The 55,844-nt window shown below is 40.2% G+C and overlaps 1 protein-coding gene across 2 annotated transcripts; it reads right to left on the bottom strand.

The window, feature by feature from the left end:
* Window positions 1-20,637: 20,637 nt before the first annotated feature.
* nr2f5 (nuclear receptor subfamily 2, group F, member 5) lies at window positions 20,638-43,530 on the bottom strand. 2 transcript variants are annotated; one of them, XM_053326682.1, is made up of 5 exons: window positions 42,321-43,530; window positions 36,746-36,805; window positions 30,831-31,111; window positions 28,685-28,931; window positions 20,638-22,944 (listed from the first exon to the last, which is right to left on the bottom strand). In XM_053326682.1, the coding sequence occupies exons 1-5, from the start codon at window positions 42,685-42,687 to the stop codon at window positions 22,625-22,627; spliced, it is 1,275 nt and encodes a 424-aa protein (XP_053182657.1). In that variant the 5' UTR covers window positions 42,688-43,530; the 3' UTR covers window positions 20,638-22,624. The 2 variants fall into 2 exon arrangements, with proteins under 2 accessions (XP_053182657.1, XP_053182658.1); XM_053326683.1 differs by lacking the exon at window positions 36,746-36,805.
* Between the last annotated feature and the right edge of the window lie 12,314 nt (window positions 43,531-55,844).

Raw genomic sequence — 55,844 nt, 5'->3', positions numbered from 1 at the left:
TTTAATATTTTACTGTTTGTTTACCTATTTGTGAGCCACATCGAAGACAAATCTCTATCAGCTCCCGATGGATGATAATGGGGTTTTTTCTGATTCGTCTGAGCTATGATAATAATATGAATGTTAAAGGAATAGCGGAGCAAAAAAGAATACAGTGATTTATTATATAGACTCCACCTGATTGCCTCATAACATGGGTCAAACAGAAGGCAAAAGATCAGCTGAGTGAAAGAGAGAGGGGAAGAGTTTTTAGAGAGCTGTATGTAAAGAAATGGAGAGTGTCTGTGTGTGTGTGTGTGTGTGTGTGTGTGTGTGTGTGTGTGTGTGTGTGTGTGTGTGTGTGTGTGTGTGTGGAGGAGGGGGTTGGTATTAGAGAGACAGAGAGAGAGAATGAGGTTGCTCTTACAGTGGCCCGCTGACCGGCCGTTAACCTCTCTCTGAACTGAAGATGAACCCTAAACTTGAGGATCTTCGGTCACGGATCTCCCTGGGAGCTATGAGCCGCGGCAGCAAGCCCACAGAATGATGCTCTCTCACACACTCACACACACACACACACACACACACACACACACACACACACACACACATAATACAAACTCACAACCTGCTCTCACACCCTGCCATATGTTACACGCAATTCCATCACCATCATCACGTTAGTGTACACAAATCCACTCAAAACAGTTCCTCTGTTGTGAAATTGGCACACACACAAAAGCACAAACACACACACACACATACACGCACATGCACGCATATTGATCCTCTGAGCATACTTGTTAACCTCGCCCTTCACCCCACATGCCTTTTTTAGCTGGTGCATGCTAATCCACAGGGCTTTGCAATCATGTAAAAAAGTAACACACAGAACGTAAAGGTGTGCCGTGAACACACAAAGACACGGACGCATACACGCAAAAAAACCCCCCCAAAAAAACCACACACTTCTGAATATAACGCTAGCAGACATGTCAGAAGTTATGCTAGCTCTTTAACCACCCCCACTGTGGTGCTCTCAGGAGGGCACAGCAGAATGCACTTTGAGGTCATGGACAGGTCACCATAACACATAATGATCCCGCTTCTGTGTTGTGCTCAGCTGACAGACGGAGAGGAGAAAAGACAGGGGTGATGATGGTTGAGGTTAGAGCAAAAATAAAAACCATGAAGCACATTGGTAGCATTTGTTTCGCTCTTATTCTTTTTAAGGCTGTGAGAGAAGATATCCTCAAGGTGTAAAGTAAGAAGAGTAAAGAATTATTTGGGAGAAGCTGTACCCTGCACTCTTTCATAGGCCACGCCTGTATTGTCAAATCTGGTTTATTACTGACTCAAGATGTCAACATGCCACGGCAAAGGGGTTACATTTACCTCATCCTCACTGCCCTTACAATCCCCCACTTAGATTTCTATTTTTCCACCTCATTTGTCTTTAGAATTACGGTGAGCTTTCATCCTAAATCTCACTGGATACTGCTGAACTGATACTCTGAAAAGAGATGAAGAATGGAGTAGTTTATAATCAGATTAAAACTGGTGATGCAGGTAAACACCAACACTGAGTATTGCTAGAAAAAAATGATATTTCATGGGTCTGTAGTAGTAGTATCCCAATTTCCATAATTCATAATTCATTTTCATAATATTAAAAGGAAAAGTCTATATTTGCACCTTAATTTTGTACAGTACTGCTGCCGTATTTACACTACAGTGGAAATGCATTAGAGATCTCTAAAATTGAAACGTTAATATTTTATAATTTAAAAATCCCCTTAAATGTATGAAAATTGTATTCTTCTAAGTGACAAAGTGGTGTGTGTGCTCTCCTCCCTTTTGTTTGACAGACTTTGCACACATAGCAACAGAAACACATTAAACAGTTCCTCTTATGGGACGAAACCACCAACTCACCTTCCTCTTTGAGATGAATAAGATGAAGAGTAACCTGAGTTTCACATTCAGCTGGTTGGCGAAATAAAGACTTTCCTCTAATGACTTATTCATATCCCACAGGTAAAAATGCAAAGAGGAAAAGTGCTAGGAATGGAAGTCCATATTTCTACAAATGGACCCTAAAAGGAAATGTTAAGTCAGTTGTCAGTGTTAAAGTATTTTTTTAACCTTTATCCATAGAGCAGCTTTCCAGGCACGCATGCTCATTTCCAGCAGCGCTATACCTCACAGTTGTACATTTACACACATTCACTCCAGGGAGCTGCTCAGTACAACCAGAGGCAGCGGCTGTGGGCTGCTGAGCGACCACAGCCAAGCAGCTGGGGGTCAAGGGCATCTTGACGGTAATTGTCGAGGGGCAGATTGGCATCTTGGTTATACAAACATTTCTCAGAGGCAGAGCTGCTCTGGGAGCAGAAATAACGTCCTTGGTTGAGTTAAAGGACTGCAGTTTATTGGAAGAAATGTAAATTAGAAACTCTCTCTCACAGTGACACAGACACAATGGCAGGTCCCAGAATGATTTCATTGAGGCATTAAAGAGCAACTTTAAGGTAGGATTTCTTATGAAATGTATCATTTGCATTTTGCGGCAATGATTATTTTAAATAATTAATGTATGATTTGACTCATCTATATTGGTTTTACTCTTAAAGCTGACTCAAACTATTTTTTTCCAGGTGGCTTAAAACTGATAGGAGAACCAGTTTCTATATTATAATCAGCATCATTATTATTAATTAGAGGAAATAATACAGGGAGTACACATTAAACATAACTATTGATGAGTGTTGTGCTGACAGCGATGTAGAAATGCTGTGTGACAATATCGCTTTTTCCAAAGCTACAAACTGCTAGTGTGCTAAGCTACTTATGTCTCGCTAAATCCATATATATTGATTTATTTTGCTACTTGAGGCTCAACACTGATTGAGATATACTAAGAATAATCCTGATGATGCTCTGATACTAGAATACCATACCAGAATCTTGAACTTCATCTATTTTGATCAAATATTTATGAATTATTGAGCAATGCTTTGTGAAGTACTGAAGAAGCAATGTGTGAATTCAGTATTAGATTCTTTGAAGGTGCAGATATTTGGACAAAAGTAATCTCCTCTCAAACACAATGACCCATTAAGACATTGACATACATTTTAAAAAGTGCATTCATTTCTGTTAACATTTAATACTGATATACCTAGTTGCACCAATCTCTCATTTATTAGTTTTGACTGTTGATGACTAAAAAAGGCAGATTTATTTGTATAGCATTAAACACATAAGCAATTCAGATTTATTTACACATAACAAAATCATGAAACTGATAGTAAAATAAAATAGAATAGAAAGTAGAATAAAAATATTAACATATATATGTATATATATATTTAAAAACTTATTTAAAAAATATGTTAAACATAGGAGAAATGCTGTTAGGGCAGGAATAATTTGCCCCAAGTTCAACAAAGAGGAAAACAGTACATGAGGGCAATTAATTAATCAAAAGCCTAAAATTTGAAAAAGGAAAGACAGAGACAAAAATACATCAGTACATCCATCCAAATAATTACTGTAACACCTCCTGAAAAACATTATAAAAATTAAACGTACAGACACAAATTGGATTATTGTGGCGATGTCCTTCCACATAATTGAAGGAAATGTTCTAAGTTGATTACAGAGGAGCGTGAGAGTTGAAAGTCTACATTGTCTAGTTCTGTTTTATCCACTCTGATGATACTATTATTCATCGAGAGTCTGATGGTATTTAATCTATTATTCAAAATGATAAACATAAGGATATTTAAATTTCAGACACATGCTGTGAGCTGTGTGAGATACGAAAAAAAAGATTTCTCATTGATCCTTTGTTGTTTCATAACTTTGCATTAGTACTGCTCTCCTCTTAGGTCACAGGGTGTATCAGCCAGAGATCACAGGGACATTGTTTCTGTGTGTGTGTGTGTGTGTGTGTGTGTGTGTGTGTGTGTGTGTGTCGGTCTGTCTGTGTGTGTGTGTGTGTGTCTGTGTGTGTGTGTGTGTGTGTGTGTGTGTGTGTGTGTGTGTGTGTGTGTGTGTGTGTGTGTGTCTGTGTCACACATGGACCACATGCTGGTGTCCAGCCTAGAGGGCATCGCAGAGTTCTGCCAGAACAAGTTGTGTTACTTCTGCTACCACACACATTGTAAGTGAAAAGGTCACAGAGCTGTCCCTGGAGGAATGGCCAGGAGACCCTGTGTTGTTCATAGACTGACAGTGTGTCCCAGATCTATACGATACACTAACACCATACACTATATCTGGTTTTGACATTTGTCTTATCACCACGTTAGTGTGTCTGTAAACATCTGAAAAATGATTTTATTACCGTTGAACTACTGTCCACCATTTCTTTTCAGTTTTTCCCATGTGATGATGCCTGAGGAAGAGCACTATGATTGGCACACACTGTAGTTCAGACTAACTCTTGATCCAAGTCTTTCCTTCATGCCATTTACTGCCTGTACTCATGCACATATTGAGTGTATTAAATTATATCACGTTTTTTTTTATGTGATGGCTCCCTTCCTTTTTCCTGAGTATTTTCACTTCTGCCTAGTCATGAGGAACACCCACTATGTTTTGTATTATGTCCATAAACACGATACTGATCTACATCACTGGTTTCCAACCTTTTTGGGATGTGACCTCTGAAAACAAAACATCTACTTGTGACTCATCTTGACTGGTTTTATCCATCTGCATTTGCAACTGTTTCAAAGAGTGATTTCTTTCTTTTTTAGAGACCTAGAGACAAGAAAATTAATGTTTTAAAAATTATTTTGCAGTTCCTGAGATTTATGTTTACCCCATGTTGGGGCTCTGATAACAAAGGCTGGAAATCACTTTACATTACCACATTTCAACTTTATGTAGCTACTATGGGTCTAATGTACATTTAGGCATTTTTAAGTATATTTAATTTTCATTTTTTATCATTAATCTTTCCACCGTACTCATTCAGATTCAGAAACTTTATTGTCTGTCATGACAAGGCTCATTATTCAAAACTCAGACATACAGTACATCCTAAAAATATAAATTAAACAAAAAGACATTTAGGAAGAGAGAAAACAAGACTAGCTCTAAACCTATATGGCTAGAGCATGTATGGAAAATGTGCAAAATTGTGGCCAATTTGTTGCAGGGATAGTAAGTAGTAGTGCCTATAATTTGAATTCCTGGATGTAAAATGTTCTGTTGTTAAAGTGTACTGAAGTAGCATTTCCATTGACAGCGTTAAGCAAAGAAAAAAGGGTATAAATGCAAGAACCATACATTCCACTCATATCGTGGGATGTTTGTTTTGAGAGAAAACGTATTTAAATTTTAATGATAACTATTCTAATTATCTGTTAATTAATTGTTCTTTCATATGTTTCACTATGCAGATGTCATATGCAACATATGGTCTCATCCAGATGTTTACATAGGATTAGCATGCTAGGCTAACAGCATGCTAAACTGTGGCAACAGTCTATGGACTACACTTAGCACGGCACAGCTATGTTAACACTTGCCACAAGATCAGTCAATGTTTGTTTTATATATATAATAGAACATATTTCGGCTCTGCGCTGAGAGTGAGCTACCCCCGAGGACATAACTGAAACTGTTTAAACCAATTGATTCTGAAAGAGCCACGGCCAATGGGCAAACTCCAATACCAGGGTAACGTCATCACTCAGTGAGTCAGATAGTCAGTGACGGATGGACACACATTCGGGGTTAAAGGGCTGCTTCTTAAGAGATATATGTTATTCTTGCTGAGTCTTTTATTTAATCAAGGTAAATGCAGCATCCCTCAACCTGTTAAAAAAAAGCACATCAGAACACCCAGTTTGTCTGTCGATGGCAATGACCGGTATCTGAACTTTGCTGACGGCTCTGAGTAAATTGTCCCAGACGTGGGTCAAAACCTTGTCAATAACCCCCGTTAAACCCAGCTCCAGTAATGTAAAGAGGATTAGTCTACGTCTGGGAAATCGTGCCTCTGTCCACCAATAAGGGATTTTGGACAGATCATGCTGAACCATTAGAGTGTGTGAGCAAAACATTATTGGATCATTACTAGTTAATTTCTTCATAAGCGCTTCACTCCTAGATTACACGTAACTATTCCATTCAAAAGGAAAAACCTGGGATTGATTTTTAAAAAGTTACAGTCAGCGTTCCCTGAGGTCATGACAGGTGGTGGCCATGTCTTGGGGCCTACGTGGTGGAAACAACTGCTGTGGAGACCAGTCAGTGGTCTCCTAGATTTGGCGTAGACTGACAGGTGGTCAGTTGGGGGGGGGGGCTGTTGTCAGTGCCACCACCTATCATGACCTGGGATGATGTTTCACCTCTAGGGTCAAATGTGGGTCACTGTTTCCAGATCTAAGAATAAACTACATTTTTCTCTTTACCACTTTTCTGGTTTTCATTACATGTTGGTATCATTTTTAGACTTGATTTTAACCAAATGGATGAATTAGTGTCCTGATTTTTCTCACTTTTATAATCACTTTTCTTGTTTTTGATGCAGTTATATAGATGAATATTAACTGATCTGAGTTTCATTTGTGATCATCTATAATCTTCAGCACTGAAAAAACTAAATTAAATGGTTTCCAGTTTATTTTGTTGATGGATGTGAACTTTGGTCTGGTCCTTCTCCTCATCAGAGGGGAAAAATCAGTCATATATTACCACAGATATTACCATAATGACTATAATACTTGTGCCAAAGAGTTAGCATTCCTTACTGTGTTACACTTATCAAATTTCAAGCCCCACCGAGGTGAGGACATGTAGTTAAATAGGTACTTTGTGTGTTTGACCACTAGTGGCACTAGTGGATCCTTGTTTTCCTTTTCTTGTTCCAGTGATGGACAGTTGATGGTGTAATTTACCAAAAAAGGTGGCGAATGAGAAGACTACAAACAAACATGGATGAACTGTAAATAGTACACAATCAAAAATATTTAATTTTTGCAAATGTTAGATTTGAAGCCTCGTTTCGATAAAACAACAATGAATGTAAGTATGCTTTTGTTAACTGTAAGCATAACTCCACAGGGTACATTTAATTGAATCTCTGGATTTATCACAAGTGAAAAGCTTAATGTCATTCTCTACACCCCCTGCTGTTCATTTTGACTCTCTTCAGGTTTCTGTTTAAATTATAAGAGCCACAATAAACCACCCAAACCAGTTCTGACTTATCAAACTCCACAACCCCTAAATGGAAGCACACCTGTCAGACAGTGGAAGAAAGAAGAGGTTAAAACTGCAGCAACATGTAGTGTAGGGAACAACTTGATTGTGTTTCGGCTTGTGTCCTTTATCATTTTCAGCATACAACACATTACAAAAACATTTAAATAACATGAATGTGAAGCTTTTTTTTTTTTTTTTAGAAAAGAACAAAGTCATAAGTGCTACTTTGACTGTCACTTTAATTTTTCTTACACAGACTTTTAATGTAAGCTATAGAATAAATGGAGCAAAGTTAAAATTTATTCAGGTCCGATGTTGTGCCCATTGATGACTGGTTCAACAACTGACCAATTAGAGCTTAGTGGGTGGGAATAGAAACACATTATATGCCTATTTACAGAAATAAAATAAAAAAAACCTTAAATCTGCATTTTTTTATTTTTTATTATTGTGAGAAGCAGGTTAACTCCCCCGAGCAACCATTATAGCAGCTTATTTTTCATTGGAAAGATATTTTACTTGATATTAATCAGTTAAAGCAAAACAAAACAACAGCAACTCAATCTGCTTATCAGATTATCGTATATGCATGCAACAAAACCTCCAACAATAACAAAAAACAAGCCAATGAGAACACACCACCTGCTTTTTGACAATTATTTTGGGCTATTACACATTTCCAGGGAGGCAACGCATAAAAAATGAATGAGCAAGGCATATATCAGTATCGGATGTGACATCTTGTTTTTCCTGTTTATGGTGAAGAGTTGTGAGTGCATCCCACAGTTTACCTGTTTATTTATACCCTTAACCTTAATCTGGAGTGGCCTTCACTGCTGCGAGTGTGACTTCATGCAGGGTGACACTGTGCAGGTGGAGAAGAAGCAGCCAAGCTGAATGCTTGAACTTTCCCTCACCTGGAAGGATTATTTCTCATAGTCTGAAAACTTCTTTTTTTGAAGAAATAAAGACATAAAGCCATGATTGTGTGGTATTTAATGTGGTACCTTTTTGTTAGTGCAGCAAATTAATTTCATTGTTGACTGTTTCCTCTTTTAAAATCTCATATGTGCAACAAAGGGGCTCATTTTGTCAAGCTCCTGCCTTTGTAGCTCAGGGACAGAAGAGGCAACTCTGGGACAGACTTTCACTGGCAAACACTGAAAACTGTTCATCTGAAACAAATAATCACTTCGCATAAAATAGCATGAGTACACACATCGCTAACGCTGTTCATACACAATCTGTGAAATGCAGAACAATGGTACACATATTTTTACTGTACACACACACACACACACACACACACACACGTATACACAGCACCAATTACCACAGCTGTGACCTCACACGTTCGGGTCAGTGATTCCCACAAAATGGACAAAAAGAAACTTGTCCTGGAATCTCGGCTCCCAATTACTCTGCACTGAGCTCCCCAGGCGGACAATGCTGTAGGTGAGAAGTTGGACAGAACTCTGTCACAGCTTGGCAGACGCACAATGGAGCCCTGTGGCATCGCCTGGAACGGCTGCAAGTCTGTTAACAGATGAAATGCTTGGATAGAAGCAGTTTAGAAATGGGACTTTCAAGATGAAGTGTCTTTATTTTCCGTGGACTTACAGTGTGTGGCTCTTTTTATTTCATTATCCAATTGTCCTCGTTGTGCTTTATTTGTTATACAGCTCTGCCTAATGTGTCTTAGGGATGTGTGTATGTGTGTGTATGTGTGTGTGTGTGGGTGTGATAACGTGTGATTGCTATATGTTATAATATGTGATGGGTATCTGCACTTTTTGAACAGGACCCCAAGAGAGAAACGCTGTCTCACTCTGTTCACACTACTGCTGTAATGTGCAACTCAGTGACAATAAAGTTTGATTTGATTTGATTAAAAGTATTTTAATGTGGTTGTTATTATTTTTTATTTAAATTGTGGTTACATATTTTTTTGGATTGCAGAATTTTGTTGTTTAGTTTTATGTTAAATGTCTTGTTTGTCGTTTAATATCTTGGGACCATGTTGGATGGTTGTGTGTTTAGATTTTGTGTTGTGTGTCTGTAAATAAATAATCTTTTCATATCATATTAGTGATGGGACAGATAGCTGAGATGGCTCCACTTTACATTTTTAAGCATTGAAACTTCACTTCACAGTCTTCACAAGACTGAAAGTCAAGAAAGTCACGGCGACAGAGTGAAGACATCTCATTTTACCCAGTTTTAGGACTTGCGAAGATTATGAATGAAAAAACAAGTACTTAGTAATTCATTTGTATGATTATTAACATGAGTTATTTATCTGCCGTTCAAGTTTGCCCCCAAAAGCAATTTTCACTTATTTTTTCCACATCAGCTGTTCTTTTATAACCTTGGCTCAGTTCAAGAGGATCACCATTTGATAGGCTGATCCATTTACAAAAAAACCAACAAGTTCAACAAAATGTCGAAGCTGGATATTTAACAGCACATTCCAAAACTCATGTGACAGGTCAGTACATGACTCATATGAGCACTTTTTGATTTGCCGCATTTATGGTTAAGGACTGCTTAAGGTGAGGCAACTAAAACTAATTAGTCAAGGTGACAGAAATATCTCCTTCACGATTCAAAGAAATGAACACTGGCACAATATTCAATCTGTAGTGTTTGTAATGAAATTCTTACATATTTGTGTAGTTAAAACACGAGATTAAGGACATCCATTGTTCATAAGACTTCAAGAGATCATTTGTCAGAAAGTTAAACATAGTCGGTGGTTGTAAGACCTTGAATAAACAACCAGTGTTGAAATTTATCTGACGAAGATAATCTGTCAAAAACAGCAAAGCTTTTGATAAAAACTGAGCAAAATAAATTAACAAAAATCTGAAATATTTTCAGCAACCTAGCAACCGCAAACACTAAACCTGGAATATTGTTACACAATGCAATAAATATTTACAGATAAAGAATAGATACTGCAGCAAAACTATGTGCTGCAGAGTTCCTTAGCTTCATTTGCTTCAGAGAGCTTAAAGTGTCCAGATCATCAAAGCAACTACAACAAGCTGAAGAAAATCAGGGAGAGGTTAAATGAGATGAGGGAGAGAGAAGAGTGCAGCAAAGCAGGGGATGAGCAGCGATACTGTCGGAGTGCTGTCTTTAGGAAACAGAACAGCGGTATGTTTTTCAGAGAACAGCTAAGGTCAACAACAGAGCCCTGCATTGATTCCACATATGTGGTGAGATCAAAAACTATCATGGGACCTTTGCCCTGGGCAGTTCCCAATCATTCTGCTTCTCATAATCTGTGGAAAACTTGTCTGCTTTTTACAGTTCAATAACCACTCATCGCAATTAAAATGCCATCTTTACGCCCTGATAGTTTAATGCCATGTACAAGTGATCTAATGTGGTTTAGCCCCCCCACTCCTGCTTTATGCACACTGTATGTTCTAAACTGAGGTGGAGGGCGATCATATTTCCTATTCCATAAGATTAATCAGACGGATACAACCTAGATAAAAGTCATAAGATAAAATTTGTAATCAATATACATTTAATACACATTTATTAGCCCCTTAAGTTTTAAGAGTTTGTAACCAAAAGCAGTTACAATTGAGCCATTTGAAAACTATCATGTGGTGAACCACAACTGAAATACTGCCATTATCATCTGAGGATAAAATATTTTCACTGTCAGAACAACAAACACAGGACCTGTATACTGATGGAAGTGTTAAGAGTCATTGGTAACCAATTAAAATGTTCCCTTCTGCACACACCACTCAATTGATAAACCCCGGGGGCCATGTGAAGATGACTTAGTGGGTCAAATGCAGCCTGCAGATATCACAGATAGTAAGAGAGATGCACTAATGTGTGCGTGCGTGCGTATGCGCAAACACATACATACACACACATACACATACACACACACACACACACACACACACACATAGACATACACACAAATGTGCAGAGAATACACAAAGTGGAAACAGACGGCGCTAAAAATAAACCATCTGAAATATTTAACTTACTGACCCAGAAAAAAACCTCAGTGTAATCACGTGTTTGCAGAAGCGGAGCACCACAACGATGGAGCCATGATATCATTATGGCTGATGGTTTAACTGTTCATAAAATGCGAGCTACATGCTGTACTCTGCACCTTAGGTCAATGCATCAAAGTCACATGCAAATGAGGCATGTGTGTCCTACTTATCTGAACAGTGTAAGGGTGATAAAATTACGCAATGAGGATTAAATTAAGTCACATGGAATCTTATGTTCTTGACTTTTTAAGACCCAATGACATATAGTGATCTTATATTGTAACCTTTATGGAAAATGTATATAGCATATATTGTGGCATTTTTATAAGCAGCAAATAATCCCTTTGTTAATAGGAATCAGGGTTCATTCATCTGGGTGCTCTGCCTTTAAAAACAATAGGGTTTCAGCCTAAAGCCTTCCTCGGAGATGTGCTCTGAGAAAAAGCTTTGTGCCTAAATGAATCAGCTGATTTGTCAGCATATTGATTGTGAATAAATTCCTCTAAAAGACCAATACATGATGTGGTGTTTTTTAATTTTTTTAAACAATGTAGTACCAGCTTTTTATCTGACTTTGTTCTGGAGAATATAGACTGAAAAAAAATAACTAACCACAAAAGTTGAATGTCATCCACGTTCAAAGAAGAAAAAAGAAAGAAAAGAAATATTGCAACAGGTTAAAACCCAATAAATGATTTTAAAATGATTCTTGTGATCCCTCATGAAAAGCATCTTTAATCTCACTGGGCCTATCCTAGCAAACGTTCATCAGAAGAATAAAATCATATGAAGTGAGAGTCAAAATTCCTCCCAGTGACCCCAGACATGCCCTCCTAAGGTTGGTCAGGTTGAGGACGATGATTGGCATGGCCCCCTGTCCTGCTTGCAGCTAAACAGCCATGTCCATATTCAGCAATGATATTGGCCTCTAACCCCCAGACCAGATGCCATTACCATTTTAGAGTCACACCAAGCATCCGGGCTGGTGCACAACACTATCAATATTAATGTTCTGTGACTGAGGCGGCTTTGGAAGAACTTTCTCCCACATCAATATTGATGGTGTTGCCATACATTGGAGTCGGGCCCCTCTTTAAGGATTTATAAGAGGAACGCTGGTGGGGGTGGTGTCTGTATGCGAAAGGGGCCAGTGCCATTTTTGGACAGCGCCTCAATGATGTACATTTTCCTGCCGTTCAGAGCAATTTCTGTGGGAGAGGGGTGACTCCAACCCACACTTGATGAGATCTGAGCGGAGAGGGGCTGTGCAGAGACAGATCCAATTCCCTCGCAATGCTTTGCCGGAGATGATAGTTATGGAAAAATGAACGTTTCATTTCAGGGGATCTGGGAATGCTAAATGGGGGTCTGTTGATTCTGGAAACGGGGGTATTGCTTTTGGGACATCTTCACAAACAGTCCACTGTTGGGCCACACACGTAGACACAGATCCAATTCATTATAATATTAGCTTTGGAGATGCATTCCTCCATATATCAAGTGTTGAGAGGGCGTGCTTCCTTAAGAGTTTCAGGCCGGGCTCTTTTATCATGCATTCAGACATAAATCATAGAGAGGAAAAACAACAAGGGGAAATCAATGAAACTCAAAATGAACTTTGGCTTTGTCTTGTTCTACAACACTTAAAATGTTATGGATTATAAAAGCAAATGAGGCTAAAGAAGGATTCTGTGTGTTATGTAATGCAATGACACAGCAGCAAATAAGCTGAAAATTGATCTCTCAATTGGAGCCATTTAATATCTTAATATCACTCAGGCCAATAAAACACATTTGCACACTGCAGATTTCAGGCATTCTGCTTGTAGAAATTATTCTCATTACTAGTTAAAGTAATATAGCAAGACAAGATGTAAATACTGACATATTACAAAGTTGAAAAGTTGATGTGGTGAACATGTAAGTATTTACACGTCCGGCAGACAAGGAGTAACATTAGCCTTCATTTTGAGATGAGTTTTGGCCACTTAATGAATGTAAATCCAATATTCACTCTCCTTTTAGCTTTGTTTTGGTCACCAACTCCTCCTTAGGTTCCACTATATTCACCGGCTGGCTGCAAACTGCTTCCAGCTGATGTTTGCTGCCGACGATGCAGTGAACATTCAGAGCTTTTAAACAGCTGCCTGCTGCTGCTGAACATTGTGAGCTGAAAAATCTAAACAATGAGCTGATGGATGCTGAAGCTCAGTTGAACTGATGGGAACTGAAGAGTTTTCTGTCTCTGTTTGTCACCATGAGCAACTTCACAATAAACTTATTAATTTCTTCCATTGCTAGTATCAAAATATAATAGTATCATTGTTATTGTATAATAATTATTATTTTTTTTTTATTATTTAAAAATAACACAATTTCACAAGTGGTCATTGTCCAAAGGGTTTTCATTAAATGTCTTGTTTAGTCTGATCAATATTCAATATACAGACGAAAATTAGACATTTTAAACATTTTTAATGCTTGTTATTTTTAGACCTGCTAAAAGTCAGCAGCGTGGCTTTAGGGATAAAAAATTCAGGCTGTTGATAATTTTGGTTCAGACTGAAATATTTCAGCAGCTGTTGGATGGATTGCCATGAAATTTAGTACATTGATCGTCCCCAGATAGTAAAGCCTACTCACTTTGATGATTTCCAGACCTTTCCTTTAGCGCCACCAGGATGTCAAATTTTTTCGCTTATGGAGTGAAGTATTAAATGACATATTAGATAACATATTGATCTTTCTGCTTTAACCATCCTCACACAAATCAACCACTTTATTCTGCCACACACGTCTTAACACGTCTAAACACTATTACTCTGACAGCATCGTTACCGTCAGTTATTACATCACATTAATGTTTACAGCAAAAGATCAAAAACACATTTTGGAACACATTGTCACTCTTGTGACTTGATCAATTATTAAAATAATTATCAGAATCGGAATTAATGCCGTTTCTGTCTGACAAATGACTGATTAATCAATGATCCTTTCAGCATCACACTGCATTGAATCCCCCTGCCGATATATTCACTAACACATATGTGCATATTTTTTCAGCTGAGCAGAAAGACTCCACAGTCAGTCTGTTTAACATTTAGATAGAATTGAGCAACAACAGTCTCATCACATCTCATCAGGTTATTGATCCCTCAAACAACAGAGTCTGTCAGTGTCAAGAGTACGCTGTTCGTTCTCAGAACAACTGAGAGTGAACATGTTGCAGAGCAGAAAGCCACACTGCTTTTGACAAGACAAGGATCAGCGATACAACTGTCCAGCCTCCTCCCCCCTCCACATCCTTGTTTTCACTTAATATCTCACTACATTTTGATGGTGAGCCAGTAAGTGGGACCTCTTCAGGGAGACAAAGAGTGACCTCAATTCAATCTGACATCCCACCTATCGATCTAGGCTGCCGTATCCCCCAGAGATGGACGTCTAGCTCGCCCTTGTTCTCCTAACATTCACATTTAGCAACAGGACAAAACATGCCTTTTTATTAAACAAAATCCATCCACGTGTCTCGCCTCCTTTATCCAAGTCTAAATTACACCCACAGCGACCTGCGTTCACAAGCCTTCCTCCCACGTAGGGCACTGTTCATCTTCGCTGGGGCCCTTTTGCTAAATTGAAAGTGTGTCATAACAAATACAGGAGGTGTCTGGTATAAATGCATGTGACTGGCGCCGATGTCATCTCTGTCAAAGGAGCATCCCTTGTATTTTTAACAGGGGGACTGCGACATGGACCCAGGACAATTACTGTCAGAGCACACGGGTGATGAATCTGCTGCCTTATTGTGTTTGTCATCTCGACCTCTGGCTGGGACCTGATTGGTATGGCCGCCTACCTACAGATGGATCAGATGGATGCATTGTTTCTGTCCTGCGTGTGTGAATGTTTGCATCACACTTCAACTTAATTTACTTGGGTTAGTGAAGAACTCTCGTGTCATTGGGGTGAAATATTGTACGGACTTCCACATATGTCATATATGTTGTATTTGGTTGGCTTTGTAGATATGTAATATTGCAGTTTTATTTTAAATTTCATAGCATGAAATCATCAACTTTGACAATAATCTCAAAAGCTAATAAAAAGCTTGAAGGTTGAATCTGCTTTTTCAATCAGATTTTCCTCTGTTGCCATGCACTTTGCCATGTTGCTATGATAACAGCTCAAAATATCTTTCCAGTAATATAAAGTGTGTGTGTGGGAAAAATTAAGAGAAACCAACAGGTTCCAACCAATAAAACAGATATCACGGAAAAGGTATGATAGAAGGATGACAGAAAGTGTGTTTTTAAGAAGAGATTTAAAATGAAGAGGTCAACTTTGCCCCCTTAATCTCCTGTGGAAATTTGCTCTAAAGTCTGAGGACAAACACATTTAGGAACCAGGAGAGAAGCATTTGAGGACCTTAGGGCTTGTGATGGCACATGGGGAGTTAAAGGGTCAGAAATAGAGCATGGGGCCAAATTGCTGTAAACATTAAAAGTGATAGGTAAAATTATAAAAACCAACTCTATAACTAACAGCTTGTCATAGTCCCAAAAAGCACAAAATGACCCAATAACATGACCCAGGACAGAGAAATAAAGTTTGACAGTCTTTTCTTTCAAAAAAGGCACGAGGTTATAAAAATCCAGGTAGGCACACTAGTTCAAACACGGCTAGAATAAGTCAAAATACAAATAGTACAGGCTGGATAAAACCACAAGATCAGAACTAAACTTAAAGGCAAACAATAAGCTGCAAAGCTACAGCACATGGCACTAAAACAATCTGGCAGAGACTAAGTGGAATTAGACCAGTATATATATATAGACTAGGGGACTAATGAGGCAATGGGGAGCAGGTGAGTGGAGGTAGAGTATACCCAATGGGAAACGCTGGCAGCAGAGTTAGATCATGGATAAAGAAACAATCAACCAAAATGAATGAATGGTCTAAGATGCAAAACTGTAACATAGTTGGCCAGTGCAAAGATGAAAAGATAGGTGCAATGTGCTCACATTTTCATATTTTCACATTTCCTGGTGGCTGTATTTTTTTTAGATTAACTGTAGAGAAGGGGGAGACTAGCTGTCGAGGGAGAAAAGGTTGTTACAATATTCAAGCCAAAATGAAATAAAAGCATAACCGTCTGTTTTGAGGTTTTTCGTAGACAGACATGGTTTAATTTTAGAGATTTTCCAAAGCTGAAAAAAGCATGACTGTATGATGGATTTGACGAGGGTGCTCAAAGCGCGGTTGCTTTTATACAGTGTGGAGTGATAGGATGAGAGCATGAATCTATTTTGCTTGTAATTTGAGTGTTGGAGGAGTCCGTGAGCACATTCAAGTTGAGATGAAGGAAATTTTTAGCCATCCATTTATGAATGTCCTCAGGAATGAGTGAAAACAAATTCACTTGAGTTATTGGGGTCACAGCTGAAGTAAGCCAGGGTATTGTCTTCATAAAAATGGAAAGTGATATTCTGTGATTTTATAAGATGTCCCAAAGGCAGCATGTAAATGATGAACAGAATCGGACCAAGGACTGAACCCTGAGGAATCCCACAATGCAGCTGAGAGGTGGAAGAAAGTCCTGTTAGTAAGGTATGAATTTAACTCATGCCCACATATTGTTCTCAACAGGACGAGAGGGTGGTGTGATATAACTGTGTCAAACACTGCACTGGGATATAGATATACTAAAATGGAACGTCAAGCATCATCAGCTAAAAGCAAGTCATGCATTACCTTAAGAAGGACAGATAGGTATAAAATTGAGTCTGAGTTTCTTTAGAGGGGAGATACAGGCGAGGGACTACTCTGACATAAGAGGTAGATCTTTTGAGTAAAAACTCATCACATGTTTCAGGAGTAGTGTCAACAGTGGGAGCATCAGTGGCACAGTTTACAATGTTTAAAAAAAGCATCTTGGGATTAGAAAAATTAGGCTAAATAAATTAAGTAGGCAGTTTTTAACCTCAGCATTAAAAGAGCTTCATCACAGCCTTCAGGTCCTCATACACACCAGGGAGCTTTGACTTATAACACCCAAAAGTTTTCAGTTATCCATGGCTGGGACATGTGTTTAGTTTTCCTGGTTCCAAAGGTGCAGTTTCATCAAGGATTGAATTTCAGATGATATTGAAATTAGTTAGATGCTCATCCACTGATAATAAGGGCTGTATCTCACAAGGGATAGTGTTAAAAGCTTTACTAAAATATTGGCAGAAGTAGGATTAAAAACTCTAGACCGTAACTGTGTACGTGAGCGGTTAAAACAAGGAGGTAAAACCAGATTAAAACCTACACATTAGTGATCAGAAATACAAGGATCAAAACATGACAAGTCTGATATGTACTGTAAGAGGATAAGATAAAACAAGATCACTATGGTCCTGACAATGTGTGGGCCCAGTGAGCTCAGTGAGAGAGAGATACATTAAAAGAATCAATCAGGGATAAGAAAAATAATCAGTACTTTTAGAGGTTGAAGCAGACATGAATATTAAAATCACCTAGATTTAAAACCCTGTTATATCTGGATAGGATTATTGATAATTGGTCTGAGAATGTGTTTATAAAGCCAAAAGAAGATCTTGGGGGGGGGGGGGGGTCTGTAAACTAGAAGGCACAGACACTGGGTATCCTCTTTAAATACAAATGGAAGTGGCTTGAAAGAGTTAATACAAGAAAGATTTAAATGAATTCTGAAAAAAACAACCCCCCCCCCCCCCCCCCAACCCCTTCACCCCCCTTTCCTAAACGTAAAGGTTGTTGAAAAAAGTAGCCAAGAGCAGAGGCTTCAATTATAGAGTCAAATTCTCAGGTTGCACACACTATTCTGTTATCATAAAAACGTCCAGATTCTGTGATAAAAATGATTAATTTACAGAGTCACACTAGTTGCATTACAAATGATACTTTAAAACCCACCTGCATCTGTTTTCTTAAAATTGAAAATAAACAGAAGCTGTTCAAACATAGCACTAAATCTGCAGTAAATGCTCTAAATTTTCACATATTAACCTACAATGTAGGGGACTGCAATAACCACATGTTTGTATTATGCTAATTTATCTGCAAAGAAATAACCTGTAATTGCTGCACCTGGTTATGTAGGCTCGGTTCTCATATTTACTAGCTCTGATTTGTATCTTGAAGCAACATATTTTGCTTTTATGGTTTATGCTGAGTCCAGTGTTTGCCATAAATGGCAGGTGTGCAAAATTGAAGTGCAAAAGTAATTCAGCTGCTGCCATTCAAAGGAGCTATGTCAGTTTGATTTACCTGTACACATAAACATGCACACACACACACCTTTGGGCCACATGTGTTTTTTATATTCATATGGTGAAGGAAAGAAAAAAAGAAAAAAAAAGCACGCCTCCAAAATGGAGGTTGAGGGGTCATGGTGTTTGGCCAGGAGTGACAGCTCTGAAATGAAGGCATAAGTCAATCGGCTACTCTTCATACACACACACACACGCACACACACATATGAGTTTGGATGAGAGGTGGGATGGCGGTGGGCGGTAAAGATAGAAGGTGGGGACTGAGGGATTGGGGGAAGGGAGGTTGGGTGTAAAGGGCACAAGGTTACCATGTGGGGGGAGTGTGTGTGTGTGTGTGTGTTTATGTGTCAGTGAGGGTGAGAGGGAGGGACTGAGGTTAAAAAGAACTAGACATGATATTTGAGAGACCAAAGGCATGAACCTGTACTTGTCTATTTTCCTCTTTGTTCTGCCGTCTTTCTCCTTTGGTCTCTGTCCGACTGCTACTACTGAGAGCTACCAGAAGCTATATTTACCCAAACTTGAACACACACATACACACACACCTAGTAACACACCTTGAACCCTAAGGTCAAAGACCATGTGTGTCCTTGTTCTCTTTCTCTGACTTCCACACACACACACACACACACACACACACACACACACACACACTGGGTGAGGGTGTTTGTTTACTTTCTGTCATGCACCAAGCAGGCCTGTATTAACATTTGAGCTGTGCCCCAGCATGAGCAAGGGGAAACCCCACTCGGTTGAAATCACTGATTGATCAACAGTATTGATTGGAACATTTGCCTCTTTCCCCCATTGAATCAAAGTGCTCTTTGGAAAAAGAAATATCTGTGAATGTGCAGCAGAGCTATTTATCTCCAACGGTCTGAGATGAAAGTATTGGGTTTTTTTTTTGGTATCAGTAGTTGAAATTTGACACTCTATCAGTACTGTATGGGTATATGGGCAGATATAATGTAAAGATTGCATCACAGTTCAGTCAGAATCAACAGAATAACATTTCCTACATTGTGCATTCAATGAGAAAAATATTTGTTTGCACTATAACACATTTCTTGAATATGTGGCAAAAACGTATTTACTTTTTAATGTTAAAAATAACAATAATGGCGGTAAATTGTAGTTATGCAAACTGCCACACAGTGAAGTCAATAACCTCACTAAAAAACACTTTCTCCTAGAAATGTGATGAGTATGTGATGTGTATGTTTATGTTCAAGATCTTAACCTTTTAAATTTTTTTCCCTCTTTCAAATCAAAGGTCTAAGGATAGAGGGAGCTACATACAGGTTGTAAACCCTCCCTGAGGCAAATTTATGATAAAGGGATTTGTGATGTAGGGATAAATTAGACTTGACTTGACCTGAACTTTAACCCTGCATTGCCAGTGCCTAAACACAACCATATAAAAATGAAATGATGCTGTAGTTACAACCAGCACATTTTTTTTACCATAAGAGTGAATATTTTGTTGGAAGAAAAAAAATACTATTCCCCATTCAGTATCAACATTTTTGCAATTTGCCATTGTGATGTTAATTAACTAAATGTTTGGGCGGCATTACATTTCTTTCAAAATGTACTTCCTGTTCAAATTTAGCAGTATATAAACATAATAAACATAATAGAAGACATAGTTGCACAACAGTACTAATTTTGAGCATTTTAACAATTTCAATGTTGTATAAATTAACTGATTGGTCAAACTAGAAGAGGTTGAGATAGTCACTAGTATAGGTTAAACCCCAACGACATTGGTTCCTACATTTCCCAAAATGCAACTCAATGGCATTTTTCATTAGATCTTCCAATGGCAACTTTTTTCAATCTCCACATGTCACAGTTTATAACACAGGCTTACTGTTCAAACTTAAAGCCTCAAATCAGAGCTACAATAACCTAGTTGATGTCATCAAGGGGTAACTTGGTTTGGGCTCAGTGACATCATGAGGGTTACTTACATTTTGGACAGCTCCTCCAGAGCCACAGGCCACATTATGAGACTCTTTCATAGAGTTGTGATGAGGTAATTGAACTTTGTGTGTAAAACTCTGATAAGTTCTAATTATATGACAGTAAAAGGCAAAGCAAGGCAAGGCAGCTTTATTTATATAGCACATATCATAGCCCGGGGAAACTCAGTGTGCTTAAAGACAACAGAAAACTCACTGTGAACAATCTCACTGTGAACAACAGAATTTTATTTCAATTAAGTCCATATTTCCAAACAAAAGTAGAGGGGATAAAAACAAACTCATTCAAACTTTCTGTGAATTCATTTATCAACAGACAGCTCTCTACGGTCCCAGATGGCTTTTCCAATACCAATACTTGATTTTGATGCCACAGTGCCATGTTGGAAATGTGAGACATGTTGTCAAATCAAACTTGCTTCCACCAAGGGGAAGAAAAATAACGAAACAACTTAAAACAGTCCTAAGCTAAGTCACAGTCATAAGTCCAACTGGGATAATATTGTAACATAGACTGAGGTTTTCAGAGGTTAGTGATACATTTCTCTACGGTATCGGTACGATAAGCTCAAATGACATGAGTCGAGGGGGTTTTCCCTACATGACAATATCATCAGGAAGTGGAAAAGAACTCGCGCGAGGTCCAAAAAATGAAAGTGCTGATGTTTTTCTTGACATTGTCTATTGATGCGTTAAAAATCTCCATATTTTGCATCACATTTCTAGGACTTTGTGTGTGCGCATCAATCATTTTTACATTGTGTGAGTTCATTTCCTCTCCTGACAGGACATAATACCTGTTATAACAGGTAACAAGAGATTATGGCACAGTCATAAGATAAATGCTCAGTGACAAAATCTTTGTTCTAAGGCAAGTACAGCTAGTTTTGTAAAATGCTCCCCTCCCCCCCGCCCCCAAAAGTCCAAAAGGTCCATTCTTGACAATAACAATTGAAAAACAATGACAAGGATGCAATGTGTCACCTCCTGTGATAACATTATGTAAAGAGTTGTGATGGGCCCTTTTGAATAAGTAAAAAGGTCGATCGATTGAATGGCGTAAGGACAGCAAGAATCAACCAGTGCTGTGATTGTAAGGAGTGAATAAGTGTCGTTTCTGACTACTTTACGATGCAAGTGCCTAAGCTTTTATCTGTCATTTTTTTATTCCTTCTCTTCCCCTGAGACCTAAAACAAGTATATAGTCAAATTATAGACAAACCAAACTTCTTTTTTTTTTATCACCAACACTATCACAAAAATATTCCAAACAATATGCTTTTTTTCCGCTTTGGCACAATCTGCTATTAAGTGTGATTATAACTAGGTTTGTCTTTTTGTTCTTGTATTGATATTGGCATGTCTGTCCGTCTGTCTACCCACCCTTTGAACCTGAGCTTTTCCCATTCAACCCTAATATGCTATAGATGCCTATGAATCAATGATATGCTGTACATATGGACACAATCATGAGTTTTTTCTCCATATAAACAGTGCTAATACAAACACACACAATAAAACATGTCCTCTGCAAAAGTCCAAGACATTTTGGCATTTGTCTTCTTTTTTAATGGCTTCTGGTTTTCTTTTCAAAAATTGGTAAATATACAATGGGCCCTGTGCTCTTGGTTGTAGAGTCTTGTTGGCAAAGCCCTTGCTCTGTATTCACCATACTGGGATGCTTGTACGCAGCCTCTGCACCAACAGTAGATGAATGAGTGTTTTGTCTTTAGCTGCCCCTATACGGGGTTTGAGACTGACATCTGAAGTGAGTCCAACAGACCTGCTGGTGAACTGCGCAATAACCCGTTCTACCAACCTGTCCATCTCGTGCCACATCTCAAATGTAGACTGCAACAGGCCACCAAGTCTCTGCATCGGCCACGGTGAATGTTTGGCTGGCTTGTGTAACCGGGACGATGACGTATAACATCATCAGACTGGGTTTTTGAGCGGAATGGTGCGGGGAAATGCTTCCTCTGGGAAAGTCGAGAAGTTGAATGCAGAGAGTGAAGGGAAGGATGGATGAATGGATGAGTAGTCAGATGGATGTTCGGCCTGAATTGCTCCCGCAGCTTCTCCTTCGTCTTGTCTGTCCACCTCAGGGCCCGTTCTCGTTGTAGTGGAGGGAGATGGGCCGGTCACGCTGCACGGTGGGCATGTAAGGCCAATTGTAGCTGGAGCCCGAGAGCAGCATGTCACGAAGCAGTGTCTCGATGGGTGTCTTGCCTACCAGGCGCACGAAAAACAGCTGCTCGATGACCGGAGAGGAGACGATGCGCAGAGAGGGCAGGCGGAGGAGGAGGCGTCCGAAACGGTTTGGCTGGCTGGGGTACTGGTTCCTTACGTACTCCTCCAGAGCGCACTGGGACTTCTCCTGGATGCTCTCCACGTGGGCAACGTCTGACAATCCCATCGCATCTAGAGAGAAGGAAGAGAATGTAAAGATTTATAGTTGATCAATGGATCAAATAAACTATTTATTATGGTGTCTAAAAGGATGTTGTGAGGAGATGCAGATGATGAGGGGGAGACAGGTTAATGCCGGAATCAGACAACACAACATTTAACTATTTTGAGTCTGGTTGGATGAGCATGGTGCCTTCATTTCCTGATTTGACAAAGTGAAATGTATAGATTTTAAACATTAACCAAGGTGGATCTGTAGGAAGGGGGCCAGAGACAGACTTCTGGGATCAGGAACATCAATAATCAATGAGTACACAACAGACAGTCAAACTTTGTGACAGGGCAACAAAATGATGGTGTCTTAATATTTCTGTTGAGACGTTGTGAAGCAGAGTGTGTTATCTTCTTGTATGACATTTTACATCGCACAAATAACAAATTGCACACACTGTTTTGGCAAAAGACAAAAGTTAAAATACCTTAATTATAGTGGCTACAATATGCCTTGATTTGGGGGGGAAACTGTTTATCTATGTATCAATAGCACCTGTTTTGGGTCATACCATTGTTAGATCTGAGAAGTGCTTCTCCATTTGTTGTTTAACAACACTGTCAAGCCTGACTCCCATGTTTCCTTGTTGTACAGGGGTATTATCAGATTAATATCGTGTAGTCTGATTTGCATGAAGAACAATTTTTAATCATTTAGATACTGAGGCTTAGAATTTGCATGAACTCAAACTCTAAATTTAAATATAGTATGTTTTGAGTCCTGACCTGACACTGTACATTACATTTAATTTAGTTGACTTAAAGAAATGAGGAACATGACAAACATGACACAGAGGGGTAATAAAATGTAATAAAGAGCTGACAGTTATTATTTTTTCTCTCAAATTCCTAAAGTCAGAGACATTTTACTCAAACTAAAGGCAATTGAGGTTGTCACTGCAGAGATACATATCTACTACACCCCTGTGGTCTGTGTTCACAGCACAGTACAGTGTTCCCTTTCCCCTCAGCTGGAAGTCATGTTCTGTCTTCCACCTCCTCACACCTCCCCTCCTACCGGCCCCTGCCTTGGCAAGAGTCTCGCACAACCGCGAGAGTGTGTAACATTGTGTGCGATACTTTTCGCACCCTCTATGTGCAGGGGAGAACACGGGGGATTTAGTGAAGGAGGTCATAGATGTGTGAACTCAAAACAAAGACACATTCTACTGTACTCTGCCACATACTGTACGTTCAGTGGGAGTGCTCTTTGACTCTGCCCCCTGAATGAACCCTCATTTGGGTGGACAGGGTTTCGATGAGGGCAATTTCTTCTCAAGCGCATTCTTTTAGTCTAAAAGCACTGGCCCGTAGGTTTTAACCTGTCACCTTGCATCGTAGGTTCCCTTTGTCATCTCACACTTTGATCTGTCCCCTGAGTAAACCCTGCCCTGCTGGGCCTCAGTTCCGCACAACAAAAAAATTTAATTTACCTCATATTTTAATCGAGCGTGTCAAACCCACTCCCCACCCCCAGCGGCCACTATTCTCATCATTCTGGGTGAATAATTGCTCCCACTTCGGCTGTATTTCCCTCCACTCAGGGGGTAGCTGGACAGCATTTCTTTCTTTCTTTCTTTTTTTTTTTTTGTTGGGCCGCCATTTTGGGTTCTGCGTGACAAAGCAGTCACTGCCTGGTTTGGATGTGAGCAACTGAAACCACTTCGCGTGCCGAAGCGACAGCTCTGTAGGCGCCCTTCCACGCCAACCGCCCTGTTCTTTTGTCTGATCCTTGGGCACACACCAGGTCAGTGGGGGTGAGGGATCAGGGTGGCAGGACTGAGATGCCCGTTCTCTGATGTGGCTTGATGGGACTGGGCTTCACAGGGGGAGAGGAGGGAGGGGACTCAGAGGGAGGTGAGAGACGATTGGTGTTTGTCTGAGCTTGTTAGCTCATCCTACCGGGTCTGCAGGAGTCAGGTTTATTAACGGGTCAGTCCAGTGTGTGCGTGTGTGCATGTCCCTCTCCATTACATTCAAATTTCTATGTTAATATCTGCACGTTTGACTAAATGTATTGTCTTCGGGAGTCTTTTGGCAAGACATGCAGTTTTTTTGTGACATGTGTACAAGTGGGTACATCTGGCCACATACAGGGAAGTCACATGGGATGCTCAGGGCTAAAGGGGTTATGTAGGTCATGGCCGAGGCTGTGGCGAATCCTCTGTCTCACTGAAACCCACTATACATAATTCAACTCCCGCGGTGGGGGCAGGGGTCCCGGGGCCTGGGCTGGGCTCGAGGTTGGGTTTTGGGAGCGTACAGGGAGGAGGGGTGGATGACTGGTTTCAATAATAGATGGGATCATGAAGGAGAGTTGGCTGATGAAAGCAAGGAAGAGAAGGCAGAGGTGGATTCACAGCCACCCACATAGTACATGGAGGAAAGATGCCACAGTAGGTACACGCAGAGTGAATCTGACAAGCCGTGCAAGGCAGAAAAGAAGGAATGCAATTTAAAAAAAAAAAAGAACAAGGACAAGAGACATCTCAGTGTTAGCTTCTTCACCATCCGTTTCCCCTTGGGTCACAAGGCATGATCTCTCAGTGAAGTGTCCCAGATGTGACAGTATTTTTGCTGGCACTGGAGCCCAGCGACTGTCGAGATAAATCTCAACAGGATTTGTGTATAAGCAATATCAAAACTATCACATGAGTTTCCTTTGAAATGTAAAACTGTTACATTTTGATTCAGACCTGTCTTTAAAGGGAAGGGAGGAGAAGCATAATGCAATAGCCTGAGTGTAAGGCTCAAGTCCCCTGGTTGTCTACAAAGTTTCAAATACAAACAGCTGTCAAAGACAAATCTATGAAAGCATAAAAGCCTATTTGTTGTAATTTACTGAGCCAGTGATTAAAAGAGTGGTATAATACAGAGAAGAAATTACCATAATCAAAAGAAAAAATGCAAACCATTTTTGTCACAAGCAGCTAATTTTAGCAGATCATAGCTGCTTGGCTTCTTTTTTTGTAAGGAGCAGCATACATGTCTTTGTTAGAGTTGCAACTAATGACTGCTTTCATTATCAATAACTTTTTGTCTATAAAATGCCTATTCTAACTTCTTAGATACCATGTGGACATCTTCAAATATCTTTGTTTTTATCTACAGTCAAAAAATGTAATATATACTGTTCACAACAACACAGGAAAGCATCAAATCTGCACATTTCAGAAGCTGTAACTAGCACATTTTTTGACATTTTTACTTGTAAAACTAAAATTAGTTGTTTATCAAAATAGTTGCCAATACATTTACTACAGTATCTATCAACTAATCAATTAATCTGGCGAATCTTGTTTACTGCAGCTTAAATTTAAATGAAGAAATCATTGACTTGTTTATCAGTTTCTCACAAAACATTGTGAACAAAGAACTAGATGAGTATCAGACTCAGTCATCAATATCCAGTGCAATCAGTTTCACAAAGAAGCACCTAAAGATAAAGACAAAAGCTTTCAGGTAAAAGCTCATTGTCAACTCCAGCAAAAAAAAAAAAAAAAGAAGGAGAAAAAAGTGATTTAAGTGAGATACGAGCAGCTACTCACAGGGTCAATAGCAGCCAATTATGAGAGGGCGATCAAATTACAGTGAAATTCATGGAGGGCAGAGACCATGACTGACTCGAGGGAGGACCAAAGACTGTAGCAGCGGCATTTACATGTGGAGCCAATGAGACAATATCTGCTGCAGAATTAGAGGTCACATCTCGGTCAGGCTCAGTGGAGGTGAAAAGGTTGTAGGTTAAGTACAGTTGATGTCAGCTTCATGTATCCGTAAGCTGGATTTCAACACAAAAGAAGGAAGGAATGTTTCTTGGAGCTAAAACCGTCTGAGTCTTAATTTGAAGGATTAATGATCGAAGAACAATTAAAATGTACAGTCATGGGCAGGGATTTGGTTCTCTGTTGGTCTGTGTGTTTTACAGTTGCTGGCCTCTGCTTGCAGCTTCTTATTTAGTAAAACAATAATGCTGCTTACAAGCTAAAGCCCTTTTCAGGCAGGGAATGCCAATATTACTGGCTTAATCTATTTAAATGTTAAAATACATTATTTTTTTCTCACAAACTTAATCTCTGATGGATTTATAAACTTTTTTTCTCCATTGAAACCTTAATTCATGACCATCCTGAGTCTGTGGGATGCTCACCTTACCTCACCTCACATTACATTATTCCTATTTGCTCACACGCTATACATAAAGCATTTTCTGGATGTTTAGTATTTAACCTACATAGTTGGTATGAATGACAACTTATATATAGAGATAAAGATTGATAGTTCAATTATTAGTGTGGTTGTTTTACTTTAAGGGGGAAAAACTGTTTTAAACACTGATGTGGCATATAAAGAACCACCTTAACTTAAAATTGATTAATTTATTGTGTTGGCTGGTTTATTAGCTGGAGTATTTTCTTATTCATAGGAGATAATTATTGAGTAATACTTTTTTTCTCTTAATAATGTGATAGAAGATGTGTATTTGATTTCTCCCTTGTTAAGCTGCATCTTTTATGTCTATCTAACATTAACTTCTGAAAGTGTTATGGAAAAGTTCCAACTGTGGGTCCAATTGATCAAATAATACTGCTGTCAAGTAATAATGAAGCGATGTCTGAGGGGGAATTTTTTTAATCAATTTGCTTTGAAAGTAACTTATTATTCTTATATAATGAAGATAATGATAATTGATAACAATAAAGTAGTTGGATAACATTCATTTATATTTATTATTAATTGTTATTGTGTTCAATGACTGTATCTCTGATCAATAAGGAATGTATGTATCTGTAGGAGTTCTGCCTCTTTTTGGCCACTTCTCTAATTTAATCTAAATTAAGCTGTTTCCATTTGCTTTGATATGCTGCCATTAAGTGTCTCTGTTGACATGAATAAACCAATTAACAGAATGATCCTGCGCCAATAGAAGCCAGCTCACCCAGCTGTGACTGTAATGCTTCCCTTTCTGCATGAGCAAAAGTTACTCATAGGAGAAAGGTCATGTGATTCCAAGTTTGTGTAGCGGAAAGAAGAAAAAAAAACAAGTGAAAGGAAAGGATTTTTTTTTAAACTTTAAACCTAAAATTGGACTTGGAGTAATAGTATTTTGTTTTTTTTACTAGGAACTATTACAGCTTTCTGTTTATATGTTTTGAAACTTCCATTCCCCCCTGGAGCATCATATTTGCACACTTAGCAATCTGGCAGAAGTTGTTTTTTGAACTTCCTCTCCCTCAGTTTCTCCTCCAATATACAGGTCTTTTCCTGGTTTCATGAACTGTTGTGATATCAGTCATATTCAAATAAGCTTGACTCATCTAACCCCCAATCTGTAAATGTGCCAATCCATGGGACATTTTTGAGTAAACCTAAAAATGTGACCAGTCTCTCCAGACACAGAATATTTTTACACAGTGTGGATCAGTTTGTTTTGGCTTAATGTCATACAGATCAGGTATGAGCAGATTTTGCATTTTTAGTTGATGACTTTCTAGCAGCTCGAGATAATGTGCAAATAACTTTTAAACTTTCGATAACCCTCTGTGGGGCCACCACCCTCCAGTTATATCCTGCTCCAACATCCTGTTTCAACTTTACTTCATGGAAACAAGGCACCATTAAAATCTCATGCAGGTTCCCCTGTGAGTTAAATAAACTTCTCTCTTCTCCTTCTGTACACACAGGCTTCATTCAAACTTACCAGATGTGAAGAGCACAATGGACTTGAGGCAGGAATATTCAGCCGTGTCGACCTGCAGGGCCTTCAGCTTCTCCACCTGCTCCTGGAAGACGCGGATGTGGTCCATGAAAGCCACCACGCGCTCGGCTGACATGGGCGAGGCGTGCAGGCCGGCCGCTGCCAGCAGAGGGGCCACATGAAGAGGCATGGAGCACTGGGCAGCGTTGAGGACGAAGAGCTCGCTCCATGACATGCGCAACAGCGCCACCTAGGATGTAGAAAGAATGGAGTGAATATTACAGAAAGGAATTTATTTTCACTCAATATGACAGCAGGATACCTCTAAAATATTAAATCAGATTTCCATGACACTTACATGCAGACAGGCCGTTGCAGATATGGAATTTTTACTATTTCACAATTATTTTTGAATCCTAATGAAGAAAAATAATCTGTTTATTGGTTGTTTTGAGGGTGAAATCTATTTCAATCTGAAAGAAATCGTGTTTTTTAAATGTGTTAAGTAAGTAATAAAAACATGGAGTTGGAGAACATTTGCAGAGGCTTGCACTCTTTAGATGCCTTCTACAAAAAGGCCTCAGACTCCATCTATGCCTGGCATTAACCTGAGCTGAGTCAACCTATGATCTGATAGTAATGCTTACTTCTGTGTCTACAAAGACCAGATATGCATTGCCAATAAACAAACCCACATTTGGAGATAATTATCATTAGGATCCATCATCAAAGAGATTACAGTAAATGCAAACAGGACAGCAGCTTCCTTAAATGCACAAATTCATTCCACCAGTAATATATTAACTCATCACAGGAAGGAGGAGGCATACATAATCCAGACACACAGCAGAAAGTTCACAGAGACCGCATATAGTAACTGTCATAAATTGATCGTAAGGGTTAGCCAAAGTGTTGATGTGTTTATTGTCAGGTTGTTTAAAGGTCATAAAGATTACAAGATGATGTGCCAATCTGTGTTATGTCAGTAGGAGGATAAATATGTTTTAATATGTTTACTGGAAGCGCAGTGATCTGAATACATGTGTCGACAAAGTAATACAAACATGGAGACGGAGTTGAAGCCCAATGTCGCAGCATATTGCAAAGCTAAACAGGGTCATGAGTTCAATGCCAGTTAGCATTATCTATCCACTATGAGATAAATTAGAGAAATCAACACTGCAATTGAAAAAGGTCCAAATGATCTGTTAAAATTAGACATCATAATATAATTAAACTGCAAAATGGTGTAAACTGCTGAAGGAGAAATAGCCTAAAGAATTGTCAAGTTATATATGAGGAACAGCAGTCACGAGTTGAAACTATTGAGTATGTGCTGTTGGTATGTAACCTAACATGACCCACACAAGAGTGGGTTTATACACAGCAGAGGACCAATGATACATATATACACAGCCTACAACTGATTTCTTTTCACATGACAGCAAAGATTAATGAGAGGGGAAAAGTCACACACCAAAAATGTGAGTGTGTTTTCCATCATTTGAAGATCTTTAATGCAAAGGGTGTAAGCAAGTCTTGTAAGCAGAGGCTGAAATATTGTGAAATCTATTAAAAAAATATATTAATCACAGCTGACAAAACAGCATTTCTTTTCATTGGTTTTCATTTCGGTGGCACAATTCAATAGAAACAATTGTTTTCTTTTTTTATTCTTTGGGTGGTAATGTCGCTCTGTCAGTCCACCATTTTCAAACTGAAATATCTTTTAAAATATCGGTTGGTTTGCCATAATCATCAGGTCTAAACTGAACTAAGATGGTGAAAATAGTAAATTTCACCATATGAACATCAGCACGTCAGTATTGCCACTGTGACTGAGCATATTAGCATTTAGCTCAAAGCACTACTGTGTCACTGAGCTGCTGGTGTGACTGAAGACTTGTTTCTTTGTGTCCTCATGTAGAAATGAGGCTGACCAGTGTGATAATAGATTTACATGTTGATGTGCAGCTTATATTAGAATTTAAAAAGGCACAGAGTATTGTTTGCTGTATATTTTGTTTTAGTTTCTAACACTATGTTGCCAAGTTTCTATGTGTTTTCTCTTTCTATTATTAAAGAGTTGCTGTCTGGGTATTTTCTGTGGAAAGTGAATTCTAGTTAGAGATCAAATTGGCCAACTCACCTGATCCATGAGCTGCAGATCAGGGAAGAAAGGGATGTTCTTTGCCCACTCAACAGCGCTAAACAGAAGCCTGGCAGCCAGTTCGCAGATGTTCTCGATGCCCATCAGGTTGTTTCCCTGCATGCACTGGGCCCCGTAGCGAGACGTGGGGTAAGGCTCTGCACGCAGCAGCAGAGAGATGAAGCCAGATAGGTAGGGCTGGCCGTTGTACGGGTCGGTGCCATTGGTCAGGTACTGTCCGGGGCTGGTCTGGGAGTTTGATGTACGTCCTCTTTGTACAGCTGATTGAAAAACAAGAGAAGGTGAGGGTCAGAATTCAGCTGTATAAATCAGAGCTTTTAATTCATGAATTTGTGACATTCCCCAGTACTTCTGTCTTTTCTTTCTTTGCGTATATGTCTTTATCTCAGTCCAGCTGATAACTTTTAACAGACACCACATTTCTGTCATTAGGTGGCTGTTACACTTATGATTTATGAGGCATGCTGTAACATTATGCAATACACCTAAACCTGGTCCACATCCAAAACGGCCTCTGCACGGCATGCATGAAAAGCAAAAGCCTGCAGGAGAAACGGAAAGGAAGAGGAGACGAAGACAGAAAAGAAAGAAGCAAATTGGGCATGTCAAATGTGTCGGGTGGGTGGGCTGCAGAATGGGGTCGAAGGGTTGAGAAGTGTAGAGACGAGAACATTTCTGTGACTCTTAAATATGTCAGCGTTTGTCTCCTCAGTGGAGCAGTGGAAAGTGGCCAGGCCAAGGCCATTCTCCGCTGCTGTTGTGCATCAATGAGTAATGACAAGCAGCAGCTGGTAAAGATATAACACTTCTTCACACCTACATATGTTATGCACCCGCATATGCATACACACATACGCATACCACATATGAATACATACGGTAACATCTCCCCTCCTCCCTCAGCTGGCAAATGGCTCAGCCTGAGGCGAAAAGGGCACACAGAGGCCATGCTCATGTACACACACACACACACACACACACACACACACACACACACACACACACACGCCCCCGTGCCGAGCGATGATGATGCGGCGAGTGCTCAAAGGCCCATTTGGAAAACACCTGTTCAGTCATCCCCACTGTCTGACTAATAACTCCATCTACTGTTTCACACAGAGAGAGAGAGAGGGAGAGGGAGAGGGAGAGAGAGAGAGAGAGAGAGAGAGAGAGAGAGAGAGGGAGAGAGAGAGAGAGAGAGAGAGAGAGAGAGAGAGAGAGAGAGAGAGAGAGAGAGAGAGAGAGAGAGAGAGAGAGAGAGAGAGAGAGAGAGAGAGAGAGAAAACGAGAGAGGGGCAGAGAGAGAGAGAAAAAGGGGCACAGGGGAGAGAGAAAGAGAAGAAAGAAATGAATGCAATGAAAATGCAAAGGGGGGAAAATTAGGTAAAAGGGTGAAATAGTGAGATAAGGTGGAGAAGGAAAGAGTGAGAGGTGATAAGCTGAGAAAAGGTAGATTGAGGGCAGAGAGAGAGGAGAGAGAAAAAGAAAAAAGGTGCATAGTTCAATATGTTTGAATATAACCTGAGATGAGGCTTCAGATAGAAAGTGGTGGTTTACATAAAGAGACAGGTGGAGGTAAGAGGTGGAGAGAGAGGGGTGAAAGAAAAGGGAGAAGGAGGGGTTTGAAAAATGCTTTTCAACTCTGCATCACCTGTCACCTCAGACACAGCAGCTGTGTCAATTGAACGCACCATGGTGCGTTTAAGAAACGAAAAGGTCAAATCACTCAAGAGTGTTATAAAAATGCCTTTAATTCTAGCCTGTCCTCTGTGCAGAAGAAAAACACTTCTGCACAAAAGGTGTTGACCTCAAAATACTAGTTTTCCTTGTGAACTTGTGTCAACCCGTGTTCCCGGAAAAGAATGTAGTCTCCTTTGGCAAACAGCACAGTCTCACTGAGCTAAGAGGTGTTGCCTGTCACAAAGACAACGTTGCACAATGGGACATTCCTTGTCCTTCTCCAGCAGCTCTTGTCTTGTTTAGCAGAGAACGACTGTCAGATTAGCCACACGTGTCTGTGTCTGCAGGATTTTCACAAACGAAGGGAAATAAATTACCGCATGTAGAAGCAGGTGTTGTCATTTCCACAAAAATTACCTGGTCATATATGTTTTCAGTTACACTCTGAGGTTTGCTTTAAGTGTGAAGTGAAAAAGTCACAGTGCTCTTGCTGTCAGTCAGTAATGTTATTGTAATGCAGGCTTGCGAAAGAGTCTTCCCTGACTGTCCAAATCTAAGTCAGAGCACTACCATGACCTAAAAATGTCATTCTGTCCAGGCTTGTTAATGTGTTTTATCTCACAAAAAATCTATTTTTGGGTTTCTCGGTAATGCATTGAGCAAGTTGTAAAACACATTAACCCTGACTTCAATGTGGAATTAATCAAATTCATCAAGATTCAATGACATTGCACAAATTCCACGACCTGTTGGGACCCCACTGCTTGTCATGTCTCCGATTTTGTGAATTCTCAGCTATTAATCTGCTCTCATATTGATTAGTGGTTAATCCTGCAGATGGTGGCAAATCTACTTGATCCACTTGACTCTTCAAAAGCCTCATTGTCGAGGTCACTCGTGGCTGAGAGGCAGAGCACTTGAGTATGTCTGACTGAGACACATCGCTCTCTGTTTTTGCTCGCCTACAGCTGGCTGACGAGACTGACGTACAGAGACAGAGAAGGAGAGACAGAAAAGAAGGGAGGAGTGATTATGGAGCAGTCCCAAGGAATAGAGAGAAAGAGAGACAAGTGTAGAGACAGAGAGACGCAGTATCTTGACATAAAGGAGGGCAGCAAGAGACGGAGAGAGTGAGAGAGACAGAAATGAGATTAGATAGATAGAGAGACTGAGAGAGAGAGACAAAACAGATGCCTGAGGATACGAGAAAAAAAAGGAAACCAGGGTCAGAGACAGAGATGGAGAATAAAAGGGGGATGAGAGCATAAAGTCAGATTTGAGTGTCTGCCATAATCTGCTCCCTGCTTTTTAATTGGTGCACTGTGCCTTAGCTTAATGTAATTGACTAAGCGCATCATCTGACAAAAAGGCACAAAAAAAAGCTAGAAAACTTAAATTTTCTGCAGATGTACAAATAAATATTCTCACATACATTCCGAAACCAAACCGAGGGAATAAAAAGCACACGCACATGAACGAAACAACATCTCATGTAGCTGGGATTTAAAATGAGGGCACGAGAAAGTGGTAGAGGAGGAAAGTGCATGCAGACAGAGGTACCATGGGACATTTCAGCTGCGACTTTTAAAATGCCACTTCAGCAAATGGCAGCTGGCAGAGTGCATGGTTCGCTGCCTGGCTGCCCTGGATTAGCCTCTGGGTCAGACTGTTAGTGGAATTACAGCAGCTAAATACAATTAAGGCCTATCAACATTTGGACTAAAAGGTCACGGTGCCGGGGCAACACAGACGCATTATAGATTTGGCTCAGTCTAATAGTTGCGTTTAATAAGTAGCTTTTCCATTTCTAAAGCTTCCACTGGCGAATGAAAAAATAAACACGTTACCTCACATGAACCTGCGGCTGATGTGTGGCCATGTCACTTAGTGCCACGGCTCAACTGAGTGTTTGTGTGTGTGTGTGTGTGTGTGTGTGTGTCTGAGGGACATTTACAAGATTAGAAAAATCTGCAGCCAACACACTGTCAACCAAAAAAACTAAAAGTCTCATCTGCTAAAAAGACATCTGGGAGAGTTAAAGGAAAGATATTATGTCATGTCATTGTGTGTGTGTGTGTGTGTGTGTGTGTGTGTGTGTGTGTGTGTGTGTGTGTGTGTGTGTGTGTGTGTGTGTGTGTGTGTGTGTGTGTGTCAGTGCATATATTGTAGATGTACGCATAGTTGTGATCTAACTCAGAGGGCAGTGTGTGTGATGTGACACCAAGGTAATATCCTGCAGCTCAGTTTTACTTTGGCCCTGAACTTTAACCTGCAGGTCACTGCTCTGCAGCGGGGCAAAGCTCCAAAGAGAGCCTGATAGGAGCAGAGAGGAGCTAATGTGTAAACCAGGAGAGAGTTAGAGATAAAGAGACTGACAAACAGAGCTGACAACGTGATAGTACTGAATGGAAAAAAGGTTATTTACTTCTGTCAAATAACAAAGATGTCAGAACACTTTAAATTCTTCCAATTTTTATTATATTAAAAGCTTCTATTATTTAGCTCAAAGTTTTGTACTTTTTTATATATATGAAATGGATATAACATTTACAGACACTCTGGACTGTGAGTCCATGGTCCACAGTATTTGTCTCACTGTGTGCTGTTGTGCAAGAACAGCCTCTGGTTATTTTGCTACTTATTCTACAGAAACATTCTCACAGTACATCTATGCACTGTTGTAAAGTGAGTTAATAATACTGCAGCATGTATTTGGGACAGTCAGGGGCAGCGGAAAGAAACTGTAAATACACTTTCCTATTTACACATCCAGCAGACACAGGGCAACATTAGCATTTATTTGTGTTCACCTGATGAATGTTAGTCTGATATTCTCTACTTTTAGGTCTGATTTTCATCTACACTAAATTATAATCTTGCTCTTTGGCTGTTATATGCATGACTAAAATCAGCACATAGTTGCTACTTTCATCCTTCTGAGGTTAGGTGCTGGGCAGGTAGCATATTGTCTATTTTAGGTTCCTCCTGCAGCCAAAAATGATGCTATGGGACCAACATCAGTGAGCCAACCTTTAAGTGAGACCTTTAAGTGCATAATAAAGCTTCATAGAGTTGAGGGGACCTACAACCTACAGTTAGCTAATAATTATCTGGAGGTTTATCACTACGAGTGACACCTTTCAGATTTCTTGTAATTATGTGATCCATTGTTCTTATAATAATATTGATTATAGCAGCTTTAATGGTACACTTAAAACACTTAAAATGTAATGGCTGCTTAAATTGATTGTGCTACACTGAGAGAAACTGCAAGCCCTCCTAAACTTGGAATTAATATTTTGTGTATAAATCAGTCAGAGAGACCAGTCAGAGCGTGTCAAAATGGATATTTGTTCATATAGTGTTGCACGTGACAAACTCACAACACTCATTCTTCTCATCTACTGAGAGATTATGGAGAACGAACCACGTGCACACTGAGAGAGGACTGACTCCATCCCCAGTTGTGTGTCGAACATGAAAGAGTGGAGGTATGCGGCAAACGTGAAAGACACAACAGAACAAGAGCGTAGAAAACCGGAGGCAGTGCAAGAGCGGGAGGGAAAACTGTGACACAGACAGAGACAGACAGAGACATGGAGGGCAGAGGAGGAGGAGGAAGAGGAGGAGGAGGAAGCATCTTTGTGTGAGGAAGTTTGATAGCTTTTGCTGTCTGGATGCTGTTGCCTCAGTCTTTCTCTCAGACTTTGATGAGGCAGTTCCTGAATTAATTAGTAAACCAAATTCACCCTTTCGCTGAGTGACTCTGATTCACGCTATCCTTATTTATTTATCCTCATTTACACTTACAGCCCCCCCACCCCCCCACCCCCACCACTCAGGGAGTCAAAGAATAACTAACTTCATGCTTTAGACATTTATGCATCAAGCTGCATGCACACGTGTTTTTAAACAGATCGTTCCTGCCTGACTCTTCTTCTATTTCTTCAGCTAGTATTGTCATCATACAGCATAAAAGGGATAATTCACCCAAAACATGACTTCTCATTTATTCTCAGTGGTATCTGGTCATGTCTTTAGTTTTGGTTTTAACTTTATTTTTTTAGATTATGAGGTATATATACGACTGAGACATCTGCTGCCACTCCAGTAGGGATTAATGGATTTCTGTTTCTGGTGCTCAAAGTTTGGAAAAAAATACTAAAAGTCAGCTGCAAAAAGCCTTTACACAACTAAACCATCCAACTGCTTACCAGCCTGCATGAAGGGACGGGCTTCCCCATTAGGCAAGGTCGGACACTGCCTGGGGGCTCCTGATGTTTTGAAATAAAACATATAAAATTATGTTACTATTATGATAATGCACAACAGATTAATGTACTATTCATGGTCATTAGTCCACACTGTGATTACATTTTTTGGCTTCATATTATGCTACTTCAGCTGCTTTTCCACCAGACAAGAACAAAATTATTTTACTGCTTGGCAAAATAAGTACTAGTTTTATCTAGCCATGCACATAGTTTCATTTGTCTCGAGGCAACAGGAGTGACATTGGCAGACCTCCAAATTTGACCAAATTAAAACAAAACAACAGCGCCTGTATGGTTAAATAACACCAAGGGGTTAAGTGGGAAAATGGGGGAATTAGAGGGACTCTTTAATGTGTGGTCGAGGAGAAAGAAAAACAACAACATTGCATCAGATGTGGAAGAAATGACTGGCAAATATCCCATCAATCATTATCAAACTATAAATATAATAATCTTCCTCCTTTTTTTCTTGATTTCAAATGAGGACAAACAGGAAAGGTTTGTTGCAGCTGTTACTAAAGCTTTGTGTCTTCTTGTGCTCATTTTCCTTCTGCACTCCTGCTACCACACTTCCAATCAGTGAGCATGGATAAGATCATGAGCTAAACGTCTAAAATATACATGTGGCTGGATTTCCCCCACAGCGTCGAAGCGGAGGAAAGACACATGGGGTTAAATGTTCCTGACAGTGACCGGCAAATTCTGTGCCTCTGTGTCAACTCTGTGTGTTATTACAAGTGACCCGAGTGACACACAAAAACAGGTTGAGCTACTTAAAGTCACAAGCAAAACACTCTGGAGTCTGTATGTTAAAAGGGACTGAGTGAATGCACCTGAAGGTCACATTACATTCGCTGTTGTTGGATGTGCAAGGGGTGCGGTGGGGGGTGGGGGGGGGGTGGGCGTGCTTAAAAAACGCCTTTATATGGGAGGAGGTCATTATATGTTGTACTGCCTCCTCACCTTGATGTGTCTAAACGCATTAAAAACAGCATCAATCATCTATTCAGCCACATGCCTTTCTGCAATATTCACGTTAGCCTTGGGGATAACATCACCGGCTCGGCTGTATCGCTTTAATGGAGGCTGGGTAGCACTGAGCGATATGTCAATGGGAGCCATTTTCATCTGAGAGGCCTCGGATAATGACTTTGTCTGCAAGTGTGGTGACAAGGGTTAAGTATTTGAATTTGTCAATAGCTAAATTACTGGGATGAGCAAAGGATTTCAGAGCCAAAGGAGACCAGACTGCAGTGTTTTGGTGTTAAATTGCCCGCTGTTACAAGCCGACTGTGGAGTATGGATTAGTCAATACACTGTCTGTTACACTTTAGTGTTCCAGTGGGGTATTTACTTACTGGTGAGGCCCCGGCCAGTTCACACATTTGGACTTTGACTTGCGCCTGTCTGTTATTAATGTTTTAGTTTTGGCTGACCTATATTTTCGGCTGCTGTTTTGTCACAGTGTAATATGGGTCAGAGGAGGAAGCAGCACATCCCACCGTGCATGCTGAGTTTGGGTATTACAGACTCTTGTGCTACTAACGGCTGTTCAGACAATTTATCGTCAGTGCATTCACAACTCTACTAGTGTGTCTCTGTGTGGCGTGTGTGATGTGCACACACAGCTGCCCAGGTGTCAAGATATACATTAACAGCTAAGATGACATTATCATTGTGCACGTACATATTAATCAACAGTAAACTACCACACGTCTTTGTGTTCTCAGTGAAGTCAGTAGCTCGTCCTTGTGGGGTGTTTCAAAATTAAAACATTCACTCCAACTCAAAGGAACTGTCAAGCTGATTCTCTTTGCCGCTCTGCTTCCTATTCAGCCTAGAAACTACACTGACAGAGAAATAAGTGGAGGTTTTTGTGTAGCTGCATTGTTAGACGATGACACTAACGCTGCCAAGGTTTTTAAGGGGTTTGGGTCTCACAGAAATGTTTACTGTCATGAAGCTGAAAGGTGCTCCAGATAAAAGTCTCCAACAAATGATATTATGTTCTACACAGCAGTGTACCGAAAGAGGTCAAACGTCCCCTTTGGAAACAAAAAGAAACACACACACACACACACACACACACACACACTTGAAAGTGAAAATCCTCTAGACTTGAAGCGGTCCACTCATGAAACTTTTAACATGTCTTCTCAGGCCGATTAATATTAATTTAGTTGAAACAGAAAAGTCATGCAGCAGTGTTAGTGATATTGAAAGATGCTGTAATTTTAATAACTGAAACTAGCTAATTTTATTGATGAGGGAGTGGTGGAGCTACAGACCAGATGATGCAAACTGAGGTCATCAGCAGCAGCGCTCAGCTATCCAGAAACACAATCTTCACATAGCCTGACAGCTTTAGACTTCATTTGTGAACAAAATCCTTCAACACTTGCAAATAATTATAATAACATAAGTTGTTCCATCTTGCAACACTTTCCCTCAGATTTTGCTCTTAGCCTACTCTGTCAGGATGTGAAGTGCCCTTTGACCTATGTGTTGGTGCATTTTTAAGTAAAAAGGCTTTGAAATGCCAAAACATGCCAATCTCTTTCAGTTAAATGAGTTGCATGTTCTCGTTCATGTCGCCTATTCTGCTGCTTCATTTTGACACGATCTTAAAACTTTTAAAGAGGTATCGAGGAAACATCAGTGGCATATTTCACCTGGACTGTAACTGTGAACAAACATTGCGTCTCCTTGACAACCTTAGGTGAACCTGTTGAACAATGTAGAGGAAACATGACTTATATATGACCTCTGGGGAGGACGATAGCAGTTGTGTGCTTTAACAAGTCCTGCTGCTTTTTAGTTGACACCTTAAATCTTTGAATTCTGGGATGCACAAGTGTTAAATTTACTGTAGATGTTGCAATAAAATAAAGATGCCAGGATTTTTTAAATATTAATGAAGAGTGTAGGCAGAAACGCCAAATACAGCATCTGCCTTGGTGTTTTTTTTTACCAGCTCAAAATATCAGTTGTGGTTAATTTAATTTGAAACAAGTCATGCTAAAATTATGACTTGCTCAGCTTTTTATTAACAGCTCACTAGTTATGATATTTCTCATTTTTAAGTCTGATTTTTACATGAACTATTCTAATGTTTCATGTTGCAGAGAGACAACACATGTGTCTAAACAAAAACATGTAGGCAAGTAAACAAATGATCACTGATAAACAGGAGTCAGTCTACAAAGAGGATTTAAGGGCACCGTTTAATCCCGCTGACCTCACATGCACTAACAGATGAACTCAGCCAAATGCAAATTGGCTATAAATGCTCCACATTTAAGCGACTTGCGCACAACTCTAACCCAGCACTGCAACGCATTGTTTATATCAGGTAGTGATCACATGATGATGATTAATATTTTATTTTTTTCTTAAGGATGTTTTGGGAATAATTTACCATATTTTCAACTCAAATTGAAGAATTTCCCACCGTCCTATAATTTGTGCTGATTTTAATTAAACACGCGTTTTTGGAAACTTTTGGAATGATCTGAAATTAACTTGAAAGAAAATTAAATAATTTCACTTAATTTAAGAATGTCAGGAGATAAATTACTTCTTCAAATGATTTATTTTTAGTTAGTTTTAGTTCTAGGGACTTTTTTAATGATTTACCATTAATGATGCATGCAAATGATCTTTTCAGGAATTTCATTTCAATTTCGTGTTAAAAAAAGACAACTGACTTGATTTGCATTGAATTTCATTTCCTCTTCCGCTGACATCTTTTCACCTGTTTGGACGCTAAAATTCAAAGGTTAATTTTAAGTCTCAGTTCCAAACTAACTCACATGGATATTTTTCTGCTGTAAACACGCTACAGTGCGTCAGGCGATTTCCTCGGGTTCATTCAGTCGGAAAGGAGCATGACCGAGTTGGTGTAGCTTGCGGGTATTTTACATGAGGTAAGACTGTGTGTACAGTGCACACACACACACACACACACACACAGTTACAGAGAGGCATAGCGGTGCACTAGCGGGAACCCTTGAGGGATCGTCTCCTCTCAGGCTCTAAGGACGGGTATTTCCACCATCTCTGCATTCATAGTTTGGCTCAGGCAGAGAACAAAGGGCGGCTGGGCCGTTTAGAGCCACTGTTTGTCCTTCAGTGTCCCCTGCCGAAGTGTCCTTGAGCAGGGATGCTGCTGCTAACACTATTCCGTACTCTGAGAGGGAAAATAAAAGGGGCGAAGTGTGACATCTTTATTAGAGATTCAGACTTTTGATGGTATTTAAACTCATAATTTGTGAGACGTTGCACTTGTATTTGCTCATATAAGACAATTAAAGCCTTTTCTTTATGTGGCTCACCTGATCTCAAAAGATGTGAGCATAGTTTGCAGAGTACATGCTGATGTTGTTGGCATTTTCATTCATTTTCCTAAGAGATTATATCAAAAAATCATGTAGTCACAAGCTCCCCATACTGCCTTTGATCCTGAAAACTGTCACCTCTGAATTATGTCTTGATGGCTGGAGTTCAGTAATCCAATCCAACTCATATAACCACCACAGAAAATGTAACATATTAGTCACGCTGTCAAAACAATAGTTAGGAAAACAATATTTTCGGTCCATTTGGTTCACATTAGAAATGATTCACCCTCACATCTCTCATGATCGGGGTGTCGCTGCTGAACGATAATTAATAAGGGAAGCGCTCTTCTTCGCCAACATGTTTCCACTGCTCCTCTTTGGCACTAACTGACCCGTTGTTAATCCAACACAATACAACAAATGTAGCGGCATCCTCTTAAAGCGGCTCTGGGTGTCGGTGAGCAAACAGCATAATTAAAACAGAAGGACAAAAGAGGGATTTTCGAGAGCAGCAATGGGATGAATGGTTTAGATGTGGTAAATGAATGTGAAATAAGCATTTTGGTTCCGCAGGTGGTGACTGATTATTTACCCATTACAACACTGGCTGGTAGCAAGGTTAAGTAGAAGCACACAACCTTCAGATCAACAGGCAGTTCACTACATGACGCAGAGGTTTACGCACAAAATTATCTCAGTGGGGCTTTTGTAGTTTTTTGGTTAGTTTTTCTTTTTTTTTTCTTGGTAATTCGTCATCTCACAAACTGAAAGTGTCACATTTCGTCTTGAAACATGGTCTTATCTTGCAACATGAGGGAATCTGTCCATGTGTTGAAATTATGGCTTCAACTCAAATCAGTTTGAGTCCAGCATTTTCTTAAATTATGTTTTCTAGCCAAAGGGGATAGTCTGTTTTATACTTTGCTGCAAAGATATTGTTTATAGAAAATTTACAAACCAAGTGGAACTGCACTGAAAACAAAAGTCTCAGTCAATGTGAAGAGTAATTTGTTTTAAAACTGTAACATATTTTACGACCAGACTTCATGGCCTGTTTTTGACTATTTTACGCACAACTTTACGCATAGCAATACATTTTGTAAACAGAAGTATCTGGTGCCACAGGCTCACATTGACATCCACCTCACACCCACAGAGTACAGTCCCGGTCTTACCTTCTCTCCTCATACCGACTTTGAGGCACTTCTTCAGCCGGCAGTACTGACACTGGTTCCGGTGGTGCTGGTCGATGGGACAGTCTCGGTTCCCCCGGCAGGTGTAAGTGAGGTTCCGCCTCACCGAGCGCTTAAAGAAGCTTTTGCATCCCTCGCAGGTGAACTGACCGTAATGCTTCCCACTGGACTTGTCCCCGCACACCATGCAGTCCACGTTGGGGATCTTGTCCCCGGAAAGTGCGTCGTTCCCCGGGGTGGAACCATTGGGAGTCCCCGGTGCCCCGCCGGGCTCCTGGCCGCAAATCTGGAGCTGGGACCCCGGATCTGCAGAAATGTTCTCTGACCACTGGTTTACTACCATTGCCATGCTATCCCCAAACACTTTGCTCTTTGTTTAAATCACAGAAGAAGAGTCAGAGAGTGGTAGGGATCCGTCCTGACGTCTTGGGGAGAAAAAACGAGGGAGGACGAAGAGGCGCTTCCCACTTCCTCCAGGAGATCAATCAAAGCTTCTCTGAGCTTATATTTAAACCGCGTTTCTGTATTACTGAGCTCTTGCTGTACACATCTATCAAAGTTTACAGCAACAGCGAGGAATCATCATGATCGATGAATAAGAGCGTAGCCTACAACTCCCGGTGCTCCTTGCTGCGCAGCAATCCATAAACACGTTGTTCTTCAGAGTGAGACCTCTTGGAAAAGTCAGTCCAATTCGGCAGCGTGTAGACTGGAATATTAAACCCTGATCTGACTATTTGCTTGTCTCTATAAATTGGAAGAGGGTAAATGACACTGAATCTAACAGACAACTATATTTCGCCTCTAAGCAGGTCGCTCCAGTCTGCAACACGTTCAATACTGAAAATGTGGGGAAAAAATCAAGATAAATTCAGCCTCTTGAATCTTGACAAAATCGTTTTAATACTGACCACATTTCACGTTCTTCTCTAAAAGGTTTATTTAGTCCCATCAAGCTCTTGGAAACGATATAAAGCGCAGTCCCGAGGAGAAGGCAATCCTCTTGTTCTTGCGCGGTGAGGCTTTTTGGAAACCGACGTCAGTGTGCGCTCCGATATTTATTCACCCAACACACAACCTAAATCTCCTCGGCGCTGTTTTTTTGGATGATCGTCCGTGTAGGCGAGCTGTAGCAGAGACAGTAGGACGCTCTTTGGCGCTCGAGTGTATCGCTTCACCCTTCTACTGTCTGTCCCGTCTCTCGGAGTCAAAGCTACAATTTGGGGAAAGTGTCACAAGCAGGCTCCCACGTACAGCTGCCCCCCCTGGCGGCGCTCCATATACGGTCATAACTGCCAAATAAGGTCACGTCTCCTCCCCTCAGCGGGAACGGTGGGACATGAAGGGTCGGCCGCGATTGGCCCCAAAAGTCTGGTAAAAAGTAAGCAGTTCTCTGATTGGACTACGGTCGATTAGGATGGGTTTGACTGACAGGAGCGGTTGTTGCGATACAAGTAGTTAAAAGTAGGCTACATTAGTGTCCCATTGAAAATAAAAGATTGTGCGTCAAGACATGATAACACTGTGGTGAATATAAAGTAAAAGAACAACTTTACACATTTAAATGAATTGTGTTGAACATGTGATTCATATCCTGCAGAGATGAAAACCTACACTTTCAGGTTTATCTTTTTAATTAACGTTATATCTTTTATCTTTTAAGGAGCTCATTTAAATCTTCATGATGAGGATTGAGTGGATTTGAAGTCCCACCTGAGCTCAGAAATATGTTATATCTACTGTTACTCCATTTGGATGTTTGACCTCCACCTTGCAGCATGATGTATGTGAAGTACACACAACTTTTTAAATGAACAATATTTACATATTCGGAGATGTTTAATAAGAAAGAAGAAGAATATATAAGAAGGTTTGATTGAGTAACTGTAATTTTGTGGGTTCAAAAAAAAAAAAACAGTCCATACACACGATTAAAAAGTAGTTTGTTATATGTCTTTAAATATATCTTGGGGGATCTTTAAGATGCAAGAAATTATGTTTGTGAGCCTGAACTGATTCTAGGAAAAGAAGCACCAGTTTAGATAATAAATAACAATTCATGGTTTATTTTTTCTTCCGAAAACATAATTTCTTATTTATTGTTTTGCCCTCTGTGCAACGACTGGAGGTCACAGTTTACCAACCATTTTATTCACCATGCAGCGCTGCCTTGTAATCAATCTTGGGTCAGCTGTCCAGTGCAAACTTATTTATGTTTTCTTATACAGTAGTTTAAGTAAAATCCCATTTTAACACTCCTACATATTAAAAATTGTAGCTTAAACTTTACAAAAAGTGAACTTAACCAACAACAAAAAAATATCGTGCAGAATCATAGCCTACATTATTTTAAACTTACTGAAAGGTCATATATTTTATGGTGGAGCACCTCTCTCAGCACCACTAAAGTCAACAATAACAAAAGGTGCCAAACTTCTCACCGAGCCAAACTCCCTAAATCGTTCACCAGTTGAGAAAGTGTTGATTTTGTCGGTTTGTTGTGTCATACAGTCTCTGCCAGCGCACAAAAGGCCACTGCGGTAATTAACAGCGAGAGTGTTGTTCTCTAATGGGGTTTTTCACGCCGAGAGCAGCGGGGACCTGATTATTTTCCCAGATAGGGTCTTGATTTGTCATGTGAAGGTAATTCCAACAACACCGCTGCCAGGGGTCGAGTGTCCCACCGCCCCGTGCTGCATGGGACCGAGGTTTGAAAAGTGATAATGTGTTTAGACACGCTCTCACACTTCCCCTCTCATTGACATGAGTTATGCATGGAAAAAAAATTATTCCCCCCCATACACACTTTCATTTAACTTCAAATCTGTCTTTTAACGCTTTTAAACGATTCTGGTAATTCCTTGTGATGTTTCCACCTCTAATCCCAACTATAATCTCCACAGTAAACAATAAACATGTTTTAAATGTATTAATTAATAAGCTTCATGACAATTATCCTGCATTTTCTTCCCTGTTATGGCCTAAACGATCTATTTATTGTCATTAAACTCATTCTGACACGTGTTTATGCTCTTAATATATTAAAAGAAATCATAATAATTATGACGAGAAAGCGGAAAAGGAAGAAACTGATTAGCAGAAAGTCTTATTTCGCTCACATTTTTGTAACAAAAGCGCAACAATAGCGACTGAATACAAAACACGAGTGACCGATAGACTACTTCCATAAGCATATCTCTGCTATAGACAAAAAAGGGGGAACTGTAATCCCCAACTTTGCTTCTACTAAAAGCAAAGAAAGGACGAAACCTCACTTAGAGGTTCTGAGTGCAGCTCTGGGCTTGCCTGAGGCCATAAAGTTGGCCCTGCGCTTGGCTTAATTGCTGTCACATGTAACCTTACCTGTCTTCCAATTAGCCCACTGACTCGCTATTAGGAGATTCCACAAGCTGTAGGCAAGTGACCAAGGGCACCTCAGGGTTTTGGGGCCTAATAATTAGAGTGTAATTCTATACAGCCGAGGCTTATGATGAATTTGACCAGGATTTCACCGAGAAGGGCTAATTAAATGAGGATCAAGCTGAGGTTTAGTAATGTATGTGATGTCCACCCATTAAATAAAGACAAAGCCCACACTGACATGGATTAAGTCACTTCTTTTTTGGGATGTAAAGGGTTTTCTTTCTTTCTTTCTCAACTGCCCATAAAAGGGAATTAAAAATGGTGTGAAAGTTGGTGTTAAAATAAAAGACCTCAGTGGAGCAGCATCCAGTGACACATTTTAAAATGGTTAGCTGCAATTCAAGCTCAAATAAGTGTCACATGTTACATGTGGAGAAACATGAGGCAATATCTGTAATACTGTAGTTTAAAACATTATTTCCTTCAGTTTTAAAATATTTGTTTCTGCTGTGTTTTAATATTTAAGAGCATTAACTTTGCCTTTATTATTCCTTTTTGTACAGTACATTTAAAAAAAAATGACACCTGCTCCTACAACATGATGACTAGAAACATAATAATTTGCATCTTTAGGTCTAAATCACATTTAGGGTCTTTTTCCAATCACACATACATATAATGAAACCATTTCGGGTTGTTGTAATTGTTCCTACTGGGTGAGGACAGATGTAAGTGAACTCAATACCCTGTCCTTGTTCTGTATTGGTGGAAATCCAGCAGGTATTATCCAAAGTTACATCAGCAATTAAACACTGCCCTGGGACAACAAAAAGGAAGTGAATTTTGCATTAAAAAGAGTAATTTTGAACTGTACCTACTTGATTTGGCTAACTCAGACTGCTGAAGCCTCATCCAACTTTTCCTCCTTCTCTCCTTTTGTTATGAATACATGTTTGAAGGTATAAATATGCATGTCAAAGGCCACTTTCAACCTCCCCTTGTTAAAATGCAAGAATGTAACCTGTGTGTGCCAAACAAACTTGGGTCAAATGGCTCTTTGAAAGTTTGTTTCATATACATGCACATGGGTGTTGAAGGCCACACAGCAACATAGAAAATGCCCCACACAGTTTAAACAAAGAGAAGATGCTACTGGGACTGGGACTGGATTTAACATGTCACCTGTGATTCACTGGACGCTACCTGAGCTGTCCAATCATCTTTTACATGATTATACATCCTAAACAAATGCACAGAATTAATTGCCACTTCTGTCTGAAGCTCAGTGATGGATGGATGGACCAACTGGTGCGGGAGGCTTTGACACACGAGGGTGTCAGGGTGGGGGGCAAGGGGTGGTAAACATGACCGCACCGGATGGCCTAGGAAATGCAGAGGCCACTGTTTTACTTGTTAATTTATGGATGGCCTGACAACACCAGCGCCCACAATGCAACGCACCAGTTCAGGCCATGCTAAATATGATCCCATTGAGGAAAGGAGCCATCAAGTGGCCAGGTATGTAACCTGAGCGTGCCACCGAAATAGAAATTCAAAGCTAAGAATGACATGTTTGTTAGGAGGTCTTGCACAGTTTATGTCTGCAGCCCGTTTGTTGCATGACCTGTGAACAGATATTATCTGGATGCTCTTGTGCTCACTGGAGGTTAATCGCTCAAGTGCTGCTTCAGAAACGCTTGCTGATGGACAGACAAGGAAGAAGATAACTGTAGTTTACTGGGAACCACCAAAAAAAAAAAAAGACCAGTCACATGAAAAACAAATGAATGGCGTGTAATCTGAATTCATGGTGGACACAACTCTCTGTCACAGACACAAGATTAACTTCAGGGAAATCACTGTATTGTTTCGAATTAAACTCATCATGCAGGAGTGAATGGCCCCACCACTCTTTTCACACAGTGTGCTTTACATTGTCCAAATGTGCGAAAGTGTTTACTCACTGCAGAGACACAGAGCTGATCGTTTTGAGAGTCAGCACAGTTTCCTTTGGCCGATTGGGGTTGATTAAGAGGTTAACTGTGGAAAGGCATGGCGTCTTTAAGGGAGATTTATCTGTTCCTGCTCTGACCCCTCGGGGGTAGCTTCCCTCACCCCCAGTGTCCCCAGGATTTATTTAGTTATTTGTTTATCTGTTCTGAAGGGGTCACCCTTTTTTCTGCACTATATCTCAGTCCTGTTTGTGCATCTCAAACCCATTTTTCATCCGATTTCTTGTGGGATTATGGCGCTGGGTCCATTTGCTGACTAAGCGAAGAGGACACGAGCGAAGGCCCCGTCGAGTCTCGTGACCTTTAACATTTGGCAGCGATACACTCCCAAAATTGGTTATTTTCATTTAACACGTATTTTGCTATCTGTTCAACTTTGGCCCCCATTTAGAGGAATTATGGTGTTTTCCTAATTGCTTCCTGACAGTTTTAATTCAGCTCCACTCTAATTTATTGGCGTTTACTTCCTATTTTTGCATTATTTCATGGAAGTGCTTGCGTACATCTCACGAAGGCAGTGAACGATGGCTTCAAATCACGACAGATGAGACATCAGTTTATCATTTTATACAGTGCAACCTTTCCAGATTTAAAAAAAATAAAAACATCATCAATACACATCACCAATTTATTATGCAACCGTGCATCTTATGTTTATTTACTTTTTCCCTTTAGATTAATTACAGTGTCAAAACATTCAGAACTATTTATAAAGGGTAATTGTATCTATTTATTTATTTTATTTCGGATCAGTTTCACTTCAAAAACATGCTTCACAATCAGCTTCCAGTAAGATTAGACTTCATTTTGAAATCTTATATATTATAATATGCAACTTTGGAGGAAAAGTTTGCATTTCTAACACTGGTTGTTAGACAAAAAAAAGCAACTTCCACGAAGTAAAATCGTCAAGTGATTGCTAATACTCACTATCTCTCAAAATGTCACACACACGCTTACTCAGCCGTACATACTCTCACACCTCTTGTGTAAGGGGGTTTGTCGCTGTTAAGAGGCAAGCGGGCCTTTTGCTGGGGTGAAGGGGAGGTAGGGTGGGGTTGTGGGGGCTATACAGGGAATGCTATGTGGCTTGCATGACCTGACATGTCTCTGAAGCTGGAGGGGGTCTCGACCTTTGACCCAGGGCTCCAAAACTAGGAAGATGAAAAAAGGGGATAGGGTGGGAGGGTTTCGCCTCTAAACAAGGGCTTCTGTTTCGACCACTCCAGGAATGTCACTTCCATAAAAAGATGCCTACAGAGAGAAAGAGAGACAGAGAAAGAGGGAAAGAAAGAAAGAAAGAAAAAAAAAGAAAGAAAGAAGAAAGCAAGTAGAGGTACAAAGGGAGAAAAAAAGGGAGAAAGGTGAAAGTGTAAGCTCTATCTATCTATCTATCTATCTATCTATCTATCTATCTATCTATCTATCTATCTATCTATCTATCTATGTCTTTATTTGGTATTTTGGAAAAACAAGGACAATTCACCTAGATGAATCCAGTAATTTAATTTCCTATTGCCACAGTGGAGACATACTGTCTTGTTTGGTCAGTTGTGGTCAAACAGCCCTCATTATAAACTGTCAGGCATTTAGACTGTGACCAATGCACTTAACCAACAGACATACTCTAGGCAGACTCTGATTCTCCACCCTTCCTCCTCCTCTCCCACCTTCATAATGCAACGTTTACTGCCATTTTTACTCCAAACTGCGGTCATGAGATCAGGCAATAAATTAACCTCTGGACCCCGGCTGAAGGCTGAGCCCTTGTGACTTGCCGGTCGGGGCGAGCTGCAGCAGAACAGTGTTGACGCTGCACTGCAGGGGTTGAGTCAGGAGATAACCTTGTTTTTCACAATGTCTTCCTGGTCGTGGACTGGAGTCTGGACAGATGCCCAACACGACCCAGAGAAAGCCTGTAATCTGTTCGCCTGCAGAGAGAAGCTTTGACATTAAGACTGCTGTATATCTTCATGGAGGACTTGTGTCTTTAGACAGATGTCATCTTTGTTTGAGCTCTGGTTGAGATAAGAAGGCCAGTAAAAATTAGGCAACAAGGGAGTTCAGTGCAGAAAGAATGGAGATAGTGAGTTTTGATTCATCTTCAAGTGGCTCCTGAGTGGGTTGAACAATCTCCAGACCTGTCTAGAGTTGGCTGAAAGTGTCTGGAAACATTACAACATTTTGATTACAAAACACAGAAATCAGGTTGAACTTTTGTTTAAAGTGCTGAAGGAATCCACTGCTTATTAGTTGTTGGCAGAAAATGTACTTTAAAGGACGTGTTCACAATTTTTGTCCTTTTCTTTCCTAAAACAGTAGTCAAGTGCCCAAATGAACATGGAAACTTGTTCGTACTGGCCATTAGAAGAACCCTTCATAATGCACTTTCAATGTAAGTAATGGTCCTCCTTCTGTGCAAAAAATGTATTGAAGCTTATTAGAAGCTAATATGAAGCTTCAGCTTTTCAAATCAGTCATATATCAAGTTAATATTGTTCAAAGTTAGTCTTTTTAGTGCCAAATTTCCTCTTTTTGTTACAATTCTTCCACTGCAACTAAACAGGAAAACACTGTCCATCGAGACACAAAGAGGGGATTATTTACTAAAAAGACTGTAACTGTAGAAGATATCCGCTCTATTGGATGAATTCAGACAGGAACCCTTATATTATCTCTAACTTTTAAATATACAATACAGGATTTGGTCCCCTATCACTTACTTTTGAAGGTAATTTTCTGATGTGATGGTCAGTATGAACAACAGGCAAAACTTGTTTCAGCCTTCATTTGGGCACCTGACTATTGTTTTAAGACAGACTCAAGAAATGTGAACCTATCCTTTAAGTCATATATGAGGCAATCATACCAAATATTTGATGATTTCAGCTTCTCAAATGTGAAGATTTGCTCCTTTACTCTGTATTAAGTCATTGTAAATTAAAGATCCCCTCCAGACATGTTTTAATTCATGTAAAAATATTCTGCTTTGAGTAATAATTTATGATGATGATGATTGGGTCCACAAAAATTAAAAAGAATCTTAACATTACATCTATGAATCTATGAATATGTATGTATTATATTAACTGCTGGACACAAGATGTCTCCAACTTCACATTAAAACCCTTTCTCAGTTTATGTGCATTTGATGTTTCAAGTTTCCACATTGCACTTGTATAAGATGCATTTTGGACCATGGTTGCAGTAGTTCTAAATTTGATTAAATCATGCTCATAGGGACAAGTACATTGCATAGAACTTATGCCACAAACCACAGCATTCATTGCTAAGCTAGTTTGCAGTTCCTGTCCATAGATGGTCTCAACAATAAATATGCACACATTACAACACGAAACTCAACAACAAAGCACATACTAAGCGGCACAAAACACACAGAAATAAACATACCACAAAGGTTTCGTAGTACCAGATCATGCATGACTACATGACTGATCCCTCTAGTTTAAAATGTTCTCAGTCATGATGCATTTTGAGCTCTGTTGGTAAAGACTTCCACATGTTGATGCACCTTTTTCTTTTTTTTTCACAAAAGGGCATCTTACAATTCCCAGTAGATGTATATACTTTTACTGTGCCAGAAACCCTGAGAGGCATCACCAGGTCACTGAGCATCTAAATGTGAAAAGATCATGAAATGCATAAAACTATTTGCAGCATGATAATAGTAAACAGTCTCTAATGTGTGTAAGTTTGCTTACATGTCTTAAAGTCACAGTTAAAGTGAGCATAAAGGAAACTTTCCCCCTTCAGAAAATTCAGCAGCTTTGTGAAATGCTGTGTGATTGCTTATTTCCGGGCATTTTATAAACTTGATTAATCAGTTGATCAGAAATTTGATGGTCAATGATGAAAACAATTAGCTGCAGTCATACAGTATGTCTTTGACTGTACATCAGTTGTCTGAAGTGCAGGTGAGATTGACAACTGGGCAGCAAACATCTTGATGGCGATTTTAATAAAAGGTCAGAAGAGCTAACTTGTTCTTACAGAATCTATTTGTGGATCATGAATCCCAATTGACTGTGCCAGCAACTAATCAGAGGCTCATATAGGGTTTTCAGACTTGCCTTGGACCGATCGTAACCTCTGATTGGATCAGCACTAATCCTCCAGTATGACGTCCCTCTGATGGAATTTCCACAAGCTTACCATCCGACTGTAATTACATGACCCAAGAGATCTTCAATACCCTGAATAAGCAATGCATGTGATGTGAGGATATCCTCTGTGCTGATACTCAACGTTGCTGTCTGGTTGCTGTGCTGCAACAGTCAACATGCAGTATACAATCACCGAAAATCATGAAGTAAAGCCGTTCAAGTTGAAACGACCCTGCAGTGCCCAGGGGTGTCACTTCACTTAACTTCTCTGTACTTAAACATTAGGCCGCAAGCATACAGGTCTACCCAGAGTCTGTTTTCTAACTGCTAAACGTGTGTAGGGGTGGAAAAAGGCCAAATTCCCCTCCCTGCAGTTAAAATCTCAGACGGTGGTCTTTAATGCATTCTCCCACTCCCACTCCCTCCCTCTTGCACTCCCAATAAAAACCTCTGACCAACAGTTGACCTTTTGCATAGCCCCCTTCTCGCTGCTCCCCCATCCTTCTTCCAGTCTTCCCTCTCCTTCTCCCTTCTTTCGTTCTCTCTCCTTCTCTCCGTCCATTCCTTCTTCCCCTCCGCCACAGCGGCCCATGGTGGGCCAATGGGAACCAGCAGCTGCAGCAAGATAGGGGTGGGTTTTTGGATTGGGCAGAGGGGGGTGTCAGGGTCAAGGGGGGTCAGAGTACTGGTAAAGTCATCGCAGGGGCTCCGATGTGGGGGCATCGCTTCCCCCTTCAAAGGCTACGCAGTGACGTCCATACACCCTTTGCACCCCTTCTCCTCTTCCACCCCACCCCCCACCCCTCTCTCCCTTGCGGCCCCCTTTGGCCCTGCTGTTCCTTGGCTCTCAGGGGTCAAGACAGCCGAGGGTTAATAAAGTGATACCAGGTGTTGGCCAGAGAGAAGCATTTTTTTCTTCTCTCTTAACTCCCACCAGCAGCAAACTGTGGGCCCCCCATTTCACACCACTGAATCCTGCTGGGACATCGAGCCTGAGAGTGAGCCCGTTGGAAAGGGTGGCCGTGCATGCCAAAGTATAAACAAGCCTCAGGTAGCGTGCAGGACATGCCCTCTCTATGTTTGTGTGCATGTGTGGGTGTCATCCATTTCCTGAATGAGTGTGTATGCACAACGTTGTGCACATGTGCGTGTTACACAAAGCTGCCACCACAAGCAGAGGGGGGAGATACTAGCAAGCTGAATGGCATCGGCTCTCTAAGGGGCCTCCGGGACAATACGGGGTTAACTGACCCAACAAAGTGGCTGATGATGTCTCAGTGGAGGAACCATGGAAGCAAAAAGATCCCAAATCCTACCTCTGTCATTCCCCTGGATCAGTAGACACACAAACACACACACTGGAGTGAGGGGGAGAGGGTACATTTGGCTTTAGGGCTGTGCAAAGAGTCGAGGTGGAATGGTAGTTTCTTCTCTTGACCACAAGAAAAGAGGAGGCTGAATAGCTGCAAACATCAAACCCAGTGAAAGGGAGTCATTGTGGCGAGAGCAAATGGTCTCTGACAACGGGCAAAGAACAAACAGAAGGAAGCCGTCAGCGTACGAGTGCGAGCATCGTCGAGATGCTGAAATTAACGAGAGAGTGCTTTGGCTTGTGTGTGTGAGTGTGCAAAAGTGTGCATAAGACTTTGACCATGTGTGCACAAACATGACACAAACATGACAGGACATTTGCAAAAACACCAGTGGATTGCCCCCATCTTTCAGTCCAACCTGCTAAATGAAGGGGGTCCTAATTAACGCTAATTAACATCAACGACAAGTTGGGGCCATTAGTCCGGCTAATCCCCCGTTTACATTTTCCCCTCTCACTGGAACCCTGCTGGCCAATTCTTACCCAGTCACAGAAAGGACGCATTGTTAACAAACTCAGCATCAAAGATACGAGCCCCCTCAAAATGAGTTGCCTCCATTAGGCTCTGAGAGCCGGTCCTGATCCGAACACTCTGCTCAAACAGCCCGGGGAGTGGAAAAGGGGAGGGGAAGGGAGGTCAAGCCCCACGTTTAGACAACTCCATCCAATCCATCAATGACTCGTTTGCACTCTTTTATGATTCCCGGCCATCAAAAACGGAAAAAAGGACTACAGTGAATCATGGAATGGGCAGTACGGCATCAGAAACCATAAAAAGGCTTGACTGTAAAGGCATTTTTAGAGTGTCAGCTTCCTATATAGAAGAATACATAAAGGCGGCGAGGGGCGAGGGGGGGTGGGGTGTGTAACATGCTTTTAAGCATGAGCACAGGTGCTGGTGTGAGCATGTGCATGCAACTGTGCATTACTGTGAAACAAAAGCCCTGCTAGATTTAGAAGTGTAAAACTGATGGAGGTTTTGATTGTGGAAGGCCTAAACATATGTTCACACAAACACACACATACACATTGTGTGCAAAGTCTGCCAGTGTGTGATCTTTATTTTCTCTAGCTTTAGTTTTCTACAGAAGAAACATACTAGTAGACACGTCTCTGTCATGTAAAAAAAAAAACTATAAATGTCTGATGGTTATCTAGAGAATATTTCACACCTCAAATTACAATTTTCCCCTTTTTCTTTTCCCTTTTGTTTCACTCCACCACTTTTACACTTGGACAGCCATCAGATAACCTTGATGATGTCATGTCAGGGTTAACTTGAGACTGTTTTGGCAGAAATCCTGTGTGATAAAACTTGTGGCGTGGAATTTAAAAGATGAGTAAATTTAAGAGGCAGAGGAAGTCTAATGAAAGATGCTACTGAGTGGCGTTACGAGACATGTGTGTGTAAAAGTAAATTGCTGGAGTGTTTCTTTCAGTGGCCATTGAGGTTAAACTCTTCTCACTCCGTACTGTCAGACAGCATCAACATCTATTGGCATGTCTGTCCGTGCAGGAAGAGGGATCCCTCTTATGTTGCTTTGAATCAGGCTCCTTCCATTTTTTCCTCATTAAAGGTTTTTTGGGGAGCTTTTCCTGATTTAAATCAAAGGTCTAAAGATGGAGGATGTTTTATTCTGTGCAGCCCTTTGAGGTAAATTTGTGATTTGACATATAAATAAAAACAGACTTGACTTTAGTTGAGTGTCATTTTCAATCTGAAGCACTTACATGGTTTTTATAGTTGTACAATTACCATCAGATGGAATCATAGATGTCTAATTCATCACTTTATACACAGTTCCCCAAATGTCAGCCCAATATATTCAACATAATTAAAATCTTCAGGACCTCCACTTGCATTTGAAATACATTTTTGGAGGTTTAAACGGAGTTTGGATACACAGCATGAGCTTATAGTGTCCCATAGCCGCTGGCTGGTTCATTAAGGGGTTAAGTTCATTTGCATACAGCACTTGCGTACAATATTTGTCCTGTGTGATTTCACTGATTCTTTGACCCCGGTTTCTTTCTTCCCTGGAAACAGTGAACATGGCAGAGAGAGAACTACTTGTTCTGAGCGCTGCTGTCAAAGTCAAATGATGGCACTTCCTCTGCCTACCACAAAAACCACAAAAACCGCAGAGTGCAGACGGAATAAATCCACAATTCATATATTGTGAAGCAGAGCAGAATATACGACCAAGCAAAGGTCATAAGGGAATTTGGGCAGTTTTCTTTGTCACATTAAATCATCTTAGAAAGATTTTTGATTTAAATGTGATTTCAGCATTTGTTAAAACTGTACTGAGCTGTTTGAAAAAAGCTATCAATTATCTAAAGTGTTGTGTATTCAGGTTTACACCTTTTATACATTTTTCTGAAATCTTAAAGACTTAAATCTAATATTAGGTGTAATTAAAAACCGAAAGAAATGCCTCATGAACAAGGCCATCATTTATTTGTCTCAAGAGTGAAACACTTAACAAAGCAATTCCCTACAGAGTTCACTCCACCTTCATCTTAGATTTTGTTGTTACATTATCATCCCCAAAGAAACTTCAGCATCACACCAACATAAATCTCTTCCTGTTTTTCAGTTTCATGAAACCACACTCGTTATCCCCCTCAGTGT

Source organism: Scomber japonicus, chromosome 10, assembly GCF_027409825.1.
Source record: "Scomber japonicus isolate fScoJap1 chromosome 10, fScoJap1.pri, whole genome shotgun sequence".
Classification (NCBI taxonomy): Eukaryota; Metazoa; Chordata; class Actinopteri; order Scombriformes; family Scombridae; genus Scomber; species Scomber japonicus.
The sequence above is the reverse complement of the archived record's forward strand: the minus strand, read 5'-3'. Positions and strand labels throughout refer to the sequence as shown.

Coding starts and splice junctions, on each gene's coding strand:
- nr2f5 (XM_053326682.1), bottom strand. CDS start 42,687: ATGGCAATGGTAGTAAACCAGTGGTCAGAGAACATTTCTGCAGATCCG. Junction 31,112..36,745: donor CCGTCCCTTCATGCAGGCTG/GTAAGCAGTTGG, acceptor TTTTTCAATCAG/CTGTACAAAGAGGACGTACA. Junction 28,932..30,830: donor ATCTGCAGCTCATGGATCAG/GTGAGTTGGCCA, acceptor TCTACATCCTAG/GTGGCGCTGTTGCGCATGTC.